At 47.9% G+C, this 71,215-nt stretch overlaps 2 protein-coding genes across 2 annotated transcripts; both read left to right on the top strand.

The window, feature by feature from the left end:
• Nucleotides 1-1,389: 1,389 nt before the first annotated feature.
• LOC126524573 (uncharacterized) lies at nucleotides 1,390-4,320 on the top strand. The gene is made up of 2 exons (XM_050172878.3): nucleotides 1,390-1,759; nucleotides 3,978-4,320. The coding sequence occupies exons 1-2, from the start codon at nucleotides 1,428-1,430 to the stop codon at nucleotides 4,279-4,281; spliced, it is 636 nt and encodes a 211-aa protein (XP_050028835.1). The 5' UTR covers nucleotides 1,390-1,427; the 3' UTR covers nucleotides 4,282-4,320.
• Nucleotides 4,321-30,330: 26,010 nt separating this feature from the next.
• LOC140216575 (endothelin-converting enzyme 1-like) lies at nucleotides 30,331-41,256 on the top strand. Its single transcript, XM_072286943.1, has 3 exons — nucleotides 30,331-31,152; nucleotides 35,447-37,170; nucleotides 40,792-41,256. The coding sequence occupies exons 1-3, from the start codon at nucleotides 30,331-30,333 to the stop codon at nucleotides 41,183-41,185; spliced, it is 2,940 nt and encodes a 979-aa protein (XP_072143044.1). The 3' UTR covers nucleotides 41,186-41,256.
• Nucleotides 41,257-71,215: the final 29,959 nt, after the last annotated feature.

Below are 71,215 nucleotides of genomic sequence, written 5' to 3'. Positions count from 1 at the left end.
CCGGCTCTTTAGTTAGCCGAGTAGTCTTTCCTGCTTTGTTTCATTTTATTTTTCAATTTTCTTACTATTTTAATTTCTAGCTTAATAAATGATCACGCTAGGTCGGTTTTCGTATCCGCATTCTTCCCCACAGTTTTTATTTTTTTTAAGATCTTTGCTTTCAGTTGTTTTCGTTCCTTTTTGTCGCTTCTGCCGTTTTTACCTGCCTTTTTATTTTTTTTATGATCGTGCCGCAAGCTTACGCCTGTCGTCTATTTATCGCCACTGCGAAGGTGATGTGTGCACTTTGCGTTCCGATGTTGCTTGGTTATTTGGTTATCGCACTTGTTTTGGTCGGCGCATGTGCTATCTATGCTTTTATATTTGCTTCTTGGCATTTCGTGGAATTAAGTATATAGGGTAATCGGCGCTCAATGTTTAACACTCCTCAAGTCTGGATTGCAAATTTCACGCAGTACATCAAAATGAAATTAAATTCTGGAGTTTTACGCGCCAAAACCACGATCTGTTTATGAGCCACGCCATAGTGGGGGTCTCCCGCATTAATTGTGACCACCTTAGATCATTTCACGTGCGTAAAATGCGCGATGCACAAGTCTTTTCGCATTCCACTCGCATTGTAATGAGGTTGCCGCGACCGGGATCGAACTCACTACCTCGGGCTTAGCAGAACACCGCTTAAGCCATTAGGTTAGCGCCTCGGGTGGCAGTACATTATTTCTTCGGTATGGAGCAGTTGCTACTCCACAACAGTATATTTGCACGAGCAGTTGTAAAAATTGATCCTGCAAATGTGCAATTACCATGCGGAAATATTTTTTACCTTCAATCTGTGTACAAGGGTCACCGCCTGCGAAGAGCAGCCCGCCACGGTGGCTTCGACGCTAGGCAGTTTCCACGCTGAGAACGAGGTGACAGGCTTCATTCTCGGGTGTGTGCCCAAAGAGGCGGAGTGCAAAAAAACGCCCGCACACCGCGCATTGGGTGTCCGTTAAAAAAAACTCGCGTAGACAATACCAATGCCGAGTCGTCCGCTACGGCTTAGCTCAATACCGACGTCACAACAGCTCATTCTAATTTTAACGTGAAGAGCCCCAAAAGCACGCCCATCTCTCGTCGCAATCACCAGAGAGAGGAGGAAACCAACGACAGGTTCACCCCCCCCCCTCGGTTATGTTGCTTTCCTCTTCTCCCTTTAACAAAAAAGTCTGCAATGAGCGGAGAAAGCACTTATCTAGCCAGCGTTCCTCCTACTTCCGGATCAGTGGTCACGTGACGCTTAAACCCTTTGAAATGCCTTGAATGACGTCAACAGCGCCACCTTTCAATTTCTTGAATCCCATCGTGACTTGCGATTCGGAACATATAAATACCAAGGCGTGGACAAGCGCCGAGTTATTGCACGCTACCTCTCCTATCGTACTATCATGAAGTGCTCCGTAATTTGCCTCCTGTTCATCGCCGCGCTGCACGGCGTACTTGGCGTATTCGTGGGCAGCCTGCTCCTGCCGCTCGGTGGCATCGCGTCTACGGCGAATGCAATCCTCGGCTTCAAGATCTCCATGGCCGCTTCTGCGTTGTCCATGCTCAGCAAGGGCTTCAAGGGTACTTTCAACCTCAGGGCCGGCACGGACATCGTGGGCTCCCCGTCCGACGAGCTGAGCGCACGCAGTGCTCTTTTGGCGCCAGGCATGACAACCACCACCACCGAGCCGACGGTAGTGAGGGTCCCGATTTCAGCGCTTCAAGACATCTTCAAGTAAGACCCTGAGGCGTGCGGTAGCGTCGCCAAGCTCATAAATGGAACGAGTTGGTTATTCATCTTCGATAGGAACTGTTAACGAACGGGGCTGCAAGAAAGCCAAGTAAAAGAGACACAGCGCCGCGTATGTCTTTTTTTTGCTTTGCTTTCTCGTTTTTCTGTCCGTTCACGTTGCCTTTCGAAGATGACGCGGGGGCGTCTTCGCGATCGCCGCGTCGTCAGTTTTGTGCTGCCACTTGCAAACGGTGCGTGTCATTGTACATCGCATGTATACATCCAGTGTGGTCGGTCCGTGCTTTTCCGCCTACTTCAAGTATTTCGAACGTCCGCTACCAATGTTTCTCTTTTTTTTTTTTCAATGTGCATACGTTGTCGCCTCTCGATCTACCGGCTGTTAACTTGACTTCAGCTTCACCATATCGAGTAGCGTTAGTAATGCGACGGCCATTGACAGCGTATTGCTAGTACTCGTCATGGTTTTCAGCACCTTTGATGTGCCATTACATAATTCTTTCAATTTTTATGCACAAGTTTGACTATGTGTTTTCAGGCATAAGCTTTAGTGCGTGCTCAGGAACAGTGTTATTTCGTCACCTTTCGCATTGTTCCTTTGGCCGGGTTCTTGGAAAAGTTCCTGAAGCACGCAAACCAGACCAGAAAGACTCCACCACTGCGCACTTGGCTATGTCCATCACACCGCTGCGAAAGATTCGCTTTACCAACGCAGCCTGCCCCATTTCCAAAGCCCGCTATTCTCGCTTATGGTAAACAGTGGCAGATTTTCATGTTTCAAAGCGACAGCGCTGACCTGCTGCCTGATTGCTCGTGCTCGATTGCTTCTTACAGCGAGCGTGCGACCTTCGTTCTCTGAAAATACTAGGCACTACGCCGGCAGCCAGACTCGCAAGCGTGCAGAGACCGTGGTTTTGTTCGTAACACTCTAACATTCAATTCTCGGGCTGTACTTGCGAAGCCCAGTATCTGCCTATGATGCATACCGTAGTGCTGTCCCTGAATTATGGCCATTCGACTGTTCTTTCACGCGGACCGACATCGAAGTACGCCGGCGTTTCTGTATTGCAGGCCAATCGCACTGCGCGCGGGAACCGTACCCGCGACTTCATATTTCGCAGCGCAACGCCATAGCCGCTAAGGCACCGCGGTTTAAATTCAGTGTGCTTTGTTGAAGAGCGCCGGTAGGAGGACAGTGTACATTCTGGCGTAATTAAAATATCTTAATTCAGGCGTAGTGAGCATGCTCTTGCACTCAAGCTTGCGTCCTGCTCCGAGCATTCAAAATTTTACATAAATATTTGCCGACAATTTCACTAATTGCACTTCAGGAAAAGTTTCCATTCGCTCTGTACGGCTGCAAATAATACGCCTTGAGTACTCTTTTCTGAAGGTGCGCCACTTTGCAAGCTTGGTTAAAGTTGCATCAAACACCCCCTGTCATATCCCGCATACGTATTGCCGTTTTGTGCCTTCAATTGTAATGCCATTTTAGTCTACCCTTAGGCTTTTATTATGGCTGGTTTAATACCTTTCGCTCATATTTCTCTCTATCTTCCCCCGTTTTACCGCGGCAATTCGCAAGAGTGCAACAAGAATTTGCAAGTGTTCGTGCGCGTGGTTAAACTTGTATTCTACAACTCCAGCTTGATGTGTTCCTCATTCCGTTACCTGCCTTTGGGACGTCATTCATTTCCTTTCGGGGCGCGGGCGGCACATGTTTTTCCCGACCGCCGCCAATGGATGCAAATAAAGTTCCCATTATTCTACGCTGCATGCTAGCACCCGCAGGCTAACTTTGTATAGTTACAGGATACCCACAGCAATGCCTCTCTTCATATCATTCTGCTAGTGACCGCAAGCGTGCGCGTTTGTTCAAGGCCGTATTTCGAAATGGTCGAAATGCAAAAAAAAAGACAATGCGCTGGAATTTAGGTTCCGGCTCAACAGGCGCAGATCGTCGATAGAATCCTTTCACAGCAGCAACTCGCGTCAGCCACTGTGCCATTTGGGAACTTCAAAAACTCCTTGTGTCTGTTTTCTGAGTGCGCATTTTTTTTCACTTTCCTCTCGGCCCTCTTTCTAACCCCTATGCCCCAACCCCAGTGTAATGTAGCAAATGGGACTCTAATTACTGTTTACCCTCCCTCCCTGCCGTCCTTAAAAAAGAGCCTCAATTCACTTTCGCTTCTTCCACTTGCAGGATCAACAACGAGCAGCAGCAACAGGCGAACTTGCTGTTCGGCTTCTTGAAGGAGATGGACGACCACGGTTGCGTGTCCCGCATGGTGTGCGAGAGCGCCGCCGACGCACTGCGGCTCGGCCAGGTGGGCAACGCGACCGCGCATTTGTTCAACACCGACGTGGCGGTCCTCGCGGGTCCCGCCTCGGTGTTCGTGTCCGCCGCGAAGACGGGCCGCTCGCAGGGCCTGGCTGGATGCGCCCGGGCTTTTCCCGAGTGCACCGCCGACCTCCCTCACATCCTCGGCATGGCCGGATTGACGTAGCCGCCAGACATCTGCTAATAAACCTTTTATCTTCTTTTAGTACGTGCTTTTCTTCCTTTCTTTTTTTCGCGTCGAGACAGCCGATGTGCCTCCTCGCCGGGACGCACCGTTACCCGTGGCTCGCGGAATGGCTACCTACTGCGCCATGTGCGTTGAGAGCTGGCTTGCCGCGGTAACTGTAAGAGCAGTGCATTGTCACGGGCACCTAACTTCTCTTGCTCATAATTTGAAGCCAGCTTGCTTGTTACAGGAGAGAGCTATTGTAGAAAAGAAGACTCGCTAAGGGAAACATCTCCTCTTCCTAGCCGCAGCCTTTTTTCTGTCTACATGGGAAGTTTCCGTCACTGCGTAGTAAGTTCCGCGAGGAAGACGCGCACAACCAGATTATGTACCCGGCTCGAAGGAACCACTGTGAGGAAGAAGTAAGGCTGACGCATAACCGCTTTACAGAGTCGTTTTCTGTACTATAGTCGCGGCTTCTTACTCCTAATAAAAATAGCGTTTAAACGCACCTCGGTCGTTCTGATAAGCATGAGGTCAGTCTGAAACTGGGTGTGTTCCGCCTTCGTTTTTATCTCGGGCTACGAGATTCGCATGTCACGGGCAGATATTGTTCCACAGCAACCATCGTGAAAATGCACCGCTGATTGCATGCGACGCGCCAACTTTTCGAAAACGCAGGCGCATTTGATCTACAGCCTAGGTAGCATCTTGTCGGTGCGGTCCACTCGGCGACTGCAGGTTTCATGGTGTGTCTGACGAAAAACCGTGAAGGGCCACGGTGGCGGCTAGCATCCGGCAAGAAACAGCTGAGCGCCAAATCAGTCGTTCTTGCTGGTCGTGCATCGCGGAATTGCCAGCCACAAGCGCAGCACATTCATGCTTATACTGTAACGCTTACATTGTTAATTACGCTGATCCCAGCTTTAGTTAAAAGATCCTGACTTGAAGCATCGTGCGTGACACGTGGCGTGTAAGTGCTTCTTAACACTGACACTCCGCTCAAAAAAATAACACTGGAATCTTTCTTTTCTTTTTAATGCAACATCGGATCCAAATTTGAAGCGCCAAACGAAACCTATTGAGCAGTTTCCTACAATAATTACTAGAGGAAACTCTAGCGCTGCTATCCTTCAGCCACCATCGGAATGGTAGGTAGTATTTAGGTAGATTTGTTTGATGTAGCCAACCGGCGCCGTCCTTGGTTAACCTCCCTACCTTTCCCTCTTCGTTTCTCTCTCTCTCGCGCTCTTGTGCCTTCGTTTATTACGCTGTATCTGCCTTCACTGTCCTGTTATTTCAGTGCGATCTATTGTTTCGTGGGTGCAGGAGACTGCGAACACGCACAATCGTTAGTAATCGCAGCGGTTCAGACTGTCGAGGGAGCAAAATCTAGACACGCTGGCTTTCCGGCGAGATAATTATAACTGCGTTCTATGCCGCTTATCGACGCATGTGTCCGTGGCCAAATAGTTTCAATAACGGACTTCTTGCGCCAGAGGCCCTACTGTCGAGTCCTGGCGTCGGGCAACTTTGATGTTCATTTATTTATTAAACAGCACTTGGTAGAAAATGACGAGTTAACAAAGTCAGGTTGCCGTATTAAGCCAGAAGGACGAAGCTTAGGCGAACCCATGTTCTGCCCATCAATCCCATGCTTACTGAAGCGCCAAGCTTTCAGTTCCCGTAGACGCTAGAGACAGACTTCCCTGTAGTAAATGTTGTATGAAACGCTATGCTCTTGCGTAGCTACCAGAAACACACAGGCTCCGCCGTTTTCAGTATTCTTCAAATGGGCATTTTATTGCCAATTCCAGAGGACATGCGCATGACCTTCCTACTGTTTAAGACCGGATGGTGCGACCGGGCAGGGTTTTAAAATGCCATGCAACAATTTTTATCGAAGTCGTAAAAATTAAGATGAGAGGACGCAATTTTGGAAAAGTTTGCAACAAAAAAAAAAATACACTGCGTCAGCGGCAGTGGAGTCATCGGCAATCAAGTATATCGCCCTTAATCCCACCCCGTGGTGCTTTCGCTATTTCTTCGACGGCGTGTACGATGGAGGCTCCGGCAGAGCGAGGCGGTGCCCGCAACAGTCCGCCCATTGAACGTATAGTGTCTCGCAGTTTAAATTAGGTTTTACATGTTTACGCCGATGCCACTACTTCCGGTTTGGTCATCTACGGCACGCTAAACTGAGAGGCGTCCACCTACTAGGCTTGCCGAAGCTGTTGGTCTTGTTGTTACCGGTGCAGTGCTGTTTTACCACTATTGCCACCTTTGCAGCCAACAGCTGCATAATAACCTGGACGGCGCACAAAAGATCTTGCATAGTGGTCAAGGTTACTCGGTCACACCATGTGCAAGTTACATGTAACCAAGGCTTGCGTTGCGGAGATGAAACCGTCTCGCACTGCGAGCCATTATTAGGTGGAACCTGCACAGGATGTGACCGAGGGGCCTGAGACACCATTCGGAACCTTTTTGGGACTTCCCAACCCATTCACTTCACCGGGATCTGCCTTTTCGGGACTACGGCCAGATATTCACAAGCCCTGTAGTCACCAGGCATATATATATACGTTGTGAAAAACAGCGCAAGGCGATATTGGACTCGGTCCTCTGGTTCGTGCATGAGGTGCAGCTAAATGTATTCATATAAAGGCGTCTTGCTCACCCACAAATGCCACTCCCTTTCTTTCTTTCTTTCTTTCTTTCTTTCTTTCTTTCTTTCTTTCTTTCTTTGTTGTTCGCGTGAATGCTATCATCTGTCAAGACTTGCGATATATTTCGCAACATTTTGATAAACATATCTCACCACGACCCCCAATGTCGCAATTACGCTGTAGCACTACTAGCACAGACCATTTTGCTGATGAAAGGACAATCTTGTAGAGATATAAGGGACGCGGAACGCTGCTGCCAGCACTCATCTGTCCACTTGTGTTCGGCGTGAATAGTGTGCGCATGCGCAGCTGTCGTACATGGCCTCCGAGATTTCGCGCGGGCAAGTTTTGCTCCGGCCATCCCATTCCCGCGGAGAGAGCGTAAGTTCAGTGGTGGGGGCGTGGTGGGCATGGCCGGCTCGTTCGGCCCAATGTGGCGCTCGCGACAGAAAGCTTTCCATGCGTCGGCGAGGCTTTCGGTCGCTCCCATACTGTTGCTGCGGCTTGGATGGCGCGATAAAAATGCTGGCAGACGACGGTCACCAAGTAGCGGAAGTATAAAGCTTAATTTTTATGTGGACACCTTGAACTCGGAGGTGTTTTGTAATTCTTATTACGCAGTGTATCACGAACGTGGTCACTAGTGCGGGCACTTTTGTAGTCATTCATAAGGTTTATATTACTCGTGACCTTTTCACAAAACGAGTCGTCGTACCAGGGCGCCATGGCGTCATCATGTGGACTTCAAATGGCACAGGCTTATCGGAGCCTGAGGAAGCATGACCGATCTTTATCGCGCCATGACACGTTCCCCGCTGCGTGGAATTGAGTCATATTTGGCTCGGGCACCCACGGAAGCACCATCTCGCGGTTAGTACGATTCATTTGCCGTGCCTAAATGGTCTTGTAGATATACTTAAAATTAAGCATTTTTTTTTCCTCTTTCTAAGATCTGATGATGACCTAACAGCTATTGACTGCGCAGATGCACACATACGACGTCAAAGCGCCGTGATCTGACAAGTTACGGAAATCGCGCAACGAGATAAATAAAACACCCTTGCCAATTTTCCTCGTGCGAACCATCACTTCAAGACGTTTGGCGCGTTAGGGTCATCGCCTAGCTACATCATCATCATCATCATCATCATCATCATCAGCCTGGTTACACCCACTGCAGGGCAAAGGCCTCTCCCATACTTCTCCAACTACCCCGGTCTGCCCGGTCACTCCAACTACCCCGCCTAACTACAGTTTACTCATAAACGTGGAAGTCCCGGGGCGCGTTCACCACCGGAATTCGCGGCGCGTCAGTTATCGCACTCTGGAGTGTTTGTACAAGGTCGAGCACGTTGCGACCTGTGATTAAACACGTTTTAGAGCTAAATAAAACTTGCTCTGCAAGATCACTGAGAGATGCGTTCGTCATTGAAATACACAACGCATCTCTCGTCGTAAGGGGCCATCTTGCCTCGGTGGCCCACGCAAGCTTCACTTTCACCGATTCCCGTTATGCGTGGACCTGCTTTTAAAAGCGACGCTTTTCTTTGCGAACTTCGCCTGCTTTTGTGACCGCGGGCGCTGTGGTCTTCGGGTTCCCGTGCCGAATAAGCCAACCGATCAAAGCGGAGCACGGGCGCCGCGAGCGCCGCTGTGTTCCTTGCAGCACCACCAGATGGTGTTTGCCTCAGCGCATACGCGGAGACGAGTGAAAATATTATATTTTATAGGTATTCATACTCTTTATATATTTATAAATAATATAAATACCGTGTTATATGGATAAATGGAGGCAATAGATATATGTACACAGGTGCTGTGTCTGCGTGATGCCAGAGTACTGCGCATGCGCAGTACACTTCCTTTCCTTCTTTCCGCTCACACATCTCTTTCCACTTTAGGGGATAAAAGCAATCACACACCTCAAAATAAAGACCTTCTATGTTAGAGCTGTCTGTGCCTCGTAATTTCGGCCGCGTGCCGTGACAACGCTACAGTGGCGACGAGCCAGGATACCCCTTATTCGGTGAAAGAATGCGCGGAATCTGCAGTCGCGAAGGCAGCCTCGCCGACGACAAGCATCGCTTATCATATGCTCCCTGCATTTAACGAAGACACAGATAAGTGGAAGCCGTATCTCATTAAGGGAGATGCCTACTTGGAGGCTAACGGAATCGCCGATTCGGTAAAGAAGAGAGCACTCCTCGTGGCGACATTGAGCACGCAAACCGTGCACATATTAGCCGGGGAAGTCGCACCGCGAGCCCCACACGCTTTGAGTTTCGAGCAAGTTGTCGAGCTGATGAACGAGTGGTATGATCCGAAGCTACATGAAATAACGGAGAGCTTAAGGTTGTTTAATTGCTGCCAGATGGACGGGGAATCTGTCACGCAGTTTGTGGTGTAAATACGCCACATGTACGCGGGGGCAGCGCGCGGCCAACTGTGAAAATTGCATAGCAAATTTGACCATGGCACCGTCTGAACCTCCCGTAAACTGGCCGAAGGCGCAAGAAAGGTGGTCTCGGATCCATATTGATTTCTCAGGACCCGTAACGTACTAGTTGTAGTGCATGAGTACTTTAAGTGGATCGAAGCGATTCCTATTAAGCATCCAAACATGGAAAGCACAATAAGGGCTCTGAGGAGCACATTTGCCCGCTTTGGTGTGTCAAGTACAATAGTATCGGACAGTGGCACACAGTTCCGGAGTAAGGAATTTGCGACATTTTCAGCGAAAACCATTAGGCATCTGTGCACGGCACGCTTTCATCCGCAATCAAACGGAACTGCTATAAAGGAGGGCATTCGAAAAATAAAGGGAGGCGATCGCGAAGAGAAATTGGTACGGCTACTGTTCAATTATAGACGGACACATCTGAAGACTGGGCAGTCGCCTTCAGAGGTGTTCTTGGGGTATCAAATAGGATCGCGTCAAGACACCTGCTTCGCTGTGAATGTTACAGGCCCGACTGAGGAGAGCGACGACTGGACACGGCCGCCAGACAGCAGCGTGTGCGTCCGCAATTACGGACAGGGAGAGAAGTGGATCCCTGGTCGTGTCATATCTTCGACAGCAGCACGGATGGTAACCGTACAGACTCCCGCTGCCATCGTCGGGTGGCACGTCCATCAGGTGCGCCGCCTCTCAGATTCATTACCAAGGTTTCCGGTCACCGATATGACTGCTCGTAGTCCAGGGTCCAATCCAGGGACCATTCCCTTGGAAGCGGCCGCCCCAGATTATTTTCCAGATATGGCCCAAATAGCGGGTAACAACATTTAGCCTGCCACCCCTCCTCTCCCAACTACCTCGAGTCTGGCCGAAGCTTCGCAGCAAGTCCTGCGTCGGTCAACAAGGCAGCGCAAGCACATTTTTTCGCGGAGAAGGCAGTGTTGTGTCTCCGTCATACCAGAGTTCTGCGCATGCACAGTATACTTCCTTTCCTTCTTTCCACTCGCACTTCCCTTCCAACTTCGAAGGATAGAAGCAATCACATGCCTCAAAATAAAGACCTATGTTCGAGCTGTCTGTGTCTCGTAGCTGTTCCGGCCGCTTGCCGTGGCTATGCTACAACAGGGGAAAGCAATAAAGGTAAGGGGCAAGAAAAGTGCGGCCATAATCAAACAGAGTGCTATGTGGATACGACAGGTACTTCGGGTATGTGGAAAGGTGTAATGTTTCCAGGACTAACATTTGTAAATGTGGTTCTTTGCTTGAAATCAGGGATACAATCACTACTCCATGACAACCAAAGGCCAGTGGAACGCCTCGCATTGGGCGCTCACGGGAACACTACAAATAATGAAGCTGTGCAGGATGATATGGGCGGGACAAGTTTCGAAGTGAGGGAAGCTCACACTAAAATTGATTACGAAGAACGTCTGAGGAATATGGGAGAAAGTAATTGGGCTGGGAGAGTGTTCATGTATTTGTGCAGCAAAAACATTAGTTCACCGTGGAGGAACAAAACTAGGAAGCTTACGAAGTATGGGGCCTGTATGGTGAGCAACATGACAACCAAGAACGTAAAGCGGAAAGCCAGAGAGGCTGAGATAAGCCCGTGGGTGGCGGCAATGGAAAAGAAACCTGACATGAGTAACTACTGAAGAGGAAGAACTGAAATCGGGAAAGAAAAGTTTATGATAACTCAAAGGGAAGCCCATTACTTTTCGAAACGGGATAAGAATAACTTAGAACACGCACTTATAGAGCGAGATATAAGAGGGAAGAATAAGCATGTGCTTGCTGCCGTAAAGCTAGGGAAACGATGGAGCATGTTTTATTAGAATGTGAAGCTACCTGCTTAGCGGTAGATTTATGCACAGCTAGTCTCCTTGAACGCCATCGCTTCGACGAGAGTACAAAGGCAGTAAAATGTCCGCAATATAGACTAGTAATAGGCGATTGGAAAATTGGTGGAAGGGAAGTAGGGAAACGACAAACAACGGTGGCGTACAAAAATGAAGTTTGTTTTGGTTATGGGAATTCATCGTGAGTTTTTTTTTTCATTCTCGTTTTTCTTATTGTCTTTTTTTCTTTTCCAACATACGTAGGGCATTAAGCAATATAATAAGCAGAGCTTGATGGCGCAACCTACCGCCCCGTTCCAGGGGCGTAGCCAGGGGGGGGGGGGTTATGGGGCTTCAGCCCCCTCCCCCCCCCCCCGAAATTCTCTCGCGCTGTCCATGCACCGCCGACCAAAGCAACCCCCGGCGCAGAAAATCATTCTGGATTTTGTCTAGAACGTCTTTTTCACGCTCGAAAAGCCGTTTCACCCCGAAAATTGCGAACTCGGGCTGGATTTCGCGGCAACGCCCATGCGCCGGGAGTCGCATAACGCAAGCAGCCCCATCCGAGCACCAAGTTTCAATGACGTTTTGATGGCGAACGGGCTCGCCGCGGCATCTCGCGGAGGCCGCGCAATCTACACTCTATCATGCAATCTACGGAGCGCGTGGATGTCAATTCCGAAACTTTATGGGTATAAAGTTCTCATAAACGTTTCATGTGAAAGGTGCATTGACATTTCCAAACGTGTGCTTGAGATTTGCACTTGCGGAACTTTGTAAGTTTAATGTTCCCATAAATATTTGACGCCAAAGGTGCATTAACTTTTCCAATGTCGTACATCGGGCCATACAACGAGACAAGCCAAATCAACACACTATCACACAAGTTGACAAAGCCCGCAGCGAGGTCCGATGAGACGAAGCGTTGGGGAGTCGTGCCGAAGTGTCGTGCCGTCATGTGACATAAAAAATGTCAACATTTTTTTTTTCACCTGCGCCAAAGCGTCCAGTAAAAACACTAAAGCCAGCCAAGGTAACTACGTTCTTATTTTTTTTTATACTATGACTTTTAGTCGTCAGGACACATTGAGCCTCTCCATTTTTTTTGTTCTCGCTCCCCTACCCGGGGGCTGCCAGAGCCAGCTAGAGCGCATGCGTTTTTCTCGTGTGGCCCCGACCACCGCACGGCGCACTTCGGTGCGCGTTCGGGTTTCTCTGGCCGAGTGCATTTTCGCCTGGCAGAGTTTTGGACAGAGAAGAAAAAAAAAGCAATGGTCGCTCGCCGCCATCACTGTGGGGCTCGAAGGATTGCACCGCGTTCGCTTGAGCGGAACCTCTCCGGAAAGTCTTGTTTCGCCGTTGTAGGATATTGAGCAGTATGCCTATGGTTCTCAGTGGACCAATCGTCTCATATTCCCTTCGGTATTCCTTCCGTATCCCCATTAGGTGCCCAAAGTAGGCATTCGATTCTGGCCAACATACTTTCCTATGCGTTTTTTTTTTTCATTTCGGTGATCCCGCCCCACAGAAGAAAAAGAAATACATTGTTGCAGCGCAGCGAATTGTCGCATGGTGAAAGTTCTATTTTGTTACTTCTTTTGCGGAAAGTAATGCGACATGGGACGCTTCAGCTGCCGGATACTCATTATATTATTGCGATAGCAATTATATGGAGACTCTAGGCGCATTCCTGGCGTCGCAATCGCCCTCATGTTCCGCATAAAGTCCAAGGGCGATAACATCGTGACCGCGCGCCGGATGCTTTATGTGCGAGTGAAAGCGTGTGGGGGGTGGGGGGGAATGGGTGAGCCAACTATGGTGGCTCAGTCTCGTGTGCGCAAAGGAGAAAAGCGGGGAGCAAGCGCTCCGCCTTCCGTCGCGCGCGATACACCGGGTGGAGTGGATGGAATTGGGGCGGCATCTAGGATTCTGTGAATCTGTGTTTGCGCAACATGTTTATTGGCCTTGTTTGACCCATTATATACCATGACTTTTTCTTAGATACGTAGATTTATTGGAGACCTATACGTATGTTTAGATATCTTGTTGCGATGTTATGTGTATACGTGCAGTGAACTTTGTTTCCAGTGTAAATTTTTTGCCCTTTATCAAGCTGTGTCTTAGCATTTGTATATTCCATTGTATCTTCGCATTTCTAATATACGAGGGCGAGTTTAATGAAAGTGAGCCTACCCACCCCACGCAATTATGGTTCTGTTCATTATCTGCAACGCCTGCGCGTAGGACGTAGGCATCTCTCATTTACAAAAGTGGCACGCAGTTGTGAGGATAAATGTTCTCTAATGCGCTCATACACTGGGTTGAGCATGGTTGCGTGACGTAATGGACGCTCCAGAAGTTGAGCAGTGTGGTGTCGTGAGGTTTTTGACACCTGAAGGTGTTTCCCAAAAAGATATTAGTCACCGTATGGTGTTTCCCAAAAAGAAATTAGTCACCGTATGGCTGCCGTGTACATTGAACATTGCATTTCATTGGTCACTGTGAAGCGTTTGAACAAACAGTTCAAAGACGGACGTGAAGGTTGCAAAGACGATGGATAAGCATCGATGAAATGGCAGAGCGTGTGAACACCAGTCACGGTTCGGTTCACATGTCACCGTTCACGCCATGGTTCATGAAAATCTCGGTTATCGGCTCTTGTGTGCGCAATGAATGCCGAAGATTTTGAATCAACGCCAGAATGCGGAGAAGTTTGGTGCTGCCTTTACTCATCTGACCCGGTATTACAATAAGGGTGACGATTGCTTGTCTGCAAGTGTGATCGGGGACGAACCATGGTACCACTACTACGAGCCTGAAACACCATGGCAAAGCTTACAATGGAAACATTCGAATTCACCACCCCCAAAGAAAGCAAAGGCCATCATTTCCGCCGGAAAGGTGTTGTCGACTTTTATTTTTCGATCGTCAGGGGCCATTACTGATAGAATTTGCTGAATCTTGAGAGACTATCAATTGTTTCCGATATTGTGAAACGCCGGATCGGCTGCGTGTCGCAATCAAGAACAAACTACGTGAAAAATTGACGAATGGTTTCATCTTGTTCCACGACAATGGCCGTCCCCACGTCGCTGATGTGGTTAATATAAAACTGGCCAAGTTCAAGTGGGAAACGCTGCAATATCCCCCATACAGCTCAGATCTGTCGCCTTGCACATTTTGGGGCAACCGAAAAAAGAGCTCAAGGGGACCATATTCGTCTCGGACGATGACGTGAAAGTCAGTTGCAGACGTTTTGAAGCAGCAACCCATGGAGCTTTACGAGACGGCAATTACCCGACTCGTTAGTCAATGAGGCAAATGTCTAAATGCTCATGGAGGCTACTTTAAATAATGCACCCCGTTTGTCATATATTCTCATTGGCTCACATTCATTTGACTCGCCCTCGTATACTCTGCAGAACTCCTGCTTTTTGTACATGCTCTCTGCTGCCACTATAATTTCGGTGCAATTACTCACGATACACGACCGGTGACAGCTGCTCCTGCGCAATACGTCGGAACAAATGACAGCGTCATTGAGATTTTTCACTGGCCGTTGCACATGTACAAGAATGTAAACAAGAATCTTGAATGACAAAGTTTCATTAACTTATTTGCCCTCAACTTGTTCATTTCATGGCCTTTACATTTTTCATATCAGCGGCATGCACTGCTTTGCTGGTTTCGAACTAATGTGGTTCTAAAGTTCGTGTGATATTTTCTTTTTATAGTAAATAGACAAAAACATGGAAGCATTGACTTCAGTTATGTTGGGCACAATTTTTGGCACATACGAGTATAATATTTTATGAAAAAAATACATATATTACTTGTATTGACAGTGCGTAGCGTTCAAGAATTTCATTTGCGGCATCTTTGGCAATGGCAATGCAGTTATTATTCATGTATTTGATCCCTCGACAAATTGTTTAAGACGAAGCTTAGCTTGGGCACAACTCCGACGAGGCCTAGTCAGATACATGTCAAACGCAGAAACGCTTTTCTGAGATAACTCCTGAATCGCTTTTAATGAAATTTGTTGCATTTGAGAGAGTAAGTTAAATTCTAGTGTCTGTTGGAAGCGGAATTTCGATTTAGGGCCGAAACATTGCTAAAAATATTTTTACAAATTCGAAACTTCGAAAGGAATACAAGGGCGAAGTTTACAAATTAATATCTCTGTATCAAAAACAGATATCGCGGTTCTGTAAACGGCATCCATTATACCATTCAAAGGGGACAAATTCGATACGTATATTTTTATCTTACGTGAATCAGTTATGTTATGTACAAGGGTTCTGCAAGAGGCGTATTTCCATAATACGTAATTTTTTCAGACGAATGTGTAACATATCAATTTTGTCCGCTGTAGACGTACTATTATGTGCAATTCACAGAATTGTGATATCTATTTTCATTGCTGATTTACAGAGTTATAAACTTCATTGTCTCGCTTTCTGAAACTTTTCGATTTGTGCCACTTTTCAATAAAATATTGACGACCCAAATCGAAAACTCGAAACAAACAGCCACTAGAATTTGAGTTGTTCTTTCAAATGCAACAAACCTCATCAAATTTGGTGCTGTGGTTGCCGAGAAAAACGAATTCTCCTTCTACATGTATTTAGATAGGAGCATCCGACCTAATGTTTCCTTTTAGGAGGAGGCCGAGCTGCAATTTGCCCCCCCCCCCCCCCCCCCCCCGAACGAAATTTCGGGCTACGCCACTGCCCCGTTCCAAAGGGGGCGCTCATAGATCCTTCCATCCATCTACGTGGTGGCATCGGTGCCGGCCGTACGGGAAAAAATAGAACCAGAAAGCTCGCCTTTGCGCGTCCTCGGATAGAGTGTAATGAGGAAGTAAAGGCTTCTCGCGCATAGAACGGATCGGAACTGCACTACGCACGTATGCGCATGCTACCTCTGAAAGCATGATGCGTTCGAGGCGTCCGTCATTCTCGCTGTAGTAGTCGGCCACACCGCTTAACAAAAGGCTGGGTATAATTTCCGTAAGCCCTCGCTTTCGTGTGTGTGTCTGCGTGCGTGCGTGCGTGCGTGCGTGTACCCGTGTTTGGACTCTTTATGCACTCACACGAAGCTTCGCTGAGTATAGGTTCCAATTCGTTGGATCTACTGCAATTTTTCTTACTTTTCTGAAGCTTGAAAATATCTAACGCCCTTCCTTTTTCTAGTCTATTTCCTCATCGCCGCTGCAGGACGACTTTTGGGTGTCAGCTGTCACTTACGCTATTACGGTGCGGTCAGCAGGATCTGCATCATTATTGTTTTGTATATGAGCCATAAATACAGAAATTTAAAAATTCGGCAGGGACGTGTTGCAATGCGAAAGCATTATAGTCTCTCTGGTGAAATGTTTTCTTCCGCGCGTTCCTTGTCCGCGCAAGCTGCCGCCTGCATTCTGACTGCGCCTCAGTACTTTATTGAAGAAATAATGTAAACGAGAATGTACGAGAAATATTGTACGCGATTATTGCTCGGTAGACTACGATGTTTCGTATACTGAACGAGTTGTCGTAGAATGAACGATTTCTCGCCGACTAAACGAGTTCGTGCTTTAAAGATGTGTATGGCATCACGTTCTTCCCACTGAACGAGATTCTCGGGCATCATGAACGAGTTCGTTTGTACGAGGTGGGTGCATACAAGATGAGCGAGCTCGTACGAGCTGCGAGAATATGCACATCGAAAAATATTGGCACCTCATTTTGGTATTTACCATAACAGTCAATATACAATTTTTGTAAGTAGTACATGCACGATCACTTGTGCTGACCTTATTGCAGTGTGGCGTTGCTGCAATGGTTTGTTCACAAATCTACAGTAAAAAGTAATTTTGATGTGATAAAAAATGTCAGGTTTAGTAATGGCATGTACTTGTTAACAAAAGAGCATCCTTTACGCCGGTTTTTTTTAACGCCCACTGAAACTTTCCTTAATTGTGAACTCTTTCCATCTTAAACGCATATGATATGTAAACGCATATCGTACATATCACAATTGTTGTTTATTATACCTTCTAATGGTACTCGAAATACCCAATCTGCAGACAGAAGACCACTTGAATGCCTTGCTTGAGTGTATGTAAAGCCAACAACTTATTTTCACGTAGACAATTAGAAAACACACAGGGAAAAGATGTTTTCCTTACATTCGCAGAGCTCCCAATGCTTCAGCATGCAGAACATATGAGATACTGAAAACATTTTAACAAAAATAAGCGGTTTCCTGCCATGCTTCTGAAGCTAATCGAACTTGCAATGATGTGATAAAATAACGAGTCACATTAGCAGGCCACTCAAACAAGTGTTATCCCAGTAAAAAAAATAGTCATTATTTGACTAGCAATAATTACCATTATTGAAGCAACCGAAGTAACGAGCACAAAATATACTTTTGGAAAGCAGCAGGAACAAGTCGAGATAACTAAATTATTTGGAAAGTAACACCACTCTACCAACAAAGTAAAATACATGGTAGCGTAGTCGCTTTGGCATTGCATTGTTAAGCCGAATGGTGCAGGATAAGATGCCAGCCACAAGAGCCGCATTTCTTTGGTGGCGAAATGCAAAACACCCCCGTAAGGTACATTCGGCGCACGTTAAAGAAGCTTAGGTGTTCAAAATTGTTCCGGAGTCCCCCCCCCCACCTGCAGCGTTCGTCATAATCGTACTGTGGTTTCGACAGTTAAATACCCAGAATTTCATTTAGCTAAAGTAAGCAGTATATGCGCAAGACCAAATCTTTATATGGGATTATCTGAGAGCAGCTACATTTAATAAATTTTCATACTCTATAAAACAAGAAATTGTCACATGGTTCGAGCAAACACCTACTTCTGTCAAAATTATTGCCAATAATTGTGGCCCATTCTGCCTTACTCTCTGTTTAATCAAAATATATGAGCATTGCAGGTGCTCACTACCCTTAAAAAATGGCACCACTCCTTAAAGTGCATGTTATTTTTTCAAGCGACAGCACAAGTTTACTTCTCGATTGTTAGCCTATGAAAACGATTTCCAAACATGTTGACATCATGGACTCCTGGACAGGATCATTAGTAACATAGGGCCCCTTTTCATCAGTTTTGTCCACAATATCGCGCAGATAAAAACATTACAGTAGCTTTGCAACAGGTAATGCATTCGGGTTCATAATGATGAATTTACGGCCACTAACCCAAGTCCAGCCAGAAAAGCTCCTGTTCGGGGAGGTAACCTGGTGGGTCTTTCTCTCACTCCAGAAACAGCTTACTTCTGACGCGTTTCACGGTGCAGGTCACTCTCTTTAGGGTTGGGTGAACTGCCAGTGTTGAAGTTGATTCCTGCGGAATGGCAGAATGTCTCCAGATTGGAAGTTTCAGGCTAAATGGACTCGTATGAAGACAAGCTCATAATAACTTAATGGTTGGACCGGGCTGTTTTAGTTTTAGTACATCAAACTTTCTTACCACAATCTGCTAAGTTGGTCCGTTAGTGTCGTCGTAAAGTTGACATATAGCTGTATGTACTGGAAGACACTAATAATGGTATGCTCCAGTCTACACCTTGCGAAGAATGCTTGAGTTTCGAAGCCCTTGATTTTCTGTCTGCATTTCGAAACTTTGCTGCCAGTAAGTTCTTCTCAGTTGACCGACTTATCTTGTGGCCTCACGCTGACACTACAAAGCCTTCAAGTGCAGACTTTTCAGCCTAAGGTTCTTTGATTTGCAAGCGTGTTTGAAGGAAAGGTGGCATTTACAGATTTCTATTCGGGACGCGAGTGAGAGCAACCACTCACTCTGGGTTTGAATATTTTGTCCATAAGTTCTGTAGAAAGTGTTGCCAAAGGTTCTACGAAAATTAATTTATTCAGGTAACATGATTATGAAGTTGCGGTCACTGACTAAGTGATTACCATCACGTTAGTGACGAGACAAATTTTTGTGAGAACTTTAACTCCTACAGAACTACACAAAAGGCGTAACAAATATTTGCCTGTTTGTTTCACTCACGTCTAGAATAGGCACCTGTAAGTGCCACCCTTTCTTCTACAACAGCCAGGAGCCTTTTCTGATATATCTACATAAAGACCCAGTAGCGTCAGCTAGGAACTTCATGGTAAGTCAGCAAGCCGAGAAAAAATTACAATCAGCACAAGTACAAGTATGCCCACAGAAAGTGAAGGTTTTTAAAGCTGATTTATTCTTGGCATAGTGCCAACTACAGGGCCCTTGTTCATGAGTTCCCGGAACTTTATACCGACGTTAAGAAAGCACCACAACAGACAGATGCAAGAAAACAACTTGATATCCTAAGACACAAATGCCAACTCAAACCATGTAAGTTATGTTTCACTTGTTTTCCTTCAACTATACTGAACCTAAACCTGCCGTTCTGGGCGAGGGAGCAAACATCAACACTGGTGCCTTGCCTGACGCGATGAGTCATCTGCGCCATGAATGGTCCAGTCAGTGCACTTTTTCCTTCCGAGTGGCGAAATGCAAACATTGCAAAAGCGTATCCTACAATCTTGCCTGCATTAGTGTGAGCAGAGAACCTGTATGGGACTCCGGAACCACAGAACGAACAAACGAGTGAACGAACGCAAGGCGAAACCAAGAAACCTGGCTTGCTCAGGCGTGAAAAGTATCCTCATGTCGGGTTTTCCTACAATTTTTTCTCGGCATGGAACAAGCCTGCTCTGCAGTGTAGGCGCGTAAATAACGAAGAGGCATGCATGACTGACTGTGACAAAAGAGCACGCAAAAGAAGTACGCAGAGTACAGAATTTCGTTGTATATCAAAAGCCACTATCGTGCAGTAGACGCTACGTCAAGCAAAACAGGCCAGTGTATAAAGACCGGCATTGTGGCCATACCAACTTGATGCGGAGGTCACTTGGCAGTCACCTGGTAGTGCACTGCTCACTTCCTGCATTTTGTTTGGAAACTGTGCGACTGTGGCAATATATAAGGACGACAGGGCTCGATAGTTTTGTGAGGCTTTCCTTATACGCATTACGGGGAAGCTATGAGTTGGCTCCCCATCCAGAGGGTTATTAGATAGTGAGATTGCTTATTTGTCATCGTAAAACAACTGTCACACTAACTATGTCATGTGCCCTTTTCGCATTCATGCGAGGAAAATGCATTGCAGATTAATCTGCTCTCCCCCTTTCATCTCTCGTTTTATATTGCTGGGCAAGCACTACAACTGGATGGTTGTTAGCAAGGTTCTTTTCTGTCACCTCCTTAACTTTCTTATGAATTGTGCGCTAAATAAGGCTTTTGGTCAAATAGTGCTAGATTAAGGCATAAGCCCTAAGCTAGCACAGTCACCACGGCAGTTTGAAATTAGGGAGTGTGCAAGCACCCTCTGAAAACGTGCCCAGGAGGAAAATTGTAGAAAGAGCACTTTAATAAAAAGAACACTAGTGCATCTATCAGCAAGGCTAACTCTTGTGCCTTCTTTCTCAAAGCTCAAACTCAAAGGTGATATTGAGGTGCAAGCTCTCCATTACCTTGTCAATGAAGCAAAGCCACAGTGGTGCCTGTATGTTGTGGGACCAACTCGGATGTGGAGATCAACGCTGGTCAGCAGCACACTCGCAATGCATGAGCCCCTGCTGAAGCGAATCATGGAGCTACGCGCGCGGCAGCAGCAAGGGAACTTCAGGCTCAGCAGGCCGTCATGCAGATAGCAGGAAAGCCCAAGCTCGCCATCGATGCCGGGCGGGCCGCTCAGATCGTTTTCGTAAAAACGACGCAAAGAGACTTCGCCGCGATGGTCCTGCAGTGCGTGGGTGACTGTGCTGCCGGTGCCACGCAGGTCTGGGAATATTTTATTTTTTTGTCACCACAACCTAATCCCTTTAGCTGTGCTGACGAAGCCACAGGCTCTATTAGTTGAGTGACACTATAACACTTCTTGTTTTAATAGCAATTACAAAACATTTTATTAAGCATTGTAGTAACGTTCAGTCAGCAAGTGGCTACCGGCTTCGAATTGAAACATGTTGCTGCGTAAAAAGAAAATATTTGTGGGTCGATTAGGCGTGGTGAGTTTTTGGAAAAAACTGTAGAGGTGTGAGAAGGCCTGTTGCGTATGTGTGGCCATCTTACCGCTTCAAAGCAGCATACAATGGTTTAAGAATTGTATTCCTAACTTTGCCTCCATTTTTAATATAAACAGCCTTAGAAAAACTAGTTGTGTTGAATTGGGTCCCATTGAAAATCTCCCACCGAAACAATGACACGCAGAATCTGTTGTAGGAGCTATATAAAAAATGCGCAAGCATTGGCTACGAATGAAAAAGTAACATTCGTTTCTAAATTAGCGCAATCAAATAGTGTTCTTCCACAACAGTAGCTCGAATCTCTAAAGCCATTTCTAGAAAACAATTTTTAGAACAGGCAACCAGGGTAACAAAGTATAATTAGCTAACATTTTATAAGCTAGTGTTACTAGACTGCAAATGTAGATAGGATCTTTGAGTACTGTTGTAGCGCATACGGACGAGGACGCAAGAAGGTACATGAAAGATTCACATGGCGCTAAGTGTCACTAAAATTAATTGGTAGTTGTTAGAGTTTATAAACAATGTTAATAAGTATGTTGTAGGGGAAGCGAGGGAGAAAAAGTTAATTGAAGTGTAACATAAAGCCAGTGTCACAGACTCAGTCAATCAAGTTTGTCCAACGAGTGGGTTAGAGCCCGATGCTTTAGCCCATAGACCACGGACGCGGCCTGTGGGTTTGGTCGAGCCGCCGTGCCATGGCCCCTCGACTAAACATTGACTCAAGTTGGCGGGAAAGAAGTTATGCGCGGACGAACGTACAACAAACCACGTGCAGTTTACTAAAAATGCTAATCTGATAAAAAATAACTGTTGTACCGTCTGGCTACATTATGCTAAGCGACTGGTCTACTCGGTCGGCAGTTACGTAGTCATCAACATGCAATTTATATATAAAGACAGTTTTGAGGAGCCATTGCACCCTGGAAGGTGGCTGACCGGCGAAGCTACTATGGTGGTATAAATTATGTTGGTATAGAGTTTTTCTCCTCAGGCCTGCGGATCACCCGTGGCCTTCCCATAGCGAACAGTGGAGCGAAATGGCACCAGAATTGTGTAGTAGTGCAAACGAACTGTATGACGTAGTGCAGTACGTCATGCACTACGTCATGCATACACAGAACTACCGCCGAAGGGTTTTTACGTGGCCACTCTAAAAACGCAGTTGTCGACGTAGCTGTTACGGAACGCCGTTTAAACGCCGGCGGCCGTCAAACCAAGCCTCGACACGAGCGACGATATACGTGTACCGGGGCGCAGTCCAAAGGAGTGCACGAAGCAAAGCACGTTTGTCTGTAATTTGCGATTGAGCATACTTCCTAGTTAGTTAGCTGAATGAAACATGGAAGGACTAGAGTTTTCTTCTAGCGGACAAGCATGTGACTGTCTGTTTCCCTCCCGTATTGAAGCCCATGCATTGACAGCACATGGGTTCCGCAATATTTACGACTTCACTGCCAACTACGTAATTAAGGAAAGTAACTGAAACTCGGCATAATGTTGGAGTCGTCTTAGCGATTAATTTTCGTATAATTTTGACAGGATAGCTTTGATAAAGGAGAGTTACAGCCACTCGCCGTGGTTGCTCAGTGGCTATGGTGTTTGGCTACTGAACACGAGGTCGCGGGATCGAATCCACGCCACGGCAGCCACACTTCGAGGGGGGCGAAAACACCCGCGTTCTTAGATTTAGGCGCACATTAAAGAATCCGAGGTGGTCGAAATTTCCGGAGACCTCCACTACGGCGTGTGGTAATTATTAGAGTAATTATTACAAGTAAATGAAACTCGGTGTAATGAAATAGTCGTCTTAGCAGCGAATTTCAGAATGATGTTTTCTAAAATATCTACATTGTATTGACACGTGTACTTGTCTTTGTCGGCCGACACGTTTCACCGCCTAACAATTGTTATCGCACAGCTCAGGACGCGCCTGCATGTATCGGAAATTTCTGGAATGTTATCGATGGTTCCATCCGCTGTCTGTGAGCGAACCTTGTGTAATCTGAATGTGTGTGTGCGCGACGCGAATAATGTAGAACTTTGTGGAATGCACGCAGGTCCCAGCGATTACTCTGGAACATTCGACGACTGATGTATACAAGCGGACGCGCTTGACCCGCTCACAAGATTTCCGACGATCGCCGACCGTGTTCGCCGCTATCGTTGTGCTATAAGTGTAGCCTGTTTTTGTGGGCACAGGTTCGCCCAATAAAAGTTAGTTTTGTCTTTCACAGTATTGCTACAGTGTTCTTCAACGTAACCACCACGTAACATCTAGTGACGAGGTGCTGGGTAAGTGCGGTCATGAACGGTAATTCTTTCCGTGCAGATTCCAGTCGGCGTAATGAGGTGTCCTCCAGCGGTTCGAATTTGAGGGCCTTCCCATGCAGTTTTATCTTTCGTCAACTGGACGGCGAATTGTCCTCTCATTACGGAGTAATCGGCCTCTGTATCCACTAAGGCAGTAACTGCGTGGCCGTCGAGAAGCTCGTCGAGGTCGGTGGTTGTTTGTCTGGCGTTGCAGTTATGTCTTGGCGGCGGATCACGGCTGCGTCGTGTTGAACTGAAGTTGGAACGTCGCGTCATCACGTCGTCTTTCGTCGGTGTAGTCTTCGCTTCCTGACTTCGTCGGGACGGCGGCGTGTCGTTATTATGTCGTTGGGATGGTCTCTTCGTCGTCTTCGTCGGTGGCGGAGGAACTTCGTCAGTTCGACGAACAGCAACCGCACCTCCACGGTTGCTGCTTTTAGTTTTCCGGATATGGGCTCGCAGAGCGGCCCTGGGCTGGGCCGGTGTATGCTCGGCGCTGCGGCGACAGGTAGCGGCCTGGTGATGGCGAACGGGACAGTCGTCGAGGGCTCCTCTGAGTGGCGGCGAGGTAGTCGGCGATATCGCGAGGTCGTTCGCCAATCTGTGGTCGCGGCGCGTTAACGGTGAACCCTCGGAGTCCCGTCTCCCAGTATGGGCATCGGCGGTAGATGTGCCCGGCTTCTCCGCAGTGATAGCAAAGCGGATGGATGGATGGATGGATGGATGGATGGATGGATGGATGGATGGATGGATGGATGGATGGATGGATGGATGGATGGATGGATGGATGGATGGATGGATGGATGGATGGATGGATGGATGGATGGATGGATGGATGGATGGATGGATGGATGGATGGATGGATGGATGGATGGATGGATGGATGGATGGATGGATGGATGGATGGATGGATGGATGGATGGATGGATGGATGGATGGATGGATGGATGGATGGATGGATGGATGGATGGATGGATGGATGGATGGATGGATGGATGGATGGATGGATGGATGGATGGATGGATGGATGGATGGATGGATGGATGGATGGATGGATGGATGGATGGATGGATGGATGGATGGATGGATGGATGGATGGATGGATGGATGGATGGATGGATGGATGGATGGATGGATGGATGGATGGATGGATGGATGGATGGATGGATGGATGGATGGATGGATGGATGGATGGATGGATGGATGGATGGATGGATGGATGGATGGATGGATGGATGGATGGATGGATGGATGGATGGATGGATGGATGGATGGATGGATGGATGGATGGATGGATGGATGGATGGATGGATGGATGGATGGATGGATGGATGGATGGATGGATGGATGGATGGATGGATGGATGGATGGATGGATGGATGGATGGATGGATGGATGGATGGATGGATGGATGGATGGATGGATGGATGGATGGATGGATGGATGGATGGATGGATGGATGGATGGATGGATGGATGGATGGATGGATGGATGGATGGATGGATGGATGGATGGATGGATGGATGGATGGATGGATGGATGGATGGATGGATGGATGGATGGATGGATGGATGGATGGATGGATGGATGGATGGATGGATGGATGGATGGATGGATGGATGGATGGATGGATGGATGGATGGATGGATGGATGGATGGATGGATGGATGGATGGATGGATGGATGGATGGATGGATGGATGGATGGATGGATGGATGGATGGATGGATGGATGGATGGATGGATGGATGGATGGATGGATGGATGGATGGATGGATGGATGGATGGATGGATGGATGGATGGATGGATGGATGGATGGATGGATGGATGGATGGATGGATGGATGGATGGATGGATGGATGGATGGATGGATGGATGGATGGATGGATGGATGGATGGATGGATGGATGGATGGATGGATGGATGGATGGATGGATGGATGGATGGATGGATGGATGGATGGATGGATGGATGGATGGATGGATGGATGGATGGATGGATGGATGGATGGATGGATGGATGGATGGATGGATGGATGGATGGATGGATGGATGGATGGATGGATGGATGGATGGATGGATGGATGGATGGATGGATGGATGGATGGATGGATGGATGGATGGATGGATGGATGGATGGATGGATGGATGGATGGATGGATGGATGGATGGATGGATGGATGGATGGATGGATGGATGGATGGATGGATGGATGGATGGATGGATGGATGGATGGATGGATGGATGGATGGATGGATGGATGGATGGATGGATGGATGGATGGATGGATGGATGGATGGATGGATGGATGGATGGATGGATGGATGGATGGATGGATGGATGGATGGATGGATGGATGGATGGATGGATGGATGGATGGATGGATGGATGGATGGATGGATGGATGGATGGATGGATGGATGGATGGATGGATGGATGGATGGATGGATGGATGGATGGATGGATGGATGGATGGATGGATGGATGGATATTATGAGCGTCCCCTTTGAAACGGGGCGGTGGGTTGCGCCACCAAGCTCTTGCTACTATACTGCCTAATATCCTACCTAGGTTAAACAATGAAAAAAGGAAAAAAAAACACTGAACTACCACGCCTAAATTTTCTGATCCCCTATTGCAAACTGTGCTTTTGTGACGGTGGTCAGGGGCGCGCCAAACGCCAGTCTTCCTTGGAATGCCGCGTGGGGTGACGGGTTGGCATGCTGGCGGCGGGCGTGGTGGTGGACGACGGAACTGTGTCGTCACTGGGCCCTGCCGAGGGCGCGGAAGGGAACGTGACGGCGGGCTACAGCGGCGTATGTCATCGCTTGCGGCTGATGCTGCGGCGATTCAGGGGCTGCTCCGAGTTGTTGGCGGAGCTCCTCACGGACGGCGTCGGGAATTGAAGCCACTTGAGGCTGTGATGAACGGAACAGCTTTTGTAGCTCCTCCCGCACGACCGCTCAGATAGTCTCGCGCAGGTCGTCGGTGGCCAGTGACTGAACTCCGGCGTAGTTTGTCGAGTTAGTGCGGCGGTTGAATTACCGGCTCCGCATTTCCAGTGTCTTCGCGATACCGGTGGCCTCGCGAAGAAACTCGTCGATGGTCTTCGGTGGGCTCCGTACCATTCCGGCGAAAAGTTCCTCCTTTACACCACGCATCAGTAGGCGGACTTTCTTTTCCTCGGACATTTCCGGGTCCACGTGGCGGAATAGGTGGCTCATTTCTTCTGTAGAAATCGCGGTGGTCTCATTAGGCAGCTGCACTCTGGTTTCTAGTAGTGCTTGGGCTCGTTCTCGGGGTACGACGCTTGTGAATGTCTGCAGGAAGGCGCTTCGGAAAAGGTATCAGGTCTTAAGGTTGCTTCTCGGTTCTCAAATCTCGTCCTGGCAGCGTCTTCCAATGCGAAGAAGACATGTCGCAGTTTGTCGTCGCTGTTCCAGCTGTTAAATGCCGCGACCCTCTCATACGTCTCAAGCCAGGTTTCCGGGTCCTCGAATGTTGAACCACGGAGCGTCGGAGGCTCCCTGGGCTGCTGCAAGGCGATGGGGGACGCTGGGGCTGCCATTGGGGTTGCCTTGGCCACAATCTTCTTGGTCTTCTCAGGTAGAAGTCCGTGATCCGGGGGCAGCTGTTGAAGACGGCGGCTTGCTGGATGGTCCGGGACTACGTTGGTGTTCTCTTTGCGGTCGGGGCTTGGATCACGGCTTGTCGGGGGCGTCCGGTACATGAACGAAAAGCACCCCCACCACTTTTCAGAGTAAGAAGACAGTACTGCTACTGTGTTCTTCAACGTCACCACCACGTGACAATATTGAGAGCAACAGAGAATTCACAAGTTGGCTTTGCCGCAAGGCATTTGCAGTTCGCTGCCAAGAATTTTCCCGCAGGATAGCTTTGGACAGCTTCACTAAAAATTTGTGATTAGGACACTCGTGTAAAAACGTTTCAACACCTTGTGGTTTGGGGAGGGCTCGCAAGATGTCGCTAGTAGTGGCGCTATTATTACTGGTGTTAGTTATCATAAATTGAAACAATTTATGTTAACTCAAAGGGAAGCTCATTACTTTTCGAAGCGAGATGGGGATGCCCTAAAACACGCACCTACACACCGAGATTTGAGAAGGAAGAAGAAGCATGTGCTTGGTGTGTTAAAGCTATGGAAACTAGGGAGCATGTTTTATTAGAATGCGAAGACGTCTACCCAGCGGTCGATTTAGGCACCACTGGCCTCCTTGAAGCCCTTGGGTTCAGCGAGAGCAGTGCAAAAGTAAACATGCCCGCAATAGGGATTAGGCGATCGGAGGATTGGTGGAGGAAAATTAGGGAAACGACAGAAAACGGAGACGTACGAAAGCATATTTCGCAATGGGGGGGTCAGAAAAATTGGTTGTGGAAGTTCATAGTGTTTTTTTTTATTGTTTACCCTCGGTAGGACATCAGGAAGTATAATAGAAAGAGCTTGGTGGCGCAACCCACCGCCCCGTTCTAAAGGGGACGCTCATAACATCCATCCATCCATCCTGCCGATACAAATCCAGTAAACCGGCACTGCGTAACGTGCAGCACGTTTACAGAGAAGCTTAAACATTTAGCGTTGGCTTATAGGCTTCACGGAATAGCCGCTGATCGGAGACAGGCAGCAGGATAAGCTAAATCCCCTTAAACTTCATAAAGTAGTGCCATGCTTTGAGGAATGCCGCCTCCTCCTCGCGCGCTCTGGCCGAGGCCGACGCCGCGTCGCTATTGGCCTAAGAGCATCACGTGGGCCCTCGCGCCGTGTATCAGCGCCATTTTTTCTCAAGAAGCGTCTACGGAGTGGCGAGGAGCGCATGTTGGCGGCGCCGTTGCTACTCGCGAGCAGTGTAGGCGGCGCGAGGAGAGTGTCGCTACATTACGAAGGTTAAGGGGTTTTAGGATCAGCGCACTTATGGCGACATCTTGTGACGCTTTGTCCAACTGCAACACCCTAGCAACATTGTTGAATTAAGTGGTTACCTTCATCGAAGGAGCAGAAAAAGTGGTCTGCACATTAACCATTGTGTCAATGACCACGCCTTCTACCAGCACTTTAATGCAGCATCATTGGTCTGTGCAATAAAAACTGTTGCTAAGCTCAGCGTCACTGCGGTTAAAACTAGCGCCACAAGCTGGCGACACAAAAAGAGGCTGCTGTCTACGAGGAAGATAAAAAGAAGGTTAAAGAGACGTATACACAAATGCTAGAGTGAAAAGCACAAGTAGCGTACCTGAGCAACTCAAGCAGGCTAGATGACTACTTGTCGCCGCACCGTTTCAAACGTAATACCAATAAATCATCATCATCATCATCATCATCATCATCTGGCCATAGAGGTCATACTGACTGCGGAGGAAAAGCTAGGTGAAGAAAAGTGGCCACCGCAAAATCGCCGTCATGTTACTACCCCTCATATTTGTAAAGCAAGAAATAATCAGCATATGATGCGAAAGCAAGCGTTCACACATAGCACATACGTATGGGCAATGTGTAAAGTTCATTCCGTATATTTTTGAGAAATATTCGATGGCTGTTTATAACATTTCTATGAAAGAAATTACGGTGCATGAAAGGATGAGTTTGCAGGCGCCTGAACTAGATCGCATTGCCGCGCTAAGGAACACTCGACATCGTGTCGATTGCACGTCTCTCGCCGGAATAGCAGCTCGTCGTCTACGCCTGAGCGTCTGTACAGAGTGGCAACACGGCGGCGCCCTTGTGGTTGCCAATGTCAGTGAATCAGCGCTATGGGCAGGTTTTTCTCTAGAGTTGGTTATACTAACTCCATACTGCAAGTTCTTGGCAACCTGCATGGTATGACGGGCAGTGGAAAGGTTCCTACTAATACAACAAAGCTTTACCACACAAAGGTGTGCCGACCTCGGTAAACGCGGTCATTCGCACTCAAGCGACACATTGACAAGCATGGTTGAACGCTTTCCCGTAGAGAGGGAGTGCCGTCGACTCTGCAAATCGCGCTGCCACAAAGGTCACGTGAAAATATCTCTTAATGCTTTGGCCTCCGTAGCGATGGCGGAGAGCAAGCTATCAGCATCAAATAATAATTAAAAATAATAATAATAATATGGGAGTGTGCTGGCTCCAGTGGCCAAGGAAAACACTGACAGTAGAGAAGCCTGGGAGGCCTTGCTCCAGAGCGAGGCTGAAGACGACCAGCGTCGAGCAATCCGCCTGGCCGTTGAGGCCGTCAAGACTCACCGTCCTCAACCCGCGGGGTCTGCTTCTTCCTCCCCCCTACCTATGTATAGGTTAAGAGGTGGGCAGCCCAGCTCGGTGGAACGATAAAGTTTTCAATCAAGGAATCAATGAGCTTGAAATCGATATTGAAATCAAACTTGTGATCACGACGAATATTTACGCGTTACTCGCACTCCCTCTAAAAATTAATAATTTCACTCGCATTAAGTTGCCGCAATTACTGAGCAGAATTTTTTTCAGTTACACTGATATCATCTTCGTCTCAATTGGTCATCTATTGCACGCGCGGTTTGAGCTACGTGGCTGCAATAGAAGAAGAAGACCTCAGTCAAAGAGCGCACTCCCACAATCTGCTGGAGCAAGAATACGAACGAAAAATATGCTTCCTCGCACCACAGAAGAAAGCAGCAAGAAGCTGCGCACTTCTCGAACGCAGTCATCGGCTTCGATGACAAGCGACATGTCGCGTTCCTCGAGTTCCTCGGGCAAGAGCAAAGCAAAACGGAAGATCCCCAGCGGTGACATTCAAGATGGGACTGAGACTTCCCCCCAGGAATCGTTTCCACTCGCAGGCACGACCACCACCGCGGCTACCCCGGCAGCAGTCGCTGGCACGAGCGAACCTACGAAAGGCAAGGGAAGGTTGTCGTCTTTCGGTGACGAGCAGCAGAAAGCGTCTGACGCCGCTGCACATCGTGACGGTTCCACCAACGGCGGTCCGCGAGATCCCACTGCCACCGCGTCACCGGCACCGTCTTTCTCGAAACAACCCGTGAAGACCGATGGCCGGCCACCAGGGTTGCCAGCCGTCCAAGGTGACCGCCATTTGCTTGCACGAGAGCGCGACTCGTCGCAGCTGCAGTCTTCATCGCAGCCCGCTGCCGCCGCCGCTGCCGAGAGTACTCCCCACGCCTCGCATCGGACTTGGGTCAAGGAACAAGACCGGAGTTCTTCGCAGCTACTTTCTGCACAGTCCACTAGATCTCCACTGCATCAGGCCAGCAACGCGAATCTGCGGGAGTGCCGCCCGAATTTGCCTGACACCGTCAGCAAGGCGACAATGTCTGTCGCTACCCCTTCAAGCACTAGCCCAGGCGCCACCGCCAAGCTGGTCGCTCCTGACACAGCGGAGCACGGAGAGTATTCTAAATCACGTTACTCGCGAAGCTTGTCGGGACCACGTGATCCGAGGCTTGAGCACCGAGCTTCCCTCTCGTCTGTCCTTCACCTGCTCAAAGAACAGCAGCCCAGGGGGTTTTCGTCCAAGGGTTTCGAATGCGACGTGAGTAGCCTCGCTTGGTTCAGTCGTACTAACGTGGCCGTTTCTGTTTCTCAGCGTGAATGCCACTACACGCGCGCGATACTAAATACGATGATAGTTACAGGGTAGTGAGAAAGCGTAGCCGTTATAAAGTAAACACAAGAGTGCAAGTCACTGCGTGCCGGGAAATTGACGCGCGAGAAACATTTACGGGGGCCGAAACTCAACCGCGTGAAACAGATCACCGTTAAAGTCTTGCTAGAAGGATGCAAGAAAGGCCCTCTCTTAAGTCACTCAAACCGAATATATTGCTATAAAGTAAACTGTCTTTATAAACACCATCCTTAATAAGGAATGAAATTATATATCCTCTTCCCATTATTTACCTTTAGTTAGCCAGAAGAGCTGCCGGTACTAGTAATTAACGCAAGCACGTACCCTTCGGCTCTTGTATTCGAGGGTTGACAACGTGGTGATTATATAGTGTGGTATAGTGAATTCAGTGTCACTTCCGGTATGCACCGACTACAACGCCCGAAGCGGCAATGAAGCTACAGGAAAACGCTGCTGGCGCACCTGGTCCCTGCCCTATGCATGCCCGCTCAGCATGCAATAAAGAGGAGTTCTAAATTAAATTATGGAGTTTGTACGTGCCAAAACCACTTCCTGATTATGAGGCATGCCGTAGCGGAGGACTCCGGAAATTTCGACCCCCTGGGGTTCTTTAACGTGCACCTAAATCTAAGCACACGGGTGTTTTCGCATTTCGCCTCCATCGAAATGCGGCCGCCCTGGGCGGGATTCGATCCCGTGACCTCATGCTCGGCAGCTCAACACCGTAGCCACTGAGCAACCACGGCGGGTGACAAGGAGTTGAACTTCGTTCTTTAGAGCCTGCACTCGCTAGCATGCTCCGCCGGAGCGTCTCGACTGCGCATGCCGACTACTTGCTGTCTTTTGCACGATCATTGAGCGGTCTGCCTTACGCACTCGCGGAAAGGTTAGCGTTACCATGCTTTGCTTCCACTCTGTATGTTTTTAATGCGAACAATTCTTCGCCAACCGCACCAACTCATGAACACACCCCATATATTGTGTTCATGGGAGGTTTATTTGGGCAAATCGAGTTTGATGTACTGCGGAGCGCAGAGAAAGAGGCAGGTGTCCGCAATGATCGAGCAGCTAGGCGAGCCCAGTTTATTTCTAACCCTCAGCATATGCCCGAGCTGCATTATAAGCGCCTGCTCGAATTCTTCGAGAGAGTCGCAGAGCCGGTCGAGGCGTGCCTTCTCAGGGCCACTGCCATAGTCAGGTACCCGCGACATGCTTCGCAAAACTTTGATTCCCACAGTACATAGTATCTGCGTAATGTTTTGCTCATCTTTTTTTACCGTAGCGGACATCTGCGAAACTATCGTAATCGCCTGTCCATTGTGTCACACGTTAATGTGAAAATGTGTTACTGATATGTTTCATCGCCTGATTAACGTTGGAATACGGGGGCATGTCCCTCTTGGCATTTCTGTTATAGCGGTAAGTTCTGTTGACTAGATTTATATTGCGCCCACAATGTGCCAGCGGAGCCTACATTGGTTTATATTACGCGCGCACTAGATGCGGACGCGCAAGTATCCAAACAACAATTTGGCTTATAAAATATGCAGCCTTATGTGCAACGTACTCACGCAGCCTTTAGGAGGGATTTACCGATTTTATCAATCATATCTGGGTGAATACAAGGTTTAGTTTATTGTGACCCTAATAATCATGGCCTCAAGACCCGAGCTGCAAAATCTCTAGCGTCACACACCGGCGTCCTACAGTCAAGGCACAAGACGCCCGCCAGACATTTGACCTCGTCACGATGTCGGGTGACGCTAGACAGGCTAAAAGGAAGCACGCGTCAGACAAGTAGGCATACTCTAGTACGTGGGACATAGGCATACAAGGAAATTGCGCCCCTCTAATTGGTCATTTACGTTTCTAGTTTGCCGAGTATAAATGAGAATGCACCCCCAAATCAGTGGCCGTTGCTCGCCTTCTGATCGCAGTTGAATGCCTCAACTGAGGCCACAAGCAGGCAGTGGGCTCCTGACGCTATAGTTGGCATGGCATGACAGCGTATGGCGCCTATGTACCACAGTGCGGCATTCCTACCTCAATAAAAGTATCCTCCTGCACTAAGCTCTACGCAGACCCTGCTACACCAACAAAGTGACGAGATAGCTTAGGCCTTGTGCAGACAGAGCTCTTTAACTGGAGCATTTCTCGACCGGCAAGTTTATCAATATACAGAAGTGCTTGTGCATAATGTTTGAATTGATGTAACGAAAAAAAATCAGATTTTCAGCTTTAAGCATTTTTTGCCTCCGACATCAATGAGCGCTGAGCGTTTAAGACCTATGAGTAAGCAAAGAAAGCCCACTTAGTTTTTTTTTTTAGTTCACATTTAATGTCGCCCCATCGACGTGTTTCCTCACTTAGCTGGTTAAACCACTGGGGTTGCCTTTTACTAAATGCACATTTTTCTTTTTTTAATTTATAGACATCTGTTTTTCTTTCTCTCTCTCTCTCTCTCTCTGCAAGGAATTCGCATCTGGTAATGCGAATATTAATTCATTACCAGGAGGAGAGACCACTAGTCATTGTTCAAAATCATGGAGTGCTACATTGGACGAAGACAAACTGAAGGGTACTCAAGGTCAAGCGCCGTCTTTAAACCTGGGAATCCGGATTGCATAGTGCAAACAAATAAGGAAGGGATCCGAAAGAAGTGCTGCACAGATCCAAAACTAGATAAAACATTACAATCTGTTGCCCAGATTGTATTCGCACGCTGCCTCAGAAACGACAGCTCTTTCAGAGATAAATTACTACATGGTTTGCTTGCAGATGGTTTGCCTTCCCGTGCAATATGGGCTGCTTTAATGATACCACAACTGAGTTGATCATGATGCTCGCTTATAAGATTCATTTGTTTAAACAAAGATGAGCAAGAAAAAACGTGAAATCAATGGACAACACCTATTTACCATCGTACAAATGGTAATTTTGCTCGCCCAGGCAGTGATTTATATTTTTAAACACATTCCCATGCGGCCTTACACGTAACAGCTACAACAGCGAAATGGGACCTAATGTCCAAGGTGCCTTGCAGAATTTGAGTAACGAAGCCGATGGCGGATAGAGCATGGTACGGTTTTAACGCGACAGCGTTAAGGAGCTCGTGTCGCAGAAAATCCGGTGTCGGCGGCGTCGGTGGCGTTGGCCATGAGTGAAAAATCCCGGAAGGCAATTCATAAATAAAAACAACTTGCAAGATGGTCTGGGTAGGAATCGAACCAGGGTCTCCGGAGTGTAGACGGAGACGCTACCACTCAGCCATGAGTTCGATGGTTTAAAGAGGGACAAAAGCGCGTCTAGTGAATGCGGTGTTGCCTTAGAAACTTGCCGTAGAAAGTTATACTGCGGTGCATATCGCTAATTATGAGCATGTAAATTACAGAAGTCGCAGTTAAACGAGTACCGAAGTACGTTTCCGCTACATTTCTTCTGCACTTGGCGCACATGCAGAGCCATCTTGCGGCAAACACAGAAGATCGCCTCCTCGCATGTACGGCGCTGCCCGACAGATGGCGCGCCACTCGCCCACTTCTCCCCTTCGTCTCGTTTGAGCGCATTGGGGCCGTGCGGGGACCTGTTCGAGGATGCCCCAATAAGCTTTCGTTTGATAAGATTTCTCGCTCTCTCCCCTTCCAACTTCCAGCATGCGTCACTCGAACCCTCATGTTTATTTCTTTTGTAATCTAACAAGTTTTTCTCGAGAATCACTGGTACTTGGTCATTCTCTCGCGCTTCGCTTTCAACTTTATTTGCGTTTTGTTTCCCAGCAACGGCTCTTCCTTATCCTGTGCGTAGCTTGTGCTGCACAATTAAACGGAATTTGGGGTTATTTTGCCGCTTCGATGCGACAAAGCTGCGTATTAAAACTACAAGCTCCAAGATGATTGCTCGAATGGCGCCTTCATTTCCGCGCTGACAACTAACATAGACCCCGGCCACGGCGGCTGCATTTCGATGGCGCGACATTATGTCCGCTAAGTTACCGCGGTGGTTAATACAGAGCGTTCAAGATCAGGTTTTGAAGTGTTATTGCACTACTGTGAAGCAAGACTATATAAGACCAGTCATACACACCGAGTGACGGTGAATTTTAACACGAATAACAAAACAGCCATGGAGGTTTTTCTTGTTCAGTAAATAGACTACCCAGATGAACTACTGTTGCTTCTCTTTTCTATTGTTCTCGCTGCAGGCAAGGCGTGTTTCTGGTCTCGTGGTCACGGTAGCAGGGGTGCCGATAACCAAACGACAAGTCGTCGTAACCACCATCTTCGTATTTTTCATCACAGTCGCGTCAATTATCGTTGCGATCATGTTCATGCGAAAAAACCGGTCTGTGCCTTCCGAGCCGCTGTGCGAGACTGAAGACTGTTTGCGTCACAGCTATCGTCTTTTCGGCAATTTAAACCGCAGTCTCGATCCATGCGAGGACTTCAGCGCGTACGTCTGCTCTGCGTGGTCGCCTCCCCAGGGCTACCTCGAACACTCCAACTCGGCTATGGATGACGTACGCAAGTCGTGGTTCCCAAGATTCAATGACGTGCTACGTCAGGGCTCGAAGATAATTCGCGCCGGCCTCAAGCCACTAGCCATGTACTCGTCTTGCATGGGCGACCGCTCAGAGTACGGCTCTAACGTGGAGATATTCTGGAACTTTTTCAACGACTGCAGGCTCACTTGGCCGGAAAAATCAGAGCCAGGTAGCGCCTCTGCTCTCGAAGCACTGATGACGCTGGCGCTGAAGTGGCAGGTCCCACTCTTATTTCAAGTGAGGGCACTGCGCTTAGAATCTGCGCCAAACTGGCGGATCACTATGAATCCTGGTTCCCTTATACCCCTGATGTACCAACATCACCTCACGGTTAAACATTCAGGGGGATACGATAAGTACTGGGCCACGTTCCACTTCGTCTTGAGGGGCAAGCACGACGGTTCTGCGGTAAACAAGACACTCATAGACTCAGCACTAACGATGGAAGGTGATGTCTATAGAAGACTCCTGACAAACATGCGGCCGGCCGTCGTGCATCCAGTGCTGGCGACAATCGCCGACATCGGAGCGCACACGCCGTCGGTGGACTCCGAGCAGTGGCTTCACGCCTTCAGGCAGTCCAAGCTCGAGCCTGAGGTGGAACATAGCGACCAGGTTCTCTTAAGCGACGCGGGCTTTTTTCGGGCATTCGCAGACGTGATGGCATCGTACAAAGACACCGAGCTGTTGTCTCTGATAGCCTGGTCTTTCGTGCAGCAGTTTTCTCCCGCGGCGGACTACAGGCTCCTGGAGAACCGCTACGACCAGGGCGTCACGATATATCGGCCTTACTTTTGCGAGCGATTCGTGGAGACCCCTTACCGCTTCCTGGTGATAGCGCTCGGCTCTGTGGCGCTCTTCTCGCGAGAGGAGCGTTCGACCGTCAGCGCCTGCTTCGACAGCCTCGTCTCGGCCGCAGTGGACATGGTGAACGCTTCGGAATGGCTGGACACCGAGAGCCGGCAGCTCGCCGCCGAGAAGCTGTCATCCACGCGCCTCAAGCTGTGGCCCCCAGCGAAGTACCTGGAAAGCGATGCGCTCGACAGCTTGTACAAAGATTTTCCCAGCGCAGAGTCGTCCTTCGCGGAGTACTGGGTCAAGTCCAGCCGCTGCGCCGCTGACATCTACCGTCCGCGCCCCGGCATCGATATCTTGGGCTATACAGTAAACTACGCATTGCCGTATCTAATCTACGACGCGGCAAGCAACTCAGTGAAGGTGGCCGTCGGCGCTGTGACCAAGCCTCTTTACTACGCTGGCGGCACAAAAGCAATGTTGTACGGCGGGCTGGGTTTTTCTATGGCACTGCAACTGGTCGCCTCCTTGGACAGTCAAGGGATCAGATGGCATCCCAACGGCACGTTCGGCGACTCCTTTCTATCGCAGTGAGTGCGTTGAAAAAATTTAAGGCCACTTTTTCGGTCCATTCGTGATGGCAACTATGTAGCCTGATAGCACGCTCTGGTTATACATGAGAAATTATTTACATTCACACTAGCTTCAGCCACTTGTGTGACAGAATCGATGAGTTCGAGTTGCACAACATTTTTCTCTTGCAATGTTGTGTACTGTACTAGTTAAAACTTTAGTCTTATGCAATGTTTGTCTTTATGCACTACGCTGTTCGCAAGTGTTACCACAATCCAAACATTTCATCTATAAGGACACTGTAAGCTTCCGGCTGTGCGATGGCACCGGAACTAAAACGATGTTTGATGAAGAAAAAGTTGAAAAAACGTGGTGATGTGAGAATTAAAATCAACTGTATTAAGTTCATAGAAAAAAACAACGTGCAGATAAATATACAAAAGGACGTATGAGAGCACTAGGCTGTTAGACGACTTCTGTCCAAGGTTCCAAACAGTGTGGTGACTTAACTAAAACAGCATTATGACCGCAGTAAACGTAGTTTCATTAAAAGAGGAAAATCACCACAGATAAATGTACAAAAATTATGAGAGGGAAACGCCATACAATGAACATTATTCTAAAGAGATGAATGATTTAGTACGTAAAAACACCATCATTTATTTAAAGTGCCAAACCAAGTGATGAATGGTGTTTCGGATATCTTGGTTGAGCGTTCCAATTGGATATAGCAGAAAAATATGCGGTAAGTGGACCACGATTATTCCGTATTACAGATAGTAGCAAATTTCCATCTGAGGCAAATCTAGTAGGATTAGTGTTAAGAAGATCAGCTACTACAAAATGCACTTGATGGTATAAGATGATTCAATGACTTGAACAAGATAATGACGAGGCGTCATTTCAATAAACTAGAAATTGTGATTATATCAGAACTACGATGCAATGAAGGGCCACTGCTGCGATATGAACTTAACGTTAATATTATAATGGCTTTGTTTTATTTGTGCTGTATAGGGGATAAATGAATTGGGTAAGTGCTGCCCCATGTCGTGATACAATGATTTATGTAACTTTATGGGAATTAAGGCCGTAGTGTTAAAAGAGTGACCAGCTCTGGGTACAATTTTGGTGCGATAAACTAGTTTTCTTTGCTTATGATCAAGTTAGAATTAATGAATGAATTTTTATTTTGCATTGAACAATGAAGGATGGTGAAGAAGAAGCCACAAAAAGACGGATTGAGAACCCTTAACCGCTTGGCGAAATATAAGAGCGATAAAGGGCAGCAAACATACATACCCAATGAAAAAAAAAGACTAATAATAAAAAAAGGACAATAAAGGCATAACTAGATGGCATCATGCGAACACATGCGATAAACACCTCTGACGTGTGTAAATTATAAATTCATAAATTTATAGGGTATGCTGTGCAAATTTATCAACAAGAGCCAAGTAATGACAATGACAACATAAGATCACAAGTTTAACAATGCTTCAGCATTTCACAGAAATAGGGGATTTCACATAAAAATACCTTGATAAAGCACTCGAAACTGTTAGTATGAACTTATGTAAACAATTTACTTAATAAATAATGGAGCCAAATCAGACAGTTTAATCACTGAAATACAACAAAGATGTAAATAACAAAGGCATCATACCCAAAAAAACGTACAGCGCGAAGGACAAGGACTGCCATATACGACATGCACAGCGCTGGTTCCAACAATATTTTATTGCGTTGCCACATCGTGTGTATATATACAAGAAAGGGCATGCGCAGAAAATGTAAGACAGTCACATGGGGTGCTCTAACAGCAAGTCACTGAACTAAGAGCAGGGTCACCTGAAAAAAATAAAAAATGATGCATTACGATTTCTATCTGTTTAGATACGTGACTTCACCAGGTATCAGCGCGATAGAGGGGGCACTATCGCAATTACTGCCTAGTTTTCAGATGAAATCAGCTTCCACAATTTCCCGGGTGAGCTGTGAGCTGTGTCTCGCTAAAACTTTAGTATCTTCAAAGAATGGCACGCAGCCGCAGTCCCGGCTATGGATGCTCAAGTGGCCTTGTACAGTGCTGTGGACGTTGTTACAGTGCTCTCTTAGTCGATCGATTAAGCAGGTGCCTGTCTGTACAACATACTTCCTGCCGCAAGACAGGAGAATCTGGTAGACTACATTCGTTGTGCACGTCACAAAACGTTTTCTGTGCCCGACAGAACTCTGATGCGATTTAGGCGCGTTTACACGCTTACAGAGCCTTGCCAATTTTTCCGGGGCTACGAAAACGACTGTCATCCCTGCACGCTGACCAATTTTCTTTAGCCTATGGGAGAGATCATGCACATACGGTAGCACTGCAAACCTGCGTCTTTCAGCCCGCTGGTTCCCTGATTGAGCATTCAATCACAATGATTCAATGGTTATATTTTTAATGAATCGTCTGAAATTGGCTCCCAAAGGCAGGTAATAAGTGTAGATGCAAAGCAGTGGTTTTTTAACGTGCGCCCAACAAACCGCGGCTATCGAGGTCGGTTATTGAACCTGTGACATGACTTTGAGGAGCGGACGACCCTTGCGCTGCTCTATTCACGGATTCTTGTCCGAAATAGTACGCAACAAATTCCAGGCGTGTTCGCTCAGCCGGTCGCCACGACTTCTCTACAGGCGTGGGGAAGAATACGAAGAAGTGCGTAAAATTACCGTCGTAACAATACTTAAGCGGCTTTGAAACACTTATTGAAAATAGTAAAAAACATTGCTGATCTGTTAACGAGCTTCCTGTAGACATGTGCACCAAATATTCTTTCACTGCATGCAGAAGGGGAACTTACAACGTCGTGTCAAAAGCATTGAGCAGCCCCTTGCTCTCGCATCCGCAATCATCGTCATCGAACGCAGTTGGTCCACCAACGCTATTTGTGCTGATTTATGGACTGCAATAACATTCCGAGTAATGCATAACTTGTAATCTTTAGCAAATGGATGAAAATATATACGTCTGCGGTTTCAAAAAGGCGCAGATAAAAATTATTTCGTCTTTGCACTACGTGTAGCTGCGTCTGCTGCGCGTGGCCTCACACATGGCAGCGGTGTGCTGCATAGCGTAATATTACGCGGCCGCCAGAATGTGCCACGACGAGCCCTTTCGCCATCGCGACACTTAGCTTTTTTCATCGGTGCTTTTTGCTATCTTGCCTTCTCCGCTTTTTAGCTGGCAGCACGCTAGCGGAGACAAAAAGAGAGAGAAAGCCAGGTATCGGTGAGATAAATGCGCTTATAGGTGAAGGATTAAAAAAAAATTTGGGTCATGAGATTTGTGCGACGACGCACCATAATAGTTAGGTCATCTTATGATTAGTTAGAAAAGTGTTTGATAGCCCCTCTAATCTAAGATTTGCAGTGTTGCCTGGGCTTAAATGCGTCTTAGTGCGCTTGCCTTTGCACGAACCGTAAATCATAGCAAGCATAAAGCAAGCAATCCGTACAACCCAACACAATATCAAAATCTTTGTGGGGACAGGGACCATACTATTTCATCTGTGCGTTCCGTCCGGTGACAACCTTCTGTCCACCAACGAGTTCTTGTCCGTGACCGTGACGTTGATCCCTTGATTCACTTTCAGCGATTCGGCGAAGGGTTTCAAAGAACGGGACGGCTGCCTGGCCAAGAGCCAGAGGTACGTCGGTGGAAACGCCGAGCACAGCCAGAGCGGAACCGGAAAAATAGCCAGCGTCTTCCCCGAGATCCCCGCTGTCGAGGTGGCCTATGCGGCTTACCGCCACTCGTTGATCGATGGTGGCGACGAAGTGCCGCGGGGCATTCCTGGTGGTCTCTCGGGCGACCAGGTGTTCTTCATGACCTTGTGCTACATGACGTGCACGTTGCCCGGAGCCGTCGGTCCGCAAACTGTGGACTGCAACAAGGCCGTGCGCAGTTCGGAGGCCTTTGCTCGGGCATTCCGCTGCCCCCTGGGGTCGCCGATGAACCCAAGGAGGAAGTGCACCTTTTTCACTTGATCTAGGGACGTGCGCGCGAGTGAAGCGGCCAGGCGGTCGCTCCCTGCTCGTGTACATTTATTTAATACGCATCGTGCACACAAGCAAGATTGAAACATGATAGGGTTTTCTGTATAATCGATCAGTCCTTATCGAAGGCAACAATAAGGCTGATAGTTTTTCCGGGCCATTGGTCGTCGCTGGGAAACATAAGTACATGGCTTGGAGCTTTTTGGTGTAGTTGAAGCTATTGTGTCATTTTCTTTTGTGCCTTGAATAAGCGATCCTTTATTTTATCGCTACCTGCCGTGTTTGTGTTCTGTTCATGACTGTACACAGCGCATGCCTTTTGGTAATGCAAGCATTGAGAACTCGGACGATATGTAATTTTGCGTCCTTACTTGCGAAGTACTTTTGTTTTCATTATTTATTTGTAATCAGTGCACTGTGCTTTTCCGAGATCTTGCTGAGCAGGACGTCACCTGAGTTCAATATTACTGTTTCACACCGATATCGCTCATGTGGGCATGCGTAAACACGTTTAATTGCTCAGTGACACAGGCCCTGACAGACAGACCTTCGTGCACTGTCAGAAACGCACTGCTGGTGTCCGCTGTGTGGTGCTTTGAATGTGCTGAAGTTTTCTGAAGGGAAGCATCCCGTTCAATATACCTTGTTAAGAGCGCTGATTCTCACCTTAATATGCAATGCTTGCTGTGAAGAGTTATGCTGGGGGAAGTGTCGCAAAGTAAGATCGGAGACAGTGGCTCACGCATTGACTATTTGCCTGCTTTCCTTTGAGAGGATACGCATGCTCAGTGTTTGTGGTTCAAATCGCTTGCCACGCCTTCCTTGTATTTATTTAACATGCTAAATCTGGCATAGATGATTTCAAATTGTGCTATATAGATGGGAACCCAGGCACCTTGGATCCGCTTTCCGTTTGTATGTCCAGGTAGGGTAAACGAGCTTTCTCTGAAAAGAGCATTTGTGTCTGTTCAGTGGACCTGCAGTTGCTCAGTCAAGTTAAATATTTATCCTGGAATACTTACAAGCTTCTCGGAAGCATTGCATAGTGACAACTAACTCAAATGTTTTTCCTTCTACAGAGCCGTTGCGTTAGGTCGTAATATACGGGTTAGAAAAAAAGTTGGGTAGGCTGTATCAGGGACGCAGCCGCAGTACTGCGGAGTGAGTGTACGTACTAAGGTACAGAAATGACGTAAGCAAGTACACAAGCTAACATTTATTCGTGCATTAAAAAACGTGTATGCTTAAATGACGTTACAGCTATAATGAGGGTCTCGCTGTCGTATTTTGCAACTGCGCTCGTTCACTATTCGCAGTGGGTACGTTTTCTCGCAGTGTGTGCTTGGTCACAAGGTCGCAGAAATGACTCGCCTACAGGTGACGGTCGCGACTGTCCTGCGCTGCTCGAGCCCATCTCAGTCGTAGACAGCTGGGGTTCCTGCACTTAACTCAATCTCAGTCTGATTGCGCCTCCCACGGCCATTTACACGTTGCGATAAGCTCTGAGGGAGTTAGGTATCTCTCTGTATTGCTTCCCGAGTTTCTTCTTCACGTGATTGTGTGCCCTAGGTGGCCGAACGCACAGGTCGCCATATCCGAGCAAGCGTGAAATTTCTGCAAGATATTCCGAATTTGTAGGAGTAGTATGAGCACAGGTTTGCGTTCCATGGTTTAGATTGGAATGGCGAGCTCGCTCAAACTCTACCACGCCTGCTCAGAAGGACAAACGTACTGCCCAGCTATGTCTCTGGACGACAAGCGAGAGGCTTATTTCGCTCCAAATCCGCTACCGGGGGTAAAGAAAACGGCGCCATCTGCGTACGCGACCAAAGAATGATTGAGTAATGGTTTCCTTTCCCTGCACTAGAATACGAAGGTAGGAGCGTAGGTAGTACGGTTGCAAAGTGATAAGCAATAATATAATAACATGTTTTCGTTATGTGCGGCTTTAGCAACAGATCCCTTGCGCTGAGCCAGGTGAAGGACCTTTCACGTCGGTCAGCAAAAGCGTCAACGCACCTCTTGCAAGTATCAACACCAACCCGCAAACATGAATCGGGAATATAAAAATAAAGAAAACGGAGTCTATGACAACTTTGCTTCTGTTTCCGACTTTTATCTCTACCTTCGCAAAAAATTGTTCAGATATTTGGCATTACGGTGAAGAAATGTTTGTAGCAGTAAGTTTTGAATCTTTTTCATTTCATTTGCTCCCGATCAAGAATAAACGACGTGAAAAATTATAAGGTTTGCTAACTTTAATGCTGATCTCGTGTAGACATACTTGAAAGGGTAGTTTTACCTGCGTATCATTCTAGAACAATCTTTCCTAAAAAAACCGAGGACAGCCAAGCATTTCTTATGAGTTGTGAATGCCAAAGCATTAATAGCCAAGTGAACGCCGCTGAGCTATCCTTGAAGCAGCTGCGCTGCGAGTAATCTGCCATAGCGATACGTGCTGCCCGAGCCACCAGGCAGCAGTAGCCTGCGATGCCAGCACGCAAAGCCCCGGACGTCCTGAGCGGTGAGACCAAAGAAGCAGCAGCGGCCACCAAATCCGACAGGCGCGCGCTGCAGCTAAGCTCAGAGAGAATGAGAGCGCGGAAGAGATACGATCTGCGCGCCTGCTTCGGAGAAGAAGACGGCGGCACCTGCACGCGCGCGTCACGTGACTGTCTCGCCGATGAAAACCTGGATCGCCCCGTTGCGTCGCGTCGCCATATGTGCTCCGTCGCGGAGCGCTGGCGACGGAGCGTCGTGAAAATGCTCCCGCCCCCCGCGCAACACCTGGCGCGCTAGTGTTGCCGCATGTGTTAAATTCAATTAATTCAGTTATGGGGTTTCACGTGCCAAAACCACTTTCTGATTATGAGGCATGCCGTAGTTGAGGGCTCTGGAAATTTCGACCACCTCGGGTTCTTTAACGTGCACCTAAATCTAAGTCCATGGGTGTTTTGGCATTTCGCCCCATTGAAATGCGGCCGCCGTGGCCGGAATTCCATCCCGCGACCTCGTGCTTAGCAGTCCAACATCATAGCCACTAAGCAACCACGGCGGGTGCATGTGTTCCGATTCGCCTACTCCGTCGAGGCGCGCTCGTGACGTGGCATTGTAGCCAATGCGAATTCAGGTGCCGTTTCGATGCTACAGACGCCGGCTTTTTCTCTCAATGGTCCATTCGATGCTTCTCGCACCAGAAAGTCGGCAGAACACATCTCACGATGACTGCCGACGGTAATGCGTTAGCATACAATTAATATAGCCACACAACGTATTCGTACCGTCAAGCCTAGTTATCTGCGAGACATGTACTACTGAGGGCTTCCCCAAGAATACTCGGCTCCATCAAGCGCCGTCACCGCGAAGCCTGGGGTGGCATCGGAAATGCGTGGCTCACGGGTGCGTGTGAATGCTGAGAAACGAGTCGTGAGCAACCGGGATGCTCCCTCGCACTTCAGTTTTTACACGCTGTGCTATCTTGTGGCACTGCCTAGAAGTCCGCGCCTGGCCTCCGAGATGTCAAGCTTGGCGCGCCAGTGACGACAAGCGAAAGCAATTGTTCCCTCGATTAGCCGAACACTCAGCGATACATAACCAGTGAGCCAAATTGTCGCGAAATTCATTGAAGAGTGACACATGGACGGTGCGTTCATGGCTCAGCTCACAAAAGCGCTGGCGTGAAAGGCCTTCCCCTAAAAAGCGGGACATACCCAATGTACTTGCACCGCAGCCTGCTGATGCATCGAGTTTCTGTCCATGAGGATTTGTTATGACGTTGCTTTGGTGTCGCATAGCATCGCATATATATTTAAGCGACCTTTCTCGCGATTGTGGAGCGGAACACTCCCAGTGCCACATACCTAGTTACCCAAGTTGGCGTCAAAGACGTTCATCGAAGAGCGGCACACATCTACTGGCACATAGCCATTGACCCAACACGGCATAAAAAGAGGCTGATTGCAGAATAGCACATACCTTGAGGCACATACCAAGCGCTCTAACTCGGCTTCGAAGAGTTTCTTCTGACAGCGGTCCGTGCCAGTCCTGCATCTACAGTCACCCGTGTCGGCGTGAAAGAGCTTCGTGAAGAGAGGCCCATGTGCACATTGCCGCATACTTATTGACATAGGTTGGTCCGGTGGTTGGTTTCGAACCCTGTTACTTAGGGTAGGTAGCGGGAAAACATATATATAGATAGATAGATAGATAGATAGATAGATAGATAGATAGATAGATAGATAGATAGATAGATAGATAGATAGATAGATAGATAGATAGATAGATAGATAGATAGATAGATAGATAGATAGATAGATAGATAGATAGATAGATAGATAGATAGATAGATAGATAGATAGATAGATAGATAGATAGATAGATAGATAGATAGATAGAAGCCCACGAAAATGCGTCATATACCCAAAAAATGCTAACGCATTAAAAGTTCTGGCATAACCCATCTCAGGATAAAGGCATAACCCATCGTCAAGCATAAGCATAGAACAGCCGCACACATGCTGTGGCACGCATCGCGTTACCTAAGTTGGCGTCAAAATATTAGTGAAGAGTGACACAGGCGGAGTGGCACTTACCTAGTAATAAAAGGTAGTATCAAAGAGCGGCACAGATCAAGAAACACGTATCTAGTGGTCCAAGTTGGCATTATAGAAGCTCGTTGAAAAGAGGGGTATGCCCAGTATCACACACTACCCTTTATCATCAGCCTATTCTGTGTACAGTGCAGGACGAACGCCTCTACCAGCGATCTCAAGTTACCCCTGCGTTACTCTAGCTGATTCCAGCTTGCGCCTGCAAGTTTACAAATTTCATCAATGCACAATTTTCGGCCGTTTGCGAAGCTTCCATTTCAGTAGGCTTTTAATACGGTAGCATTGATCATTCACTTCATCCACTTGCCGGGGGCTATGGATGCATCTGTGTCTATCTATCTGTTTATATCTATGTGCGCTTATTTCTACGTAACCGTTTCCCCGCCTACCTAGGTAACTGGGTAGCTCGTGGTCGAACGTGCAGCGCATCGGGTTGCTGTACCGAGATAACAGGGTCTGAAAACAACCATCCGACAAAGTTGTGTCACTGTGTAAGTGACAATGTGTACATAAGTGTCAACCTACAACCAATTCTTTCACGTCGTCACGGGTGACTGTAGATGCGGGATATGGTAGATACCACTGTTCCAAGAAACTCCTTGACTGCCGAATTTGAGCAATGGGTATACGCCATTGCGATAACGTGCCGAGAACAACGTGGCGAATGAGCTACGTTCCTAAGAGCGGTGTGAAAGACGCGGCAGAGAGCACTCTTCAAGAGTATGCTGGTACAAAAACTTTGTGTGCCATCTCGTCTCAAAATAAGGCATTTGAGGACCAAGTGCGCAGCAGCGCGAAGAGAGCAAATGCCTGTTCTCTAAACTTCCGTCGAAACCCTCGTCAGCACGACAAGCAAAGCTCGCGGGCTGCGGGCCCAAGCTTCAAGACTGCAGCGACGATCCGGTCTGTGGTCAGGTCCTGGTGACGTGGTGCTGAAGGCACTCTCCTCCTGAGACTCCTTGGTCGAGCTGTGGACGATTCTAAAGAAGCAAGCTCCGACTGATACTCACGCGACCGAACATGGAGAGCTGCATGACCGTTCTTTGCTGAGCACGAGGTCGCGGGATCGAATCCCGGCCACGGGGGCCGCATTTTGATGGGCGCAAAATGTGGAAACACGCCTGTAATTAGGTTTAGGTGCACGTTAAAGAACCTCAGGTGGTCGAAATTGCCGGAGTCCTCCACTACGGCTTGCCTCATAATTAGAAAGTGGTTTTGGCACGTAAAACCCCAGAATTTAATTTTTTTAATGACCGTTCTTGTTGGTCTTTAGTTTGTTTGATGGATTGTTTTGCTTATGTTTCGTTAACAATCGGCTTCGTTGTTTATTTATTTTTCCCTTTCTGGATTCGCTTCAGTGGTGGCCAAAACAATTGCAATCACGCCATTGTGAATACACTCCCGGGCAAACAACCGCGCGGTAATCTAGGCAAACCGGATGTCCCGCATGTCGCATAGCGAGGCGTGGTATATAGATATACCTAAATATATACGGGAATTTTCGCTCACGGCGACGCCGCCGACGGCGACACTCGATTTCCTGTGACAGGGGGCCCTGAACGCTGTCGAGTTAACATCTGATTTTTTCTGGCGTGTCATCGGTTTAGCCATATTGGAAAAATTCTGCACAGATCGCCCCAAAAACTTTCGGACAGCTTTTTTTTTTCCTTAGGCTGGAGGTTTTCTGTGAATCTTGGTGTACCCCACAATTGTTGGTGACGTGGCCAAGAAGTAAAAGCTTTGGTGAGCAAACCGTCACTTCTCTACTTTCAGAGTAAATTGTTAAGATTGAATTGCCTCCAGCACAATCTCTATCTTGTTCAGCCATTCGTCAAAGTTTGTTGCGAAGATAGTTCAGCACAATGCGTTGGCGGGCTAGTTGGTGCGAATACATGAATACTTTGTTTAGCGCACAACAACAGACACAACTCCTGTCGTCTTTCTTCTGTCTGTTGTTTCGTGCTAAACAAAGTATTCATTGATGTGAAGACAGCGACGTCAATTATATAGACGAGGCACGTCTTAAGGCTGCCCAGCATAGTGTCCACAACCGTCTCGAAAGTGGCTCGCGCAGTATTTTCTTCCATCGTTTCATCCACTTCAATTTGCAACGTACGCCCTTTAGGTCCACTGAGGAGGTATATTTAGCATGATGGTGCTGTTAGAAGGTGTCGTCGATGGTTGGTAGCGGATAGACATGTTTCTTATAATGCTGCTCAGCCGACTGTAATCAATGAAGAATTTTGTCATTTCATCCCTCTTCTAGTGTGATGCCGAGGAGCACTGTAGTGGTTGAATGTCGCCATTGCGCAGCATTTGTTCGATTTGCTCTGTGACATCCCCCCGTTCTTGTCTAGTGAATCGATAAGAGCTTCGGCGGACAAATTGCGTGCAGTTGTCGGTGAAACTGCGGTTCTTAGCAATTGTCATTTCCTTGATTTTAGACGAAGAATAAAAGCCATTTCAATGCGTATCATTCTTTGGCTAGCACTCGAGGCAATTTTCTGCTCCGTTCCGCTCACGCTTTTGTTTCATGTCCAAAAATACCTGTGCCGCCATCTAGGCTTCAACGGGTGAACTTCTGTCAATACACAAACTTCTGTACGCCTACCTCCACCTACTTATAGCCGCACAATACTCCGACTCAATATTTTCTCAGCCAGGATGGGAGTCAAATTTGTACATGTATTTGCCTAGACTTTGTCCTCGATATGGCTTCGCGACTTTGTAAAGTGATGATTTTAAAAAAGCATATAAATTAAATAAGCGCCACTAAAATTCCAAGGACATCCGAGTACTTCTTATTAGTTGTGAATGCGAAAACAATGTCATATTGAACGCCATCGAGTGGTTCATCGAGTTTTGCGCAGCGAGTAACGTTTTACAGTTTCGCTGCAGGATATGTTATGGAGTTTTGTGAATAAATAACGTTGGCTGTAGGCAGTAATCATTTGGGCGGTATTGCTGAGAAATCAAGGAAGCCACATGCCACCGACGTCCGGCGCGACGAGAGACCAAGGGAAGAGCAGCGGCTATTAACGGGGCAGCCACGCAACGCCCCGCGGCGTCGCGTCGCCGTATCTGCTGCGTTGAAGCGCGCTGCTGCAGTGGCGCCGCGGCGATGCATTCTTCCGTCACGGAACAACTGGCGCGCTATCGCGGCAGCAGTTGTTCCGTTTCGCGCACTCTCCTCCAGTGACCTACTTTGGTCTCACCATAGACAACCGGGTGACGTGGATCCCGGCTACTAAGGCCTTCAGCACCAAGTGGCACCCAACATATGAAGCTGTGGGCAGAGTCCTGCAGAAAGGCCGAAGATGCTCCATGAAGTGGGCCCTGCGCCTAAACAATGCTGCAGCAACGTCGTCCTTCTTATATGCCCTGCTCATTTACACATGTCAGGACAGGTCAACGGGAGGACCTGCATGGGATGGCCATCACAAATGTCCTGGAGCTTCCGAGGAACTCCTTGACCGCCGCAGCACAGGCTGAGGCCGGTTAATGGCCATTTTCACTCCCCATGCTGTAGCGGGGACTGTGGCACATTGACCGGCTGCACAGCACACCAGACGGCTAAGCTTTCCTCACCCGGCTCCGCAGATTACTAGCTTCATCATGGGCACCCTTTGCGGCCTTTATAAGGAGTTAGTTCCCCGAATACCTATGGTAGCCGCTCTTCCTGCTCCCCGTCAACAGCCTCCTGATGTTCTACCTCAAAGGGATGGATAGACAAACAAAGAACGCAAACTGCAGCCCTGCAGCAGGCGTTCCAGGAGCAGGTTTAGGGCACCAACGTCAGTTCACAGGTGGCTCGGTCCTCCTAATCTAGTCAGCAGCGCCTGCACGAACAGTTACAGCCCATGGCTGCCACAGGCAGTGCCGATTTTCTTCTGCAGCGAGACCCAGTGCAAGTAAGCTTGCGGGGCTGCATCTGGCTGCCGACCTCCTTGCTGAGGATCCTCCCCAGCAGGCAGTGGCGGTGTTTTGCGAAACTAAGCCTCCAGGCCCTCATCAACCGAGGACGGACAGGTGGCCTCACACGTCGGGATAGCCGGTAACGATGGGGCGGACAACAACGCCAAAGCTGTCCACCACAATGGATTCCCGGTTACGAGAGCGGTATCGACTTCGGGCTACACGAGACGTCGACTACGGTGCCTGCTCACTTCCATCCACCCGAAGCCTCGCGTGGCTGGTGCCAGAGCTCCCAAGCCGCTTCCAGAGAATAGCCTCTGTAGAAGAGGCCGTTTACGCTCCTGGGCTGCCGAACTTGCTACACATAGACTGCGGCCCTGCTGTGTACCAAGGGCTGCCCCACGTCGACTGCCTGCGAGAGGTGCAGGGGCCCCGAGACTCTGGAGCACCTTGTTTGTGCCTGTTCATCCTTGGCGCAGGAGTTCTCCGTAGGCATCACCACTTACAGACGTCACGGCTTTCCCGCAACAGAGACTGATCTGCTATTCCCAGTGCGTCCCCTGCTTCCTGGGATGCGAAGCTTCCAGGAGCTTGTACATTCAAATTGCATCGACACATTGTGAGCGCCCACTACGACGCTGGCCCATTTTCTGAAAGCCGCCACCTGTGTTCTTCTGCACATGACGTGCGAGTGTAGCCATCACAAAACTTCACGCTCAAGCGAGAGCCATGGGCGCAGCCATGTTCGACAACGCTAATTATTAGCATCCGCAAGGATTACAAACGTTATACCGACGTCACACGTAAACTTCTAATCTTGATCGAGGCCGATCTGCATCAAGCTTGGTCCGGATCAGGTGTTGCTACACGGTCATTTGTGATCGGAATCCTGCGGGATCCGGATCTGGGCGATCGCGATCGCAGGTTGACGTCTGCGCCCTCTCGCGCAGTATACTGAAAACGCTAAATACAAGCAGTGAAGGCAGCTCACTAAAAAAAGTATAAAGATCTTTTACGACCAATAATAAGCCGCAAAAATTAATATATTGTGCGAATTTAGCCATATTTTCAAATCTGAATTTGCAGTCCAAACATTATGCAGTTCCGAGAGTTGCTGACGATCAGCAGACAATAATTCGATCCGGATCACTAGGACCGTGTAGCGGCGACCATTGTTGGTCTCAATCAAGAAATCCTATCCGGATCGGCCCCGATTGTGATCAGAAGTGTACGTGTGACACCGGTATCAAACTAGCGAACTAACGTACCTAATCATAGCGCACGTAACGCACAGAAACGCAATAACCTTCGGAGCATGCACAGTCAGTACGACGCTATTTCTTAATGTACGTGATGTGTTTAGGTTTGCTTCCGAACGCTATTCTAAAGCTGTGTAATGACTTTCCACGCTATGATCATGTAATGACTTTCCACGCTATGATCATATAACTTCTGCTCAATTAGAATGCAGCGATTCTAGGAGCTCATCACTCATCTCGACTCCTGCTGGTGCCCCATGTGGCTTACATGAAAATGAGCTTGACCCACATTCCCATTTATTCAATTCTCTAAAAAAAGAAATGTGGTGCAAATAAATAACTGCGATGTCGTAACTGTAGAGAACGGTTTTTGTCAGCTATTTATGACTCAGCTTGCCTTTCTACTCGTTGCCTCTATATCCGTGCTTGTTTTTTGATACTCTCGCGTAAAAAACAAAGTCAAACACTTAAAGCTTTACTGCCGACTTATTATTGTTCATTCTAAATAACTGAGGGAAGCCGACTAGTTCTGAGCACGTGGTGGTAGGCGAGTTGGTTATGCATCATTACAACGAAGGCGCCAAATAATACAACGGGCGAAGGAAGGAGACACGAGGCAACCACGTAGGTGCCGTGTCTCCTTCCTTCGTCCGTTGTTTTATTTGACGCCTTCGTTGTGACTAATTCTGAGAGAATATGCGTTTTCATTTGCTAACAAGCGCCCTGCGAGTTTGGACCCATTTACAAGCACTTGCTGCGTCTTCTCGGTAAATCACCCTCCCTAGAAAAAAAAAATGGTGGAATCTTTTGAAGGGACATATTCCAATGCCTATCTATTTATCTGTCCCGGTTACAGTCCTTTAGCGGCTAACAGGTGTTAAAGTTATCTCCAAGCTCAAGACGCGCTCTCCTGTATCGGAAATTTCGCGAATGTTATGGCTCGTTCGATCTGATCTTTATGTTGACGCCAAGCCTCCCATGGTCAGATTGCGTGCGTGACGAGGATAGGTGTGTACATTTTAGAACTAACGCCACCAACAGCGATTACGTTAAAAGGTTCAATGAGTCATGTAGAATCAGCCGATGCATCTTGTCCGCGGATCAGATTTCGACGATCGACGCACGTTCCCCTCACTATCGTTCTGCCGAGTGCAACATATTTTGTAACTCGCCGTTGTGCCGTGGTCTAATTCACCGTCAAGACAATGTGACATCTGGTGGAGGTGCTTTTATGTACATGTGCCGTATTCACCGCATTAAAGGCGGTGAATTCTGAAACAAAGTCCGGTGCGCAAACTCCGAAGCCAACGCCAAGGTTGCCCCGGATCATCGAGCTAGCACCAGACTACTGAACTTGCCCTCTGAGCACCGGCGTCTACCAGATACGATCAGGAGTCACAAGCCACGGTGACGGACCAGCTTCGGCAGCAGCCATCTGCCTTCGACAACACAGGTACCAACCAACCCTCCACGAATCACCGTTTGAAGACAAGGACAGCTTACGTGAAATATGTGAAAGCGTCACTACCTTCAACATATGGAACTCTGCGGCATGTATACTTCTGCTTTCAACACGCACCCAGGAAGTAATTCGAGAATCGTGAATGCACCCTGAAAACGGGGGTGCTTTTTTCTAGAGATGGCTTCCCTCTATCGACACGCTGACTGAGACATGTTCACTGATGTGGGGCATGAAAAACGACCTCTTTGCTGGATTAATGACAACCAAGCCAAGACTTTTCCAGAATTTACGACCAAACCCACAGCCATGCAGAACACACTGGAAATACCCACAAAGCAATCTAACTGTCAGGTGCTCTCCCGAAGGGCGACAGCCAAGCACTACTATGCTTCGATGGCAGCCAAGAGACAATCAGAACCGTTGTGCGACAAGTACCGCGCAAGGTGTTTCGCTCATTGCCGCCTCAGGTAGCCTCAGTTATTGACATTGTCAAAGAAGAACTTCACCGTTCACTGGGAGTTTCCGAGGTGCAGCCCGAATCGCCACAGCTCCTGCCAGAAGCGATGATCGACGCTGCCGACGCCCACCGTCACGTTCCGCCGCCGCGCTAGTGCCAGGGTGGTAAAACGCCGCAATTACGTCACCAGCCGCCGCCGCCAGCCTGCCCGCCTGTGAGACCACGCGGCGACCTGACAAATATGGACGTTTGGGGTGTACCCGAAACCCACCCGCTCTGCTACCTCTGCGGAGAAGTGAGCCACGTTACCTTCGCTGCCCATACCACGAGATGGGACTACGAGCGTTCACCGTCAACGTTCTGCGTCCACAGCTCGAGAAGCGACCACGTGCGATCGCCGACTACATGTCTGTCACTCAGTGGAGTCCCGCTGGCCTTTTCGTTCGCTCTCTGCACGTAGCTGTATCTCGCCACAGCGCCAACCGTACGCCGTTGGAACCCGTGGCCGGTCTGTTAGTCGTTATCCGGAAAACTGAACGCAAGTGATGAAGGCGCGAATGCTGTTCGTCAAAATTCCAAAGATGCTCCAACACCGACGCTTATGTTGCAATCTATACTATATGCACGTCGCAGCAATGAAACACCACCACCCACACGAAGATCTCAAGGAAAGAACACGCCGCGTAAGGATGATGCGACTACGATAGCTAACAACAACGGGACAATATGACGCAGCTGTGACCCTAGCACGCGACCTAAATCCAATGCAAACCAAAGAACCACCGACCTCGACGAGCTTCTCGACTCCCACGAAGTCACTGCCCTTTTAGACATTGGGGAATACTTCAGTCATCAGTGAATCGTTAAACGCCAAGTTGAAGGAACTCAAGACTGCATGAAACGGCGCTCAAATCCGAGGTGCTGAAGTCACTTATTAAGCTGCAATCTGCATGACCAAACTGACAGCGCATGACCGGACTTACCCTGTGACCGCCCTAATTCTGCAACAATGCTCAGGAGACATAGGTATCGGTATGGATTTCCTGAGTTAACATGACACAGTCATCGACCTAAAGTTCAGGTCGATTATGTATGATGTCCACAGAGCAAGCGATACCATCGGTCAGAGTTTTCAATCAACATGGCTTGAGTTTACTTGAAGTCGGTGTCCCGCCACGCTCCAACATCATGATTTCCGCCAGTGCAGGAGCAGCCTAAGACATGGAAGTCATCGTTGAGAACGGGCATCAGCTGCATGGAGCGTGATATTGGTGTAACAAGGAGCAGCGTTCAGTTTCACGGAGGAAAAGCGCAGGTAATGATGGCGAACCTCAGCCAGAAGTATAATCACGTGAATGAGGGCACAAATATCGCATACATGGCTGCTGTTAGCAATGGATTTTTCCTCTCATAGTTTGCCCACCTACCTTGACGGTCCAAGTTGCCGAACCAGCTTTTCATAATAATCCGAGTATCCTCAGGTACAATCAAGAACAGCTGAGAGGCCTCCTCAAGCCGTACAAAGATGCTTTTTGTCGTCATCGATCAACGACAAGACGACCGAGACGAGGACGCCTTCCTTGGAACAATAAGAGCCGATTATTTCGCCGATCGAGCCCGGCGAGCGGACGCGACTTCGTCCCAAGGGTGTTTAGGCGCGGATTGTGACCGTTTTGCTTACGAAACGACGTCCTGGTGAAGCACTTGTGCCTAATCCGTGCTGACTCTTTTCTCGTTGTGCTATGAACACTGCGGTCAGATATTCTGCAAGCCCTTCATGACAATCCAACCACTGGGAACCTAGGTTTAACCCTTAATCTCTCAAAGGTAATGGAGAGGTATTAGTGACTGCACCTCGCGGCCAACGTCACTCATTACGTCACGACCTGTCAGAACTGTCAGCGACGCCCGACACCATAGACAAGGCCGGCACGATTGCTATACCCTATTTAATCTCCTTGCAAGCCGTTCAAGCAGATGTCGATGTACTTATTGATGTGCTTTCTAGCGTCAACATCTGGAAACAAGTGGGTCGTCGTGGCCACCGGCTACATTACACATCACCACGAAAGGAAAGCCCTGCCCAAAGGCAGTGCGAAGGAAGTAGCTAAATCCTTCGTCGATTACACCGTGCTACGATATGATGCCCCAGAAAACTTCATCACCGACAGAGGAGCGGATTTTACAAGGCAGCTTACTGAGACGTTCTGCAATCTATAGCTAGGCAAGCCACCGCAGGGCAACTGCTTACCACCTGCAAACGAATGGACTCGTGGAACTCCGGAATTAGACGCTCGCCGACATTGTTGTCGATGTACGTCGACATCCAACAAAAGACGTGCGATGCCGTCCTTCTGTGCGTGACCTTCGCCCAGAACTCGATAGTGTAAGGTACAGCGCAGATGAAGCCATTCAAACTAGTTTATGGAAAAAATTTAGGCGGCGACGCTCAGCGCCATGCAGCCGCCCGTCACCGACGAAGGCAATGTCGACGTCGCCGCCTATCTCCAGGGTGTCGCGAAGCTCAACAGCTTGCCTTGTTGAGCTTCAATCCTTAGCGAAAGATGCACAGCAGCCACTACAACCCTTGGCGACGTTATATGGGCTATACTAGGCCTGGCGACCACATTTGAGTTTCCATCACGAAGCGGTGGGCGTGAACTGCGTGAAAAGCTAGGTCGACGTTATTTCGGATCATTCAAGATCCTCCGAGTTAGTGGCTTATTGGAATGTGAGGCCGTGCAGGACGGCCTTACGCAATCACAGCGGCTGCACGCGCGACCTGAAGTCGTCCACGTAGTGCGTCTTAAGCCATTCTACGTGCGCTGACGAACTTTGGAACTCTATTTTTTTTCAGGTGACCAATCAGAACCACAAACATAACCACTGTGATTTCGCACGCCTGCATTGGGATATTCGTTCACTTCTTAAAATTTACTTCACTTCTTAAAAGCGTCTTACACTTACTTTTAAAAGCTTTAAAGCAAGCTCGTATTCTATAGTTCGGATCGTTCAGTATAAGACCTTCTACTATTACATGGCCTAGTTTTCATGAAGGATACTTTGAAGTGGTCTAGGTCTGCGCCTCTCGCACTGCGTCACATCTAAAACATACTAGCTAGGCCACTTCCACCATCTGCAACATCGCAGAGAAGCGCCTTCGAGATTTACTTCCACTAATCGTTCGGTGATACAACCGATAGTGACAGACAAAGCCAAATTCGCACTTCTTTTTAATTTGCAAACTAGGCAAGAAACAACGCGAAGTGTTACACTGAACGACCTCGGCTACAACATGCAACCTGTCTGCGAAATTCGAGGAAGGACAGAGCTGCGACAAGGGCAAAAGTTTTTTTTTTCTGAGGTTTTAGGAGAAAAACGCACGTCCCTGTGTAGGACAATTGCCAACGGCGCTTCGAGTAACAGTCTACTCAAAAGATGCTCACCTACATGATCATCCAAACTTTGAAGTGCGATGAGTGGGTTTTTACATGCTCATATAGGAAACATTCAATCAGCTAGCGCATCACTTGCTGACCAGAGACAACAAAACCCTGGCGCCTCTCAGAACGCCCATGCAAACACGTGGCGGTAGCAGACGACAGCGGAGCCGGCGCATCTTTATCCGGTATGCCGCTAGAGACGTGATCGACTCTCTGAAAAAGTCCATCACAGAAATCCGCGATATCTTCTATTCATAGTTGAGCAGCACGAAACAAATTTTCGTTCTTACGTTATTCGGTTGTCGCCAGCAGCACTCGCAATGGAGAATTTTCGCGCTAGCTGAATCGCACATTAAAGGTTGAGGCAATGTCAAGGCATAAGAAGGACAAACGGTGAGCAATAAGAGTTTGTAGATACCTGTATGGATGCAATGTGGAAGAAGAGTAGACAAAGACACGGTTGATTACAAGAAAATGCGGATGTCAATATGTAGCGCGTAATAGCCAAGTTACCTTGAAATAATATGTAAGTCATCAGAATCTTACTTACAGGACAACTGAACTGTAAGATTTAGAGTTACCGGAGATCTACAGGATCGCTAAGCACAACATAACAAAAGCTTTGACAACTGTAATTGCTGCCAATTACGTAGCACATTAGGTTGCCTTGATCATAAAATACTACTGATAAGAATCTGACATAGAAGATGGTATTTCCGTCTTCATTTTTCACGCAGTGGAAGAGGTTAAACATGAAAATGATATCAAAGGGAAAAGCGCCGAGACCACGGAAGCACTGCTATCAAAAGCACGCACGAAGACGCAAATTCGTACGTTAAAGAATGGAGGATATAGCATGGAAGCAGACAGGCCGTGAACCTTTTAGTAACACTGGTTTCTTCTCACGGCAAAGTGGCACTGTCAACGCCAGATAGAAAGCACTCTGTACATATCTCGCTATGTATGCAGAAATAACTGTAAAAAAGCACAACGATTGCGTTCCACGAAAACTGCGCCTGCCTCGTCATCGAGGGCAAACAAAGCTTGGCACTGCAATGAAGTTCAAGTGGTTTCCGACAAACGTTCAATAAGGTGCGCGTATCCGCAAGGCTAGACATCAGATAAACATGCAGCTATGGTGACGCCAGGGGTATTGCGCACTGTAGGCAGCAGCCAGTTTTTCACTTCTCCAAAACGGCCGGTCTGACTGAACGGTGGCTGTACCATCTCCCATACTGAATCAGCGTATACCCAGCACACAACGCATCCAACCTGGAAAGCCATCCGTGGTCGCTGGATCACATCACAAGCGCAGAGGAAGGTGAATCGTCCACTGCTGCCACCCTGAAGCGGATGAATGCTACTTTCAGCAATCACTTTACAACAATTAAAAGTTAGGTCGTGATTTATTGCGCATTATCCAGTTGTCACACCGGTAGCAAGGCCAAAATGGTGAAGAGCTCAGTTCTACATTTGGAGTCAGGGTCATCTTTCTTTGCAGGGAATCTTGATGGCATTACAAAGGACGCCTCGGCGAATAGCTATGGAAAGTCGTCCTTAGAGTACCAGTCCAGAAGAGACCTTAGGGTCGCGGAAGCTGGCGCGTTCCGACGACATGATATTATCGCTTGCGCGGTGCCATTCTACTGTACTCCAACAGGGCGAATGCTGCACGCGCTGTCAGTCAGAAAACAAAAGGCCAATGGCGCTCGTAGACCGCAGCGAACAGAAGCAGGCGTTAACAAGCGGCAATACCCAAATGCCGACGGCCAGTCCTCTACAAACAGGATGGCGCAGCTGGACAAGCTTGAATGCCGTCTCGCTTCGGTGTCCCTTAGTTTGCTTATGTCCGAGCAACGCTCCGTTTCCCTACTAGCAGCGGTCGACGACCTTCAAACCAATGCCCGCCTACCATCTTCAACAACGCTGTCCTTTCGTTCGTAACGTAACGCCGACTGTGGGCAAGGAGGTCATGCCGCTGAACAGTGCCGACCTCAGGATTGCCGGCCGCTCAGAACGCATGGCAACAAATATCAACAATTCCAACTCCTTCCAGGCGCCTGCAGTGTACCGTGCACTTTACCACGAAATGGTTGCCGGTCTTATCCTCACCGCAACTTAAAATCTGGCACGCCATCTATAGCAGAACGTTGGCACGCAGCTCCGAACATTACAAATTCTCAAATGCCTAAACAAGAAGAGCCCATCAGGGATGTCTAGCGCTGTCAGTCGGCCGGCATCATTTCGTCTGACTCACATGCAGCAACACGGGATGGGCCGCAAAAGAAGTACTGCTTTGCTTCGCACCAAAGCCATTTGAACGATGGGATTACAGCCGCGTCTTCTTTTCTAACATGGATGCCTGATCGTTTAGCCATCAGGGTCAGCCACGCCTGCTACTATTCGAGAGGTTTCGTCGAGGAAGTGTGGAGCCCTCAGTCAGAGGCATCGGGCTACGCCTTAAAGCTGTCTGTGCCATGTGGAACTAGACGCGACTGTGCCGTGCTCTGGTTTTTTGCTCAGTTGAGCACCAGAATTCATAAGCACGCCGTTGCGTGGCCCTTTCGTGGTGGACTGGAGTTCATCATACACGACCCAACGTGTTCAGCAAAGATCACGTTTTACATAGTGTTGGTCTTGCAAAGAGAAAGGACAACGGTTATCGGCGGTCTTGCCACAATGCTGTTCCGCCTCACTATTTTAATACCAGCAATGGCTCTCCATAACGAAGGATTTTGGTCCGCAGGAACCCTTCGGCTTTCAATTAAGATTTGCACATAACGCCTCAGTGCCTTGCCGTGCGAAATGTTCCCGCAGGTTAAATACCATTGTTTGTTACGTGGAATCTACCTAATGTGAAGACCGTCAAGTTTTTATTACTCGCGTCTAAATCCTTCCTTTTACTGCAATTGTGTATGGGCTTGCCAGGGGCTAAAACTTCATGCACGCTACAGTACAGCATTTCTATTAATCGTGCAAGAAATGTAGACGCCTTCTGTTTTGACTTGTACCCTCTATGTAAGGCATTTATGACAATGCTGCTGGCTACACTGCCCTTACTCAGCTGACAGGTTACTAAGTATGAATGTAGAGTCAATATTTGTCTTTACAACAGTTGTGAGGGCACACAACGGATCTTATTGTGTTTAATATTCTGTGCCACCCCAGCAAATCATATTTTTGGGGTACCAAATGCATAGTCTCAAAACAATACAGAGGAGTGTCAGTCAAGGTGTATAATTAACAGCAAGCAAGATTTAGGATAGATAACCTAGATATCAGTTTGTTTTGTACATAAAGTCCTCATTGGTACTGTTGATAGCGTTTTTACTCGAGCTTACGTAAGCTTAACAGCACTTGTAATTGCGCTCGATGTTTATTCGAAGTGTATTCAGGATTTTGGGAAGTCACCGCAAGAAAACACCGAGACTTGAAGAAAGGGACCACCGCTTCGCGTTGTCCTTTTCTTCGAGTCTCGTGTTTTCTTGCGGTAACTTCCCAAAATCATGAATAACCAACCGGCCTACACCCACACTGTGCTGTGAGTATTCAGGAACGGACGCATAAATTCCTAAAATCTCTGCGCACCTGGTAAAAGATCATTGCTAGATATAGCCCTGTTCCGATACCTAATAATCCAAGCGATTTTTAGGCAAATTGCTCCGGGGGCTGTGCTGCACTTTGAACGTGAGAGCCGAAAGCGGGTTTCATATCACTCTATCCGCTATCTGCAATGCGCCATGTTTACCACTTGTGCGGTCACCAACCTCGTTATCGCTTCGGACGAATATATATGCTGTTTCGTTTGGCACTGCACTGAAGGCGACATGACTGTAAATAACGCTGCGACCTGCTTTTCTCGATCGACGTTAACTATTCTTTTGTAACCTGCATAAACATCTCCTCATGGTCGTAGTTGCATTCCCGGCTTAGCATGTACCTTGATAGAATTGAATAATTGCTGGATTTACGTCTCCTAGGTACACTAGAGTGGATGACTGTGACGGAGCTCGGCTGATAATTCTAGCCAGTTAGGCTTGATGTTGCTGGTGCGTCCCTAAGAATGTAGACACGCTTTTAGCGTTCGTATCCTGGATTGTTCTGCTCTCTAGTTTTCGCCATGTCTGAAATGACAAACTCGTTTATAGTGTTCGGGAACGCTCTGACTTACAGGCTACCTACTACTATAAAAGAACTTGGCAAAGCGTTAGTTGACATGTCGCAAAAACTTGAGATGATCATTACGTGCATTTGACCAGACATCAAGGGCGTAGCTGATGACAAGACATCATTAAACGAAACGCAAGAAATTAAAGCTACGATAACATTCACAAACTCAACTTTAAGCAACTTAGCGAAGGATGTGCAGCACGTCGCTATACAGTTGTCCGAGGTGAAAAAGTACGAACCAGGAACAGCGAGGAAACCCGGGACATAAGCAAGCAAATCTAAGAAGTGTGTATGGGGGTCATCGACTTGAAACAGTACAGCCGCGGTAATAAATAGAAGATAAAAGGTCCGCCGTCGAGCTGTGCTCATTGTCTGAGTGACATGATATTAAAGCTACAGTCGTCATTGCAATGTAAGATTCGTATTTAAGACATAGAGGCTGTTCGCCATGTATTTTGAAATAATTAGGAGCACCCGAACATTGTCCTAAAGGTCATCTCTAGGGTCTCCGCTACGGCTCTGTTGTAGAGCGCTAAGCGGTGCAGTATCACCGCAAAAGTTTTAGGTTTCGAAAATGATGAACCGATTGTTGTCAATGAGCATTTGTGCCCATAAAATATGGCCTTGGTGGGCGAATCTATTCAGGCTCTGGCGCGACAAAGAATGGCAATTCGCCGGAGTACCGCAAGGAATTATGGGATAAAAAATGCCAACGAACTGGCCCTTTTGCATACTTGACGAGTGATGCCCCCGGAGAGGGAAGCAGAAACGAGGGATATCAAATAAACGGGTTTATTCTCAAGGGGGCAGTTGCAAAGATTGGATACCGGGGGAACGCTGCAATTTAAAATCCTTCCAGAACTATGCATGCCTGTGCTACTCGCACTTCACTGTGTGTGACTTAAGCGTTAAATAAATGTGCTGTCCCTCAACATATAAAGCCACGAAGCAGAATGCTTTCGTCGTTCATTCTTTAGCCACAATTATTACAACGAACGGAGTCATGACGACCTTCTTCAACCGTCATATACAATCATAGGCCAACAAAATAAAACACGCACAACTGTTCAAGCATCTACCAAGTAGATAAAAAGGCTTCAAAATCTTGTGCATCATACTTTTTTGGCGAAGGTAATCCTTGTGTGGTCGCTAACACAAGAATGACCTTCGCAATCTAAACAGACAACGCAGTGCTGCGGCAGAACACTGCGAGCTGTTTGATCACCGGTTTAGCCTCCATGGTGCTGCCTTCTTGAAGAGAGAAAAGAACCACCGGCGGAGGCTCCTTGTGGAATCCCGGCAGATACAGAAGGCGCCGGGAAACATCAATTGTTCGCCTGGGGCACTTCAAGCCGTTTACGCACAGAGTCTACAAATGGTTTCTGCGCGCCTGTCAAAGGGCAAAAAACGCATATAAGCACTGCTACGCCTTACGCCATCTGTACTCTGAAGGAGGAGCCGGTTGGGCTCCGAAACGTCGGGTTCTTAAAATAAATTTTGGTTGGAGTTTTCCTTCTCTTTCATACAGTCACCGATGAATGACGTTCTTCTGGAGCCTGCAATGACTTCTGACGTCAGCACTACGCAAACGCATGGTCTTCGAGATTGGTTTCCTTAATCTAGCGTTCCCAGAGGCGAATCACTCAGGTAGCGCGGCCTATAACAATATCTCGGGGACTACCACAGCTACCATAGGCGACGAGTTCGTTAAGTTTTTTAGTGATTAAACTTATCAGCTCTACAAGTGCTGTCGAAAACCTCGCGAACAAATTGGCGCCGTAGAGGAAGATGAACCTGCCCCATGAATGCTATCAGTATGAAGTCCGAGGTATTTAACAAACGTCGCATGGGCAGCAGGGTTGTAAGCGCACAAGGCACATGTGCGGAGAACGAGGGGTTACGCCGAATTTTTTTTTCGGGCCATGACGTCATTACTGGAGCAGGTGGTGACGGAGACAAAATGACGCTACTCAATATGCTCAAATTAATTATCACAAGCTGTTGATTGCTGTATTGATGCGGCAGAACTTTTCTCAGGCCACTCACGAAGCAAATAAGTCGTTCCTTACTTTAACGTCAATTATTTTAGTGTAGACCAAGTTCTTGACTTAGTGGTGACATTTTCAAATTTGGAAATGAAGTTCATAAACAAACCTGATAAACGCGGTGCACTCAATACAAAAACTGCGTCATTCGTGCATTGGTGCACTTGGGAATAAACTAAGTAAGATACATGGTGTCGTAGGCGTGGAATAGCAAAGGATAATATTGGCCATTTCCTGTTTTCCAGAAGTTGTAAAAACTGCGGCCCCCCAGCCGACAAGCCTTCTTTAGCAAAATAGCGTGGCAGTGACTACTATAGGTTTTACGTTCATCTATAAAGAGCGCACGCAGGCAGTTACGTTTTAAACCAGAGTGTTTCATCAATGTTTAAATGAAAGCACTTTATGTCATTGCTTTAATAAATAATATGGCATTGAAATGTGGTGCTCAGCCATGGTTCCACTGTGGTAGAGGCTTAGAAGCGGGTGGCGCGAACAAACCGTGAAAATAAAAACTGCGTCATGGGAACGAACAAAAAAACACGCAATAAGAGATTTGCCAACAAGTAAAAATTATGCGTGATTGGGAATAGAAACTAACTCACTCTATCAATTACGTTAAGGATTCCTTGATAAAGGACTGCTATAGTAAAGAACTAGGACTTTAAAGAAATCCATGTAAAGAAAACATCGAATAGAAATGGCGAAATCGTAAATCAAAGAAACTACCACAGTAGCCATTTTATTTCACACAGGAAGTATTGCCTCAACAAGCATTCCTATCCGTAATTCCCGATGCTCAGAGTGCAATAGACAATAGTAAAACAAAGACACCATAAAATAGAATCATCCGGTGCCACACGGATCCTGGCGAATCCCATATATTTGGTAGGCCCCACAGCCTATATGGGCATCATCATTATGATGGCATGTATGGAGTGAACTGTCTTTTAGATCGTGAAAAAGAGGAAGCACTACTGTTCTTTTTCACTTTAATTACATTTGTCCTCTTGAAATGAGAATTCTCTGAAGCTGCCTCCTGACGCCCGATACGTAGCCTAGCTCCCTTAGTGGGCATGCGCCATAATATAGGAAAATCATCATCATGATCTCTGACTTGAAGCGTCGGTGTTGAGATCTTGGTTAGGGCAGTAATCTGAGAAACATTGCGAAGCTATATATGCGACACAAAAAGATTACCCAAATGATAGTTCTCGTTTACAGGATTCGCTTATTTGTCTTTTATTGAAATAAAAAATTGAAATGGCAAAAGACAAATCATAATAATAGAGTCAGGGCATTCAAAATTTACGGTATTGCTCACATCAACCATTTTCTTTACTCGTATGATAACTAATGTTCTATTTACATTTATCTGTTTATGCAATGCCGACTATCCTAATATACACTGCGTAATTTGATTTATTATCAGTTTCTTTCATACCTTCGTTGACATTTATTTTTGTTTCGCTCATGGATTGCAGCTCACGGATTCCTGAAATTAGCAAGCCGCCCACCTGAAAGCGAAGAGAGAAAGTCTGTGTCTCTCTCTGGTTCACTAACAAACATTTATTTATTTCGCTCTCTCTCTGTCTCTTCACTTATTAAATTACCACCCAATTCATGGCATAACCCCTACAGCAAATTTTTGTCAATGCACAAGGAATCATCATCATTAACATAAAGAAGAACAGCAGACTTCGCCATGAAATCCGAGGACGGCGAGACCCAAGTACTCAGCCCATGGTCTTCCTCGCCACGGGGACCCGCGGCGGCTCCGTCTGCCACGACTTCGGCGTCGCAGTCTACGTGGCGTCGCTGGGTGCGGCTGCTCGCCTCGTTTCGGCCGCGCACCCACGAGCCCACCACTATGACGGTCACCATGCCGGCCACGGTGGCCGCCATCATGGACAACTCGTCCGTGCAGGTGAGCCCTTTATTGTTAGCAGAGGGTCTCATACCCCTGACACACGGGCAAAACTAAAGTCCTTTCCAGTAAACCCCTTTTGCTACTCTGTAGGATCCTTTGCAGAAAGGAGTTGCGCCGATGACACACGGCACCGCACTGAACTTCTTTAGGTAGTTCTTCAGATGAACGCCGCAAGAAAAATAGCGCTGGCTGTTAAAGCCACAAGAGAGAAAACATTCCTAAAAAGCTGCGTATTTAATCACACTTAGCTACTGTACAACGTAAAAATATACTGTTTTCATTGTTGATGGCTAATAATGCTTATAGTCGTTTATTTTATTCGCGTTTTTGCGTTGTTAGCAGCCATTTAACTTGGTCCAGCAACTATGTGCAGCCGGTGTTTTGCTGTGCGTCACGGCTACAGCGGCTAGAATTCTGTATCACGGCTGTGCGTGCTGTTTATTCTGATGATGAACACGTTTCTGTCGTCCTTTTTCACGTCTTTGTCGTCCCTTCCTTTGTGTGCGCAGGCGTAACGCGTTTTATTCAATATGTTATTCCAACAACTGTGGTTTCTTCTGGGTATTTCCTGCGGGCGATGATTGTGCAGTCTCCATCTCGCGACGCGAACACGCCACATGCGCGCAGCAAACGACGACGACACTGCCGGAATTCAACATGGCGGCACTAGCGACGTTATGCGAGCGTTTGAGAGTATAGCTAGAGGAAATCTTCACTCTTCGACAAATTGTATCACCGCTAACAATTAAAACATTTTCGCAAGGTAAAAAAAAAAAAAAATACCTATGGGCACCGTAGTTGTGTGGGAGGTTTCCTTCTATTGACGAGTTGTGCACGCTGTGTGCGAGAGTAACTCCTTTTCCGCTCGAAAAGTAGTTGCGCGATCTCCTTTCCCGAAAAGGCACTTTGCCGTAAAGGAGATCCTCCTTTGTCGTGTGTCACTGCACTTGAACGCCTTTCCGGTAGATGTCCCCTTACCTAAAGGACTTTAGAGTGCCCGTGTGACAGGGGTCTCACCAGGGCCTGGATGCACTAAACGCCCGTTTCCGCGAAAACAGAAAACTAAATATCCACCTAAGAGCACAGAGCGGAAAGCTCAAAACAGAATCTTTCCTTCCTCTGCATCTTCGATTCATGCGTAGCTTCATGCTCGATCCACACACGTAGACAAGAATTTTACTTTCTTCCATCTGTAATGAAGTTTACTTACACAAGCGGTAATAAATCTAACAGCAGCCTAGCAGCAGCGAACAGCACGAGGTCTGTCCTAATCACCGCACGGGTCGTCGTCATCGTCTCTGCGATGCAAGTGGAACCCCGAAGCGCGTCTGCTTCATTACATTGGCGCCGGGTCGAAAACGGAGCCATCCTGGCGACTCAGAGAGCAGACAAGGTGAGGGGCTCGTAATATGGCTTGAGGCGGTTAACATTCACTGTCTCGCGACCCCGACAACGAAGTTCCGGCGATAGGGTAACTGGCTCAACGATATAGTTCACAGGTAAGGTGGCCTCGATGATACGGTACGGACCGTGGCACCGTGCAAGTAGTTTAGAAGGAAGGCTAGGGGTGTGATGTCATATCCAAAGTCAAACAATCGGACCGGCAGGGAAGCTGGGTGTCACCTGATGACTGTCACATCGTGTTTTCTGATGCCCTGTATCTTAGCTAGTTTGCGAGTTAGCCAGCTGGCGTGGATCTTCAGCCTATCGGGCAACATCTGGAATTCTAGCGCACTTAGACGCGTTAGCTCGGCAGAATATGGTGCGTTGATAAAGGCGTATTTCGGGACACAGCGACGAAAATAAGAACAGGTCTATGAAACTTCGCAGGACCTTGATAAGTGTGGGCTTTAGAAAATCGGCGACTGCGCTAAGCTTGTCGGGATCATGAAGGATGCCGCCTTTCGAGACAACGTGAACCAAGAGAGGTAATTTTCGGGCAACGAAATGGAACTTCTTCAGGTTGAGCTGTAGGCCAGCTGAAGTGAGAGATGTTACGATGTCATGCCGATGGACGAGATGTGTCGCAAATTCCTTGAGAAAACAACTATGCCATCCAAGTAATATAAACAAGTGTTCCACTTGTGGTAGCGAAGGGTGGTATCAGTCATGCGCTACACCGCAGCGGGTGCATTGCAGGGCACGAATGGCATAACGTTAAACTCCTACAGGCTATCTGGAGGGATGGAAGCTGTCTTTGGGCGGTCAGCCTCAGCCATGAGAACCTGCCAATAGCCAGAACGGAAATCTAAAGATCAGAAGTGTTGTGGACCTTGCAGACAATCAAGAGCGTCGTTGGTCCAAGGCAGTGGGTAAACGCTTTTTCTTGTATATTTGTTAAGGCGGCGTTAACCAATATAAAATTGAATGGAGCCATCTTTCTTGAGCAGTAGAACGACAGGTAATGACCAAGGAATCCCAAAAGGTTGCATGACGCTGCTCTGCAGCATGCCGTCCACTTCTTCCGTGATAAGTCGGCGCTCCCCTGGTGAAACGCAATACGCACGCTATTGCAAGGGGCATGTGAACCAGTGTCAATGATATGAGAGGCACTTATCGTGCGACCCAAGGATGGTGGATGGCAGTCGAATGAAGATGCCAACTCGTTAAGGATGGTAATAAGTTGGGTGCGATGAGATTGCGTAAGGTGACATCGCCGCAGTCGAAAACGGCTGAATGCGTTGTTGAGCCAGAATTTTTGCCGTAAAGATGTAAACGGGTGGTGCCATCGTGAACGTAAAGATTTTTTATACACGTGACAGCTTACACATATTATAAGGTCTCAGCCTGCAGGATGGTCACTAGACACAGGTGCGGATTGGATATGGGTATCAAAGCGGATTCTGCCATAACAGTGATGATAGCGAACGGGAAAGAGAAGTCACGGTGGAGTCTGCCATGGCAGTACACGATAATGTGACAAGCACAGACATCTCCAGAGGAAAAGCAGCATCAGAATCAACGAAGACTTTGCAAACACCGAGATCACCTCCATCCGCTGGTGAGTTGCATAACGTCGAAAGGGCCACTTGCGTGCGAGAACAATCGATGATTGCACTATGACATGACGGGAAGTCTCACAGTGAAGCTGTTAGAAGCTCCATGGGTCTCTCTTGACGTGCGCAGCTTCGTCAAGCGGGGGGAGAGCGCGGAGAGAGAGTTGAAAATGCCATTGCGCAGCATAGCGACGCGGCGAGGGTGGGTGGAGCCTAGCGGGGGAGACGGAGCGTCACGCACGCGAGCGACGGACGCGGCGCGGATGCATGCGCTCTCCAGTGGCGCGCGAGGCAGGAGGATCCGGCGAGGGAGGAGGTGCATTCTTCCCCGGCGGCTGCTAGGATACCTCGATGTCCTCCTCTCCCGCCGCCACGTAGAGTGGAGAGAACCGCCGCGTCTACTACAGCGTTCGCCACGCGAATCGCGGACGCCGTAGTAGACGCCTTTGGCGCACCCCGTTGGACGCTCTGCCGGCGCTCGTGGGTCTTGTGTGCGGATTGGCACTGCTTTACTGACCTTCCCCCAGCTCCACAGGTCTCTGGTGTTTGCGATCGCAGATCCGCGCATGTTCTTTAGCCTGATTTTGTTACGCGATAGCACTAACTATCATCGCTGGACGAATTTAGCCAAGGGGATGTGCACGCTAGCCACGGCAGGAGCGAGGAAAGAAAGGGTTGCCCTAAGCCGACTAACATACAGGGGCTAGCTGTGTCACGTTGGAAGTAATTCATGTTGATTAAATATGATCCGTAGGTGAATACTGCAGCACAAGACGATATAATTTTGTTTTGCAACTAATTTTGTCCGTGCTTCCATCAGACGTTCCAGACGGCATTTTACTGCAATGCCGCTAAAGCAGTGCACGCATTCACGTACCGCAGTGACCACATAGCTTCTTGTAATTGCGTCAAACTTCTTTCATTATATGCTTAACTCGTTGAGCAGCAACAAAAACGGAATGTCTGTGACAAACGGAGTGGGCGACCGAGCACGCAGCATGCGCTGATCAGAGAAACACACTATTAAAGCACAGGGACCGCGGCTGAATGCGAAATCCTGCAGTTCATTTCCAAAAAAGGGTCGACGAACTATGATGAGTGGGCCATGAAACCGAACAGCAACGGCGAGAAACCAACGTTGAGCACGTGTACACACTGATAACTAGCAGACGACACCACGAGCAACCCACATTGAGCATGATGACGATGACTACTCCGCTGATGTTGCAGGGAATAGTGTCCTGGTACACTTCGGACATGTTGGTCCGAGCAAACATGTAGAGTGACATTTTGAAAACTCGAGCAGAGGAGGTCGGCAGTCAGCTTCAAGTCGCCTCCAAGTAGCGAGCGCGCGCGCGCGGTGCGGCAGCGGAGTCCTCCCATTGACGTCATACGCGAGAAGGCGCCACTCAAAAATATCTGGATTAGTACTTCTCATCCCAAGTAACTTTGCTGATGTACGGAAATAGTGTGAGGATAGTTTACTCTCAATCGTGACTCTTTCCAATCGGATTGTTCGGTGTGTGACGTTCTAGTATATTTCGTATATTTCAAGTGAGAGTTGCAAGAGTGCTGATGCGTCACTTGGCCTCTCCTGGGGTACGTCATGCCGCCGCAACGCCGTCACAGCGTACTGTGCGCCGGTACACGTGCAGGGATCCTGATTGTCAAATCAAAGCCGCCGCCGGCTTTCTGCGTGGTGAAGTAGCACATTATATGGGGTAGGTGGGCGCCACATGAAGGCGCTTTTTTTTTTCTTCTTTCCTTTTACGTGAACCTCCACAATTCTTTTGTTAGGCAGATTAGCAGTATTTTGTGTCGGAGAACATCGATGTGTGGTAAACTGCGTGACGGAAATCTGGTGACGCTGGAATTTTTTTGCTTGCGAACTTGTGCCACGTGGTGGTCTGTGATGGATTGCGCAATGAAGAATATTGCCTTTTCCATGGCAGTGTACCACGTTTGTTGTGCTGAGGGAAAGTGTGCGACGAAAAACAATTGCGATGACGGCTCATCTTTGCGTATGGAAGCGGACGTTGTGCGTGCGTGCGTGTGGGTGTGTGTGCATGTGTGTGTTTGTGCGTGTTTGAGAGAGAGAGAGAGAGCAGAAAGAGACTGTAGACGCCTGTTGCGCGTAAGAGGCCACTCGTAGTCATCAGGCGCCGACAAAACTTCAGGACACGTAATTTTTGAACAGGCAAGAATGAATGAGACGCGATGATTAGAAAAAAAGATTTATTTCAGCATATTCTATTGACTGAAAGTTAAGACTACGAAAAAGCTCGTAGCATGTTCTGATCACTGCCGAAGCTCCGTGTATACCCTACACCACGGGGAATGCACAAAGTAGAAATAGCTGAAATTATCGCGTTTTAAAGCAGATCCGATGGGTCTTAAGTCAATACGAACTTTCTTTTTTTCCCTTTCTTGTTATGCTCTACGGCGCGAACTTTATGCTGGGATGATGCACTAAACATACAAAAATTGGGTCTTTTAAAGTTGAAAGCAGCAAAGGGAGGCACATGACACTCTGGAGGCATCAGCTAAGCGAAGGTGCTGCGCAGCGGATTTTGTGCGCTTTCGCTTTGTACGTTCACATGACCATGGCTAACAAATAAAATTAAATTTTAGTGTTTAGCATGCCTAAGTTGCACAGCGGTTTATGGCGGACGCTGTAAGGAAAGGCTCCGGATGAATTTTGACCATGTGGGGTCTCTTACCATGCTCCGAAAGCACGGTAACAAGTGTTTTTGCATTCATGCCTCGTCTGAATTCAAGCGCCCCCGTGATGGGTATGGCTCATAGTTTAGAAGTAGTTAATACTGTAGCTCGTTTAAGACTACAGTGTAAATGGGGCGCCAATTAGTACCTTCATGACAATACAATAAAACTTTTTGGCCGAAGGCCCGTCAATAAGCTCAGTATCACTTCGGCACAATCAAAATGTGCATCTTCTGTGATGAAATGTTCCCTGTCGAATAGCAATAACCTTTTGTGGCTGTTTGTTCTACCGAAGAGGCGCATGCTTACGAAATCACTGCATGCTAACTTAAGGGAACCGTGCACTCAACAACAACGCTACGTGGCTGTGCCGGTAAAGCAGGAACGATTATACTTTATAAGCACAGTTCACAGATGCCATCACTTCAAAAAATAGCAATATGACGAAATTACAATCTCGGCAGTGGATGTACGATCTCTTGAGCAGCAAGAACATGTCGCATAACGTTTTTTGTCAACCAGTGCCCACTTCGAAAGTGGGGCAGACGAGGGGGGGGGGGGGGGGGGCATCCGTAGTGACGTCGCGCTGTTTTCAAACAGGGCGATATCTATTCACACGTATTTTCATACTGTCGTGCTTTCACTGGGTGGCTACTACATTTTGTTCACAAGCGCGAGCTTTGAGTTGTGGCCGCTGGCTGATGAAAATGAATCCCTCCGCTTGCTTGACGATAAATAGGTTCAGATGTGCCATTCCTTTTAAGGAAAACTTCAGGATATTATCCTGACTGGTAGCTAACCTCTGTCATCGAAAAGAAAAGTGCACAATCATTGCATTCTACTAGGGCTAACGTACGGGACAGAACCTTGGAGGTTAATAAAGAAGCTCGAAGCCAAGTTAACGACCACGCAAATAGCGATGGAACGAAAAATGCCAGGCGTGTCGTTAAGAGACAAGAAGAGAGCGGTGGGGATCAGGGAGCAAACCGGGATAGCCGACAAGCTTGTTCTCAGTA

Source organism: Dermacentor andersoni, chromosome 3, assembly GCF_023375885.2.
Source record: "Dermacentor andersoni chromosome 3, qqDerAnde1_hic_scaffold, whole genome shotgun sequence".
Taxonomy (NCBI): Eukaryota; Metazoa; Arthropoda; class Arachnida; order Ixodida; family Ixodidae; genus Dermacentor; species Dermacentor andersoni.
The sequence above is the reverse complement of the archived record's forward strand: the minus strand, read 5'-3'. Positions and strand labels throughout refer to the sequence as shown.

Coding starts and splice junctions, on each gene's coding strand:
- LOC140216575 (XM_072286943.1), top strand. CDS start 30,331: ATGTCGCGTTCCTCGAGTTCCTCGGGCAAGAGCAAAGCAAAACGGAAG. Junction 31,153..35,446: donor CCAAGGGTTTCGAATGCGAC/GTGAGTAGCCTC, acceptor TTCTCGCTGCAG/GCAAGGCGTGTTTCTGGTCT. Junction 37,171..40,791: donor GGCGACTCCTTTCTATCGCA/GTGAGTGCGTTG, acceptor ATTCACTTTCAG/CGATTCGGCGAAGGGTTTCA.
- LOC126524573 (XM_050172878.3), top strand. CDS start 1,428: ATGAAGTGCTCCGTAATTTGCCTCCTGTTCATCGCCGCGCTGCACGGC. Junction 1,760..3,977: donor GCGCTTCAAGACATCTTCAA/GTAAGACCCTGA, acceptor TTCCACTTGCAG/GATCAACAACGAGCAGCAGC.